The 72,089-nt window shown below is 39.0% G+C and overlaps 2 protein-coding genes and 1 long non-coding RNA gene across 4 annotated transcripts; all 3 read right to left on the bottom strand.

Annotated features, from left to right (window-relative positions):
- Positions 1 to 32,673: 32,673 nt before the first annotated feature.
- Positions 32,674 to 34,708, bottom strand: LOC122012021. Its single transcript, XR_006120088.1, has 2 exons — positions 33,921 to 34,708; positions 32,674 to 33,025 (listed from the first exon to the last, which is right to left on the bottom strand). It is a non-coding gene; the product is annotated as an uncharacterized LOC122012021 (long non-coding RNA).
- Positions 34,709 to 41,741: 7,033 nt separating this feature from the next.
- LOC122011987 (protein NUCLEAR FUSION DEFECTIVE 6, mitochondrial-like) lies at positions 41,742 to 45,002 on the bottom strand. Of its 2 annotated transcripts, none has more exons than XM_042568434.1 (3): positions 44,860 to 45,002; positions 44,662 to 44,783; positions 41,742 to 41,988 (listed from the first exon to the last, which is right to left on the bottom strand). In XM_042568434.1, the coding sequence occupies exons 1-3, from the start codon at positions 45,000 to 45,002 to the stop codon at positions 41,981 to 41,983; spliced, it is 273 nt and encodes a 90-aa protein (XP_042424368.1). In that variant the 3' UTR covers positions 41,742 to 41,980. The 2 variants fall into 2 exon arrangements, with proteins under 2 accessions (XP_042424368.1, XP_042424367.1); XM_042568433.1 differs by lacking the exon at positions 41,742 to 41,988 and adding an exon at positions 43,794 to 44,015.
- Positions 45,003 to 45,388: 386 nt separating this feature from the next.
- LOC122011986 (tetra-peptide repeat homeobox protein 1-like) lies at positions 45,389 to 46,067 on the bottom strand. Its single transcript, XM_042568432.1, has one exon. It carries the CDS (start codon positions 45,986 to 45,988, stop codon positions 45,389 to 45,391), a length of 600 nt encoding a protein of 199 aa, XP_042424366.1. The 5' UTR covers positions 45,989 to 46,067.
- Between the last annotated feature and the right edge of the window lie 26,022 nt (positions 46,068 to 72,089).

Genomic DNA, 72,089 nt, shown 5'->3' with positions numbered 1-72,089 from the left:
CCTCCTGATCCGGAACACATAGCCTGTCACCAAAATACAACACCCCGCTATCTGATATTCTGAACTTTCCACCTTCTGATTCTGCTAAACCTTGCTTGATTCTCTGAATTTCAGGATCCTGCTCCTGAGCTGTCTGGATGTCACCGAGCAAGGTAGATTCTAATGTCATAGTAGAGAGCTGTCCGACTATGAGCTCGAGACCGAAATCTGAGATCTCCTTCTGTAGGGGCGGTGACATGGCTGCTAGAGATAATAAGGTAGCACTGGACTTCCGGCTAAGTGCATCTGCTACCCTGTTGGCTTTCCCTAGGTGGTAGAGGATGTCTATGTTATAGTCTTTGACCAGCTCTAGCCATCTGCGCTGTCGCATATTCAGATCCTTCTGAGTGAAGAAGTACTTCAGACTTTGATAATTTGTATACACTCTGCACTGAGCTCCATACAAGTAATGTCTCCAAATTTTAAGAGTGAACACCACTACTGCAAGCTCAAGGTCATGAGTAGGGTAATTCTTCTCATAATCCTTGAGTTGTCTGGAGGCATAAGCTATCACCTTGCCATTTTGCATCAGTACTGCTCCTAGTCCCAATTTGGAGGCATCACTGTAAATGTCGAAGCTGTCTGTATTTTCTGGTAATGCTAGAATAGGAGCACTGGTCAATCTCCTTTTGAGCTCGCTGAAGCTGTTCTCACAGTCCTCTGTCCACTGAAACTTCCTGTTCTTTCTGGTAAGAGCTGTCAGTGGGGAGGCTATCCTGGAGAAGTCCTCTACGAATTTCCTGTAGTAACCTGCTAATCCCAGAAAGCTTCTGATCTCACTGCCGTTCTTGGGTCTTTTCTAGTTGCTTACAACTTCTATCTTACTGGGGTCTACCATGATACCATCCTTTGAGATGATGTGACCCAGGAAGGACACCTGATCTAACCAAAATTCACATTTTGTGAACTTGGCGTACAACTGGTTCTGCTGAAGGGTCTGCAATACTGTTTTCAGGTGCTCTACGTGCTCTTCCTGAGTTCCTGAATAGATAAGAATGTCATCGATGAACACGATGCCGAACTTATCTAAGTATTCTTTGAATACTCTGTTCATGAGGTCCATGAAAGTAGCTGGAGCATTGGTCACACCAAAGGGCATGACTACAAACTCGTAATGTCCGTATCTAGTCCTGAATGCTGTCTTAGGTATATCCCCTTCTTTGACCTTCATCTGATGATAACCCGATCTGAGGTCTATCTTAGAGAACACTGCTGCTCCCTTTAGCTGATCAAACAGGTCATCAATTCTGGGAAGAGGATACCTGTTCTTGATGGTGACTTGGTTCAGCGCTCGGTAGTCTATACACAGGCGCATGCTTCCATCCTTCTTCTTCACGAACGACTAGGACGTATGAAGCCTAGTCAAGTAGCTCCTGTAGGACGTATGAAGCCTAGTCAAGTATTCTTCACTGCGCATGGTGAGTGACTAGGACGTATGAAGCCTTTGTCAAGTAGCTCCTGTAGTTGTTCATGAAGTTCCTTCAGTTCTGCTGGAGCCATGCGGTAAGGCGCTTTGGAGATAGGATTTGTACCGGGAATGAGCTCTATCTCAAATTCGATCTCCCTGTCTGGTGCTAGGCCTGGTAACTCTTCAGGGAAGACTGCTGGGTAGTCACATACGACTCGGACCCCTGCTAGCTGTTGGTCCTTGTCCTGACTGGTGCTGACTACGTGTGCTAAGAACCCCGTACATCCTGAATCCTTCAACCTCTGTGCCTTCATAGCTGAGAGAAACTTCTTGGCCTTTCTCCTGGGTTCTCCGATGAACTCGAACCGTGCTTCTGCTTCGGGTTGGAATGTGACTTTCTGCTTACGGCACTCGATAGAGGCACCGTATTTGATCAAGAAATCCATCCCGAAGATGACATCGTAGTCAGTCATATTTAGCACTATCAGATCACAAAAGAGTTCTCTGTCTGCTATAATGACTGACACTGCTCTGAGCCAGTGCGTGGATACCATAATTTCTCCTGAAGGTAGTGTCGTCAGAAACTGACTGCTGAGTACCTCTGGAGGTACTTCTAACTTCTCGGAAAACACCCTGGCTATATATGAATGGGTTGCCCCAGTATCGAATAAAACAGTTGCACTATACTGTAAAATACTAATCTGACCTGTGACAACTGTCGAGGCATTTGCTACGTCCTCTCTGGTGAGTGAGTAGATCCTCGCATTCGTCATAGCTGGAGGGGCTTCTAATCTACCTTGGCTGATATGTGGACCATCCAGTGCGGCCTGCATCTGATGTAACTAAGCTGGCTGGCCTCCATACTGAATCGGCTGTGGCTGAGGAAGACTGGTCTTGTTTGGGCACTGCTTAGCCATATGCCCTTCTTGTCCACATTCGAAGCATCCTCGTGTGCCCTTGCTACAAACTCCTGGGTGAAATTTCCCATAAGTAGCACACTTGGGATAGCTGGGCTGTTTGCTGACTGGTCCTCCTTTCGGGTAGCTCCCTTGCTTGCGCTTGTTGCTGGAGTTCCCTTTCCAGTTGGAACTGTGGCCTTGCTATTTCGGAGTGTGTGAGCTTCCTTGGCCTTTAGACTCTGAGGAGACTTGCTTCTGCTGCTTGATACTGTTCTGGTAGTGCTCGGTAGTCAAGGCACTGCTCACTAGCTCCTCAGTGGTTTGTGGCCTATGAATGCCACTAGCCACGTTCATTGCTATCTCCGGCCTCAGCATCTTAAGATCAACCGGACTCGTTCCTTTTTCTGTGCTGACTAGTTCTGGGCATAGACGAGCCAACCTGTTGAATTTCTTCATGGCTTCCTCCACTGAAAGGTTGCCCTGGCGAAACTCAGTGAACTCGTCGTAGTGGCGGTTTGTGACCCGCATGTGAAAGAATTCCTCAAAGAACTCCTTCTCGAAGTCAGCCCATGACATCTGGTTCACTGGGCGCTTCGCTCTGATTCTCTCCCACCACATGCGTGCATCTCCTGTCAAGCAGAAGGAGGCGCACTTCACTTTCTCGTGTTCTGGCCAGTCCAGAAGCTCCATCGTACTCTCCGGTGTCTTGAACCAAGCTTGTGCATCCCATGGTTCGCTAGCGCCCGAGAAGTTCTCTGGCTTGACTCTCTACCACTGGATCAGATAAGCTTCTCTCTTTGCCTCTGCTGCTGGGGCTACTGGTGCTGTAGGCTGGACTAGTGGAACCTCTATAAATGCTGGGGTTGCTAAGTTTGGTTCTGGGGTGACTGTGGGAGTATTCTGCTGATTAGGCTTTAAGGTGATTATTTCCTGTTGTTGTTCAGCTAGCTGCTGCTGTAACTGAGTCACTAGTGCTGTAAGGTCTAGGGGAGGCACTGAACTGCCTGCCTCATGCTGGGGCTCAGTAGCTGGTGCCCTTCTAGCTGGGCGTCCTCGTGCCATTTCTAAAGACATAGAGGACAGGACATGCATAACTAATACAATCATAATTGTATAACTATTGCTATCATGTTATATACTATCACATACTAACATGCATCAGTTATCTATAAACATGAGCTATAACAAGAAAGCAAGAAACATAAATAAAGTAGAGGTATTCTTACTTGGAAGCTGCAGGTACAATGCTGATGTGTGTGTAGGAAGTATGGAAACTGCTCTGATACCACTCTGTAACGACCCGCCTCCTACTGACTAGGCTGCGAGGCCGATCGTTACGTAATGCTGTGCTAAATTACTATTGCGGAAAATCTGGATTGATTAAAATTTTACTAAACTGATTACTGTAAACTGAACTTAATATTCTAGGTGTACCTAGGAGTCGTACACATGCTAGAGGAGATATTCTATGCCTCTCGGATGTCCTGCTAGCTGTAATCAGGCATTTCAATCGATCCATGGGTCGATTGGGTTGTCGGATCGATCCAGTGATTGATCCAGCTTGATACTGGCACGGAAAGAATCTCTGGATCGGTCGGCTGACTGATCCATAAGTTTTTCTGCTTCTGTACGTCGCTGGATCAGTCTACTGACCGATCCAGGAGCACACTGATCGGTCGGTAGACCGATCCAGTGGCTCACTGATCGGTCGGCTGACCGATCAGTGAGCTTCTGTGCTCTCTACTCGCATCTGGATCGGTCGGCTGACCGATCCATAAACTCTCTGTTCGCACACTGATCGGTCGGCTGACCGATCCAGTGGCTCACCCCACTTCTGATCGGTCAGTAGATCGATCTGGGTTTCTGATTTCGTACTGAAACTCTGATTTCAGCACTTGGGCGTGCCAAAATCTCACATATGAGTTATACATTACATGAAAACATTCTAATGACATAAAACTAGTATTCTAAACTTAACATGATGCATAGTTTACTGATTCAAATCATTTCATGACTAAACGTGCATGAAAATAAAATACTAAAGAGTTCTAAGGTTTAAACTTGCTAAGTCCCCTAAGAATCTTTTATTCCAGTTCCTGCCACACACACCATCTTTGCATTGCCCTCCAGCTTCCTCTGCTAGTCCATTTTTCCTTTACCTTTATCTGCAGTATAAGGAAAATAGAATCTGTAAGCTTAAAGCTTAGTAAGAAACCAACTACCTCACTAAAACATGCAACGATGCAAACATGCTTTTAAAGAATGCTATTTGAAAATATGTACTGGCATGGCATACTATGGTTGCAAGCATAAACTGAAATAACTGAACATGTTAACTGAAACATGGCATAGCAAGCTGATCACATAGAACAATAATAGAGAACTAAGCTAACTGAAGCTAACCTGAAGCTGAAATCAAACTCAACTAACATAACTGATTTTATGAGTTTTGAAAACTAATACATAGTAGATTAAAATACTAATCATGTGTTGTTGGGCCCGGCAACTGTACTTACTGTGCGCGCATCCCTAACTAAACCCGGGTTTGCAAGTCCCGAATTTAGTAGGGTTTACTAGGTTATCTGAACCTAGGGACGACTGTGGGAGTCCAACCCAATGGATATCTAATCCAGTACAGTGCCAACTGAAAATAAAATACTGAATATGGCTACTATTTGCTTATTTTGCTATTTCTAGGTTATCTGAACCTAGAGCTAGGTTATCTAAACCTAGAGGCGACTGTGGGAGCCCACCCATTGGATATCTAATCCATTTAAGCTGTAGTAAACTGAAAATGCTGAATAAATGCTTCTAATGCATCCAATTGAGCTGTTAAAAATGCTTAAGGTGCATTCTCACTAAACTAGCTATTTTATCGAACACCTAGAGTGCCTGAACTCTCCTCTCTATTAGGGAGACCACTTCTAGGCACCCGACAACGTCTAAAACCTCAACTGAAGAGGGAATACGTGTCCGGCCCATCCAGAAGTGCTCACTAAACCCCTAAATCTGCGAGGAGGGTCAAATTCACCCTATGCGTCAATGAAAATCTGCAATATAACTAATCTAACAACATATAACCAAACGGAAGCTACTTATACTGCAGGTGAGGGATTTCTTACCTCGTACGCTAGTTTTCTTACTATTCCTTTCGCTAGATTTCCGGTGGAGACGACTTCTCGACGATCTTCTCGCGTCTATGCGTTCCCCTCGCGAAGGAGAGCGTCCTCGTGCCGGAGTTATCGCCGGAAGATGTCCTTGGGGCCCTAGGGAGAGAACCCTAGGTCTTCCTTGTGGTTGGCACTGAGAGAAGGAGAGAAGAAGGGGTTGGCGTCGGTGAGGGTTTTTTTTGGAGAGGGAGAAGTTACCGAACCAAATAAAAATAACCCAAACCAACTTAAGTTTTTTTTTTTTTTATATATTAAGTGGATAACCCGACCCAACTCTAATATAAATATAATTGGTTCTCCTTTCTTTCAGCACGACCCTGCTGGGTTCACCGGTTACTAAGGCTAACTAAAGGTTTAGCGGACCCGAGAGGTCCCGGGTTCGATCCCCGCTTAAGCCACTTTACTTTTCTAATTATTTTTGCTACTTCCGCTACTCGGAAAATCTCGAAAAAATATCTAAAAATTCCAGAAAAATCATAGCATATTTATGAAAGTGTTTTGAGAATTTTCGGGCATTACACCAAGTGCTCCAGCCGTCGGTTCTGCTTAGAAAAGGTAGGAGATTTATTTAAAGCAGTTAACAGAATATTAAGGTTATAAGAGGAGAACTTAGGGCTTGATTATTTCCCCATGACCTAATTTTCTCTCCTCTCCCTCACGAACGGCGTCGGCGTCGATTCTGCCGAGCGAAGGAAAACGAAGCCCTAGCTTCGTCTCCGGCGGCCGGCCGAAGGGGATTTCCGTGAGCTCTTCTCGGATTCGAGCTCCTCGCGTCAAGAAGGACCCGTGAACACGAAGAGAGGCCACGATTTCAAGAGACCCGAAAGCCCTAGAAGCCTCCTTCTCGGTTGTAAGTCCAAGAAACCCAAGGTAAGTAGCTTCCTCACCTGCAGTAAGATAGCTCCGAAGCATATTTTGTATTCCTCTCCTGGTTTCCGAAGCTTTGCTTGAATTTTCTTACGTTTCAGCTTTTGGATCTGTTGTTGCCGAGAGTTTTGATGTATTCTTGAGTTATGTTCTTAAATTCGTTATGCATGTATTGGGACAGATTTTGGAGGTTTTCGATTGCTGCACTTATTGCTCATGATATGATCCTTGCTTCTTGTTGTTGTATTTGTATTTGTGGCTTATGGATTATGTTGTAAAGAATTGTGGATTGTTAGGGAATTAGTTTTCTTCTTGGCTTTGGAATTATTACAGCTTGGTATAGATTCAATTACTGTGGTTTGGCCACTGAATTGCTATGAACATGGATTCTTACTAGTTGCTGTTAGATGATTTAGGATTGCTGCAGATTTCAGGTTCTGCCGTGATTCTTAGAGAGGGAAAAGAAGTTGTAAGGATTAAGTATATTGATGTTCAGAATTAGGAATAAGTTGTAAATCAATTTTCATTGATGTTGAGGTTTATGTTAGTGGATTGTTATGTAATTCTTAGTAGTGCAGATTTGTGTTAAAGAATTTAGGATGCTGGAAGGTTTCTGTTGCTTAGTAAACGTATGGGCTGTGAACAAGTTACATAGTTGAACTATGCGTTGAGTATGAACAAGTTTAGTTGTGGAAGGATTCAGTTGGATCTTTAGTAGCATTTCAGATTTAGATTTCCGAGTTATGCTGCCATGAACCTCAATTTTAGATTTTTCCTTGCTGTAATAGAAAAGATCAAACCTGTTTTCCAGAAGGTACTGATTTAAGTAAAGGGACTTTTCATATATTAGATAAAGCAAAATGGATAAGATTCAGTGAAGAAATTGTGGTTGATCAGGACAGAGGAGAGTCTCACAGATGGAGGTACAATTTTTATAAGAAGCCCAAATTTCTATCATGTTATTGGTTACGGACAGGGCTTCCCATTAGGCCAGCTAAAGATATCTTAGAGAAATTGTTATTTCCAGAGGGGATCCAGGAGACAAAAGAAGACTATGAGATTTACATGTTGATCAATGTAGATTCTATAAAGTGTTAATAAGCAGAATTTTAATAGCATAGTATGCAGATCTTAGATAAGCTTAATATGCAGATTTTAGTTAAGCTTAATATGCAGATTTTGTAAGTATAGTATGCAGAATTTCATAAGTATAATATGCAGATTTTATAAGTATAGTATGCAGAATTTCATAAGTATAGTATGCAGATTTTGTAAGTATAGTATGCAGAATTTCATAAGTATAGTATGCAGAATTTCATAAGTATAGTATGCAAATTTTATAAGTATAGTATGCAGATTTTCATAAGTATAGTATGTAGATTTTTATAAGTATGGTATGCAGATCTTTTTATATGTATTGCATTGTAGAATTTATTTAGCATAGTAGGCAGATTTTTGGTTTAAGCATTTCAAAGTTAGAATTTGCTTAAACATTTCAGTTTCTTTTTGTAAGAAGCATTCTTTTATAAGAAAAGTATAAGAAAGATAAAGAAAAGAAAGAAAAGGCCGAGGCCTTAAGTAGATCCCAAAAGTCAAGACTTTAGGGATTTTGGTACACAAGGTGCCTATTAAAATGCCGAGGCATTAAAAGAAGAAGTAATTAAGATTATAAGTATTTTACTTTTAAGAAGAGGCTAGTACCCGACTTCCGAGGTTGTCGTTAAACAAATCCAGGTGTCCAATTTCGAGGTCTTGGCCCTGGTAGACCGAGGTCTGCTCTTTTAGGATTGGCGGCTCGCTACCCCAACCTATTAGGGAACGCGCATAAGATGGTACTACGCCTGGGCCCAAGAAGAAAGTTGATTATTATTTTGAAGTATTTTGAACAAATAAAGCAAGTTTTACATAAGTATAAAGTATTAAAGAATAAGTCTTTAAGCAAGTGAAATAAGATTCAGAAGGTGTTTAGAAATCAACAAGTTTAGTTCTTTACGCTAGCATGATTGTATAGATTTACTTTACATGTTTAGCCTTTCAGTATGTTTCTTTCACTAGTAGATGAGCATGAGTAGATTTCCTTTTGAGCATTCAGTTTTAGATTTCAGTATATCCTCATGTATATCGAGATTTTGTGAGTTAGATAGCGCTTACTAAGCAAATTTTGCTTATAGACTACACTTCCTCTTACTGCAGATACAGGAAAGGAAAAGATATAGAAAGGAAGGCGACAAGGAGGTGATCGAAGGATGTGTGATGCCAGGACTATGGAAGCCTTGGGACTAGGAAAGAAGTTTTAATTTTAGTTTCCGCATTTTAGTTATTGTAAACATTTGAGTTGTATTTTAAGTTCATGTCATTTGAGATTATTCTGTTTAGATTGCATGTAGGATGAGTTCAGTTTAGTAAGTAGATATTTGTGTGTTTGATACTTATTTAACTGCGTGGTTGATTGATATGTGTTCCAGCCGCTTGTGGCTAATGTATATTATGTATGTATGTCAGTTTAAGGTTACCGGTACAGGGGAGATTCTGTCGAAATTTTTCGGTAGTGATTTCCTTGTGATTTTAATTATACCGGTTAAGTAGAGTTATTAGTTAAGTAACGGTCATCGTTAGAGAGTAGTAGTAGTAAGAAGGGTGGTCGTTACAGAGTGCAAGTCATGTTGCTGACAAGTTAGAGACTAAATTTGCATTATGGTTTCAAATTTATGTAAGTTAGAAAAATTTTCATAATTCTTCATAAAATTAAGATCGATCCTAGCTAATTTATATCATACATCTTTTGATAGGTGAAAGACAGCAGAATATCAAATGTGCAAGATGATAGAATATTGAATCTTGCATCAGGACCCCTTCGCCAAATAATGGTCTACTCTGGTTACTATGTTAATGGTCTAAAATTCCATGTGACACAACGAGATTCACGGAGATTAACTTATAATTCTGGTGTTTGTGTAAAGGGATCTATCGACACAAATAACACTGAGTTTGATTACTATGATAGACTTGAGGAAATTATAGAGATTGAATATCTAGCATTACCTATAAAAAGGTGTGTGTTATTCAAATGTTCATGGTATGATCCGACCCCAAGAACAGGTACCAGAATACATCCAAATTATAATTTAGTTGAGGTTAATGCAAATAGAATGTTCAATAAGTTTGAACCTTTCATTTTTGCAATACAAGCGGGTCAAGTTTTTTATCTTGAATATCCTACGAAGAGAAGAAGAGCTAGTGAATGGTTGTCTATTTGTCGAATGAAGCCTTGTTCGATCATAGAAATGTCGAACACCATTACTGCTCAAAACCATGATGCATTTCAAAATGATGAAGTAGAGAGACATTCAGTTGATTCACAACTCCCTTCTACATCACAATTACTTGTAGATGTTAATGCCAGTGACGAGGAGCTAGATGATGTAGAGACATCTAGCAGTGAGGATTTTTCCCATATAACAGAGTCTAGCGACGACGACTTACAAACTGTTGATGTTGAGTAGAACTATTTCCAGAGACTAACATTGATTAAATTTTAGCATTATTGATCTTTAAGTAAGTTATGATTCAATCATGTTTTATTGCCTGATTACCATGTTTGTTCACTTTATTGTATGCTATTTTGTAGATACTGATGGCAGATCATCCAGCACCACCACTTCGTGGATCTATAGTTCTTAGGGTTGTTGGAGAGACGTAAGTATATTTTAATTATTATTAATTCATTTTCTTTTTTTAAACATATAGCTTATGTTTTAAAATTGTTTATATGCAGATTTACTCCTGACGGCCATCGAGTATCCACATATATTACAAAAAAATTTAAAGAAAGAGTCTGTATTGCTGGTACTACATGGAGACATGTAGATAATGCGACTAAAGATTTTTATTTTAATGAATTTCTGGTAAGTAAGTTGAATATGTACAATATATTTAATCTTTAATATACTAAATTTTTAACTTCTATTTGCAGAAAAAATCTACATGGGAGGAAGGACAGGAGGGAAAATTTATAGGGACTTGGAATATTTACTGTGCCAAGTTATACAAGGACCTTTTATATTATATGAGAAAGGATGGCACTAGACCAGCTTATGTATCCGAGGAGATTTGGAGTGCATGGATGACCACTTGGTCTGCAGAAAGATGGCAGTCAAAGGCTCTAAAAGCTCAAGAAAATAGGAATACAGAGCCATGTGGCCCGAGTACTGGATCTGCTCGCCATACATCAGGATCTCGATCTATTGTTTAGCACGCCATGGATCTGGTGAATTGAATTTAATATTTTGTAAATTATATTTTTATTTATTAACAAGCTTGTATATTTGTGAACCAACTTATTTGTGCATGCAGGAGCGTTCTTTAGAAAGACAACCCACTTGCCTGGAGGTCTTTCTTAAGACTCACAAGAGAAAGGATGGCACATACATAGATCTTCGAACGAAGAACATTGGAGTTTGAATTTTTAACTTTATTATAATTAATCGTTATTCATTATTAATTAACTCTAGTAATTGTGTACAATATATAAATTGTATATTTTTTTCCTACACAGGAGGAAATGACAAGTAGGGTTACTCAGGCATCTCAGCCACCAGTAGAGGGAGGGGAGTCACAGGATCTATCCACCCAGCAAATAAATGAAATTTATTATGATGTTGTGGGTGGAAGGACAAAGAACTCCTCCCTCTACGGTCTTGGCTCCCAGGCCAAGGTGGTATTTGATCGCTTGAGGACTCCTAGGGGTCGTGCCAGTTCCTCTTCTTCTTCTTCTTCTTCTAAGGTGGAGTCATTAAAAAAAGAAAATAAAGAATTGAAGACTCAGATGACTACCATGGATCAGAGGTGGGAGGAGAGATGGGCTGCTCAGGAGCAGGCATTGTCCCAGATGCGAGCAGTCATTGCTAGATGGGACCGATCACAGCCGCCCCAGTCACAGGATCCCCAGTCAGAGCATGGTATTGAGTCACAGGAGACTCGAGACCCATTAGACCCTGCTGATGATTAGATTTTTTTGAGGTATGTTCAATCAATTACAACTAAATTTTTTTCTTAGTGCAATCATTCTAGTTGTTATTAATTCAATATTAGTGTTGTTTGATTGTGAACCGAACATATGGTTTACTTTCCCCATCATAAAATTTCTCATAACCATTAAATAACCATTTGGATTAATTGTTTATATTTTTAAATCATAGTATTTTTTTCCGTCATTTGTCTTATTCTAATGTTTATTTATTGTATTTTTTATTTTTCTTCTCATGTTCCACTAATGTGCAGTGTACAACTTAAGTTTCATTTTTAGTTAAAGCATGAGTTTAATTTAGAACTAAATTCATGCTAGATTCTAAATACAATAGGTAAAATATGGAATATGTATATCTCGATCCTAAATTTTTATTACTTTACATATGAGTTTAATTTATATCACTTTTAGTTTTGCATATTGTTGTAAAGGAAGGATATGAAAATCCCATCACCTCTGACTAAAATAACTGTAAAGTTAAATTGCTCTTATTATAACACAACTATTAAAACTTATAGTAAGCTTATTCAATTGCTTTATGGTATATATAGTAGTTGCTAACAAAGCTATTATTACTCATTAATGATAGCACTATTGTATCAAGATACATACTTCTAAGTTTTTGCTATGTCTTGTGTATTTTCAAATTTCAAATACCAAATGCATGCTGAAAATAAATCTGACACTACCATGAGCATGTTGCATACATCTTGCTTTCCACTAATGCTTGAATATGATTAATTGTTTCCTTATCTCTTATAAGATAGAGTAGTCATAACAATTTCATTTTCTTATTAGGTTTTAGATTCTTAACAGATTTAGATATTTATCTTAAATTGTATTACATTTTGCAGGAGTCCATATTGATACAATCACCACCGTACTATCATTAGATATCTACAATATAATCCAGGTATTTTATTACATGCAAAATTACTTATATATTACAATTCTTGAGGTATATATTACATTTATATCGATTCAGTCTGATTATAATCTTTTTATTTGACTTTTACAGGATTATATTTGGATATATGTGTAGGTGATGTATCATTGTAAGTTTGGATATTTTGTATTTGATGTTAACTTGTCAGTACTTTTGGATATTTTTGATTGTCAGTATGTTTTGGATATTTTGAATTTTGGAGATATGACCACTTGTTACTATGTTTTGTATTGTTTTTTAGACAGTTTTATTATTTGTTTGTGAGCATATTGTATGTTGTGTTGGTTGTTTATTGTATGGATTGTTATTATATATGATTTGAGTTTGTGTTACCATCGTTTGTGATGGTTTTTATTATATAAAATTTGTATATATGATAATTGGGAAATGCAGAGCAGACATTTCAAAACTTTTACTGGATATTACCGACGGAATATTAAATTCCGTCGGTATTTACCGACGGAAATCTTCATTTCGTCGGCAATCTATCGAATTGCAATAGGTGTTTACGATACATTACCGACGGAATTTACTATTCCGTCGGTAACCTATCGAATTTGTAATAGGCATTACGATACATCACCGACGGAATTCATAATTTCGTCGGTGATTGCCGACGGGATTATGAATTCCGTCGGTGATTACCGACGGAATAAGAATCCGTCGGTAAACTCCGTTACCCGCCGTTTGCCCTTTCTCCGACGGGAAACTTTTCTGTCGGTAAGTTCCGACTGAATATAGTTTCCGTCGATAAATTGACTACCGACCCAATTCTTTCCGATAGATAAAACTCCGTCGGTATTGTAGCTCCCGAATATTCTCAAAACTATTTTAGGAATATTCTATGATTTTTCTGGAATTATTAGATATTTTTCTGGAATTTTTCGAGTAGCAGAAGCAGCAAAAATAATTAGAACCGCAAAATAGCTTAGGCGTGGATTGAACCCGAGACCTATGACTTAGGGATAATGCTAGTAACCAGTTGAACCCAGCAAGGCCGTGCTGAAAGAGAAGGGAAACATTTATATTTATATTTGAGTTGGGCCTAGTTACCCACTTAATATAAATTAAAAACTTAAGTTGGTTTGGGTTATTTTCTTTTATTTGGTTGGGCAATTTCTCCCTCTCCAAACCCTCACGCCGAACACCCCTCTCCTCCCTCTTCTCTCGGCGCCAACACCCAAGCAAGCCTAGGGTTTCATCCCTAGGGCCATAGGAGTGCCTTCCGGTGACATCTCGGGCACAAGGACGTTCCCCTCCGCGAGTAGAGCACGTGGACGCGAGCGAGTCGTCGAGAGGTCATCTCCACCGGAATTTCTAGCGATTAGATTTGTAAGAAATCTAGCATACAAGGTAAGAAACCCCTCACCTGCAGTATAAGTAGCTTCCGTTTGGTTTCTATGCACTAATTTAGTTATATGCAGATTTTTCGACATGTAGGGTGTATTTAACCCTCCTCGCAGGTTTAGGGATTTAGTGAGTACCTTTAGATGGGCCGGACACGTCTTTTCCCCTTCAGTTGGAGGTTTAGATGCTGTTGGGTGCCTAAAGGTAGTCTCCCTAATAGAGAGGGGAGTTAAAGCACACTAGGTGTTCGATAAATTAGCTAGTTAAGTAAAAATGCAAATTAGGCATTTTAACAGTTCTGTTGAATGCATTAGAAGCATCTAAATCAGTAAATCAGTTTATTCTAGCTTATATGGGACTACGGTCCAATGGGTGGGCTCCCACAGCCGCCTCTAGGTTCAGACAACCTAGCTCTAGGTTCAGATAACCTAGAAACAGCAAGTTAAAACAGTTAGCTATATTCAGTATTTTATTTTCAGTGGCACTGTACTGGATCAGATATCCATTGGGTTGGACTCCCACAGTCGTCCCTAGGTTTAGATAACCTAGTTAACCCCACTAAATTCGGGACTTACAAACCCGGGTCTAGTTAGGGACGCGCGCACAGCAAGTACAGTTGCCGGGCCCAAACAGCATGATTATGTATTTTCACTTATTATGAATTAGTTTTCAAAGCTCAAATTAGTTATGTTAGTTGAGTTGGAATTCAGTATCAGTTTAGCTACAGTTTAGCCTATTATATGTTCAGTTCAGTGATCTTTATTGATTCATATGATTAGTTGCAAGGTCATGTTCAGTATGCATGTTCAGCTATTTCAGTTTATGCTTGCAACCATAGTATGCCATGCCAGTACATGTTTTCAAATAGCATTCTTTAAAAGCATGTTTGCATCGTTGCATGTTTTAGTGAGGTAGTTGGTTTCTTACTAAGCGAAAGCTTACAGATACTTTTTCCTTATACTGCAGATAAAGGTAAAGGAAAGATGGACTAGCGGAGGCTGGAGGACAATGCGAGGAAGATGTGTGTGGATGGAACTTGGAATAGAGATCTTAGGGAATTTCAACAAGCTTGTTTAAGCACTAGAACCTTTTAGCATTTTGTTATCTTGCACCTTAGCATGTTAAATGTTATGAACTAGTTAATCAAGCATCCTATCATGTTTAGAATACTATTTTTGTGATGTTAGAACGTTTGGCATTTAGTTTAGAAATGTTATAAGTAGTTTGGCACGAGCAAGTGCTGAAATCAGACAATTGGTCGAAATAAGAAACTTGAATCGATCAGCTGATCTATTCGAGGGTTTCCAATCGATCAGTTGATCGATTGGGCCAGTTGTTCCGCGAACAGTAGGCTTCTGGATCGATCAGCCGATCGATCCAGCAATTTCTGTCGCGAACAGAAGGCTCTGGAATCGATCACTGGATCGATTGATCAATTTGGATCGATCAGTCGATCGATCCAGAATATCGTCCCGAGCACAGTAGCGTGCTGGATCGATCACTGGATCGATCCAACCTATGTCCCGCATACAGTAGCCGGCTGGATCGATCACTGGATCGATCCGACTATTCCAATCGATCCGTGGATCGATTGGGAGGTCTGGTGTCAGTGGGGGAGTGTCTAAGTTCAGTTCCTTGGCCATGGGGAAGGTAAAACATGTTATGAGTAGTTAGTTTACCTCCCTTAGCATGTATAGAACCAAGAAATGTCAGTAGTTTAGTAAAATTTTAATTAGTCCAGCTTCCGCATATGTCCTTAGTAATGGTCAGGGAATAGTTTAGCACAACATAAGGTGACGATCGGCCTTATAGCCTAGTAGTAGAAGGCGGGTCGTTACAGGTATTCCGTCGGAAAAAGCATTTACCAACGGAATACCGACGGAAGATTCAGTCGTTATTCGCGACTTTTTTTGTTGTGCCACACCAAACCATGCATAGGTCGGCCCTAGCTTGATCCCCAAGCTAGCTTGGCCGGCCCCCTTTAGGTGGGTATAGAAGGTGGGTATAGGTGGGTATAGTACTCTATAATTAAGAGGCTACGATAGGGACCGAGAGGAGGAATTGGTTTTGATCTCTCGATAAAATTAAGCATCCCGTGTTCGCCCCGAACACACAACTTAATTTTATCAATAATAATTCGTTCCACTAAAGAACTATTATTGAACTACCGCACCAATCCCAAATTACATTTTGAGCTCCTTCATATTATGAGTGTGTTAGTCTCCCTATGTTTAAGATATCGGATGCCCATTAATTCAAACGAGTTACTGACAACTCATTTAATTAATATCTAATTCCAAGAGTAGTATCACTCAACCTTATCGTCATGTCAGACTGAGTCCACCTGCAGGGTTTAACATGACAATCCTTATAAGCTCCTCTTGGGGACATTATCAACCTAATTAGGACACAGTTTCCTTCTATAATCAACAACACACACTATAAGTAATATCATTTCTCAACTTATCATGCTTATTGATTTATCGAACTAAATCTCACCCTTTGATAAATTAAAGAAATAAATATTAAATATATGTACTTGTTATTATATTAGGATTAAGAGCACACACTTCCATAATAACCAAGGTCTTTGTTCTTTTATAAAGTCAGAATAAAAAGAAACGACCTCTAATGGTCCTACTCAATACACTCTAAGTGTACTAGTGTAATTATATAGCTAAGATAAACTAATATCTAATTACACTACGACCTTCCAATGGTTTGTTCCTTTCCATCTTGGTCGTGAGCTACTGTTTATAATTTATAAGGTGCTGATAACATGATCTTCTGTGTGTGACACCACATACCATGTTATCTACAATATAAATTAATTGAACAAATGTATTTAACAAATAAATACATATATTTGATCAAATGTGATTCTTTATTCAAAATGAATATTTACAAAAAGCTTAGGCTTTTAGTATACACTCTAACACCGGCGATCATGATCAAAGAAGGAACTCCTCTGTTCTACGTGCATTCTCATAATGTTCAATTTAACGAATGAGCACATTGTAGCTTCCTTCTTATTTTAAATCTAATCAAATCCTAATCTATGGCCAGAATTACTCCAGATCTAGATCAACGGTTGGATAAGTTCAAATTTGGGTCAAAGTCTTTAGATCTTAATCAATGGTTGTGATCTACACTCCTTTGAGCTTAATGGACCAGATCTTTGATGGATACCCAACTCTCCTCAAATCTTGAATAGATGGCTCATATTAGTTCTAAATTGGTTCTCTAAATTTAAATCCAAAATTAAGTCCAATTTAGTTTGATCCGATTCAGATCCATAAACCCTTGATCGCCTACAAAACTGATTCCACAAATTAGCATACAACTCCACAAATATAAAAGAAATTGTATTAAAATCTCAAAATGAATCCATCCTCGTAAAGTATAGTACAAATGCGGATTTAAACATAAGAAAGGATTAAAATCATGAATTTAGGAACTTGAATAATGCGATAAAATAATGGTTATCACACTTCAATGTTTATGGACCCATCAAACCTATCTCTACTAGTGGAAAATGTATTTCTTGACTTTAACTTATGATTATAATGGGAAAACTTAGGTATATATGCTAAAAGAGAATATAGAAGTTTTCACCAAATTTAAGTAATTTAAAATTTTAGTTGAAAAATAAAGTAGATCACTACAAGAAAACAGGGCTTCAGAGACGAAAAAATCAATTTCTAAAAGTCACTTTTATGTTTCTAAAAAAGGTTTGAGACAGAATATTCCGTGTCTAAAATCTGTTATTGAAAGCCCCGTTGCTAATTAAGAGACCGAAATATTTCGTCTTTAATTTATAAATAGATTAAAAAGTCGTTTCTAAATCTATTTTTAAATTAACCAAATAAAATAAATTTTAAATACAAAATCTGTCTCTAAATTTTGTTTTAAATTCGTCATTAATCCGTTTTAAATAACATATAAAAAATAATTTAAATCTGTTTATAAATCTGTTTATAATTATATTTATAAATCTAAATATAATTTTATTTTTAAATATATTGGTATTTTTTATTATATTATATTTCTATATTTTTATCTACTACAAGAAACACACACATTTCAAATAAATATTTAAAATAACTAATTTCTAATCCAAAAGTATCATAAAATTAACATTGGAATAAATAAATATGTAGGTGCAGCGGAGGCCAGCAAGAGGGGGGTGAATTGCTCCTGAAAAAATAAGACTATACCCTCCTCGGATTCTTCAACTCAAAAGTGCAATAGTAAATAAAATAATAAAGCAATAAAGAAATAGGAAGACAGGAATTTTGTTGATACAGTCTGACCTGGCTGTTGTTTTGATGTTGACACGGATTTAAGTTTGTATCAGATATTAATTAAATTCAGACTGATTAATGATCAAGGTTGATCATGTGGAGAGGAAAAGTCCAAGTACGGATACTTGGCACGCGAAGTCGGAGAGGGCTCAGTAGCTCGTTCTCTGGACCGGACGAAGTCGGAGAGGGCTCGGCAGCTCGTTCTCCGGGCTAGGTCAGAGAGGGCTCGGTAGCTCGTTCTCTAGACCGGACGAAGTCGGAGAGGGCTCGACAGCTCGGACTAGGTCAGAGAGGGCTCGGTAGCTTGTTCTCCGGACCGGACGAAGTCGGAGAGGGCTCGATAGCTCGTTCTCCGGACTAGGTCAGAGAGGGCTCGGTAGCTCGTTCTCTGGTCCGGACTAGGTCAGAGAGGGCTCGGTAGCTCGTTCTCTGGACCGGACGAAGTCGGAGAGGGCTCGGTAGCTCGTTCTCCGGACTAGGTCAGAGAGGGCTCGGTAGCTCGTTGGACCGGACGGAGTCGGAGAGGGCTCGGTAGCTCGTTCTCCTGACTAGGTCGAGAGGGAGCTCGTTCTCCGGACGAAGTCGGAGAGGGATCGGTAGCCTGCTCTCGGGACTAGGCCGAGAGGGCTCGGTAGCTCGTTCTGGGACCGGACGAAGTCGGAGAGGGCTCGGTAGCTCGTTCTCCTGACCAGGTCGAGAGGGCTCGGACGGCCTCGGACCCGAAGTCGGAGAGGGCTCGGCAGCTCGTTCTCCGGACTAGGTCAGAGAGGGCTCGGTAGCTCGTTCTCCGGACTAAGTCAGAGAGGGCTCGGTAGCTCGTTTTCTGGACCGGACGAAGTCAGAGAGGGATCGGCAGCTCGTTCTCTGGACTAGGTCAGAAAGGGCTTGGTAGCTCATTCACTGGACCAGGAAGTCGTTAGGGTTTAGGGCTGGGAGGCTCTAAAACTAACACAGGGACATTGGATCGGTCTGTTGACCGATCCAGTGATACCTTAAGTGAACTGATCGGTCTCGTGATCAATCAGTAACCACACAGAAGCATTCTGTGGGTTATCTGATCGGTCTACAGACCGATCAGAAGGATGCGATGGGATTCAGAACGATAGGGGGGATCGGTCTGTGGACCGATCCACCCATAGGCTGATCGGTCCACAGACCGATCAGCATCATCCCAGACCGATCAGGGTGTGTCCTGATCGGTCCAGAAGGCTATGGATCGGTCTGATGACCGATCCACAACGATGTCGTTTTTCCTCTGCGTTTTCTCTGTGATTTCTGATTCACTGATCAAATCATCTGCTGTGAGATTTTTAAGTTACAGGTTGCAGGTGTCGTGCCAATGGTTAATTTTAAATTAAGCTTCATCAGAAGAATAAGACCAAGTGATCTTCTACTGTGTTTTGCTGCAAATGGTGCATTTGAAGCATCAACATTCACTGACTGCGATCAGTGGCAATAGCTTGACTCTTGCTTATTGGTTCGAGCTCAGAGACACCAGTGAAGACCATGGATGGTATTGGTGTGAGTTCAGAGAACCAGATGAGGAGGAAGAGTGATTGGCGATGCCTGAGTTGGTAGCAGTGATTCGATACAGGTGACAGCGATTCGGCTCTGGCTGAAGACAGTGAGAAAGCAGAAGGATAAGAAGAAGGACGAAGAGAGGTTTTGGTAACAACGAAAGATTTTTTGAAAACTCTCGGTCAACCGAAGCAAGGGTGTTGTGTTGTTGAGCTCTTGGCTGAGGAATCCTTCTGTCTGTGTGCGTTGCTTTCTTCGTGGCTGTAAGTTCATTTATTCATTCTTTAAGCCACAAAACTCTGTAAGTCTTGTGCTTCATTACAAATCATTTCTGTGACTTTGTGGAGAGGTTACTCCACCGAAAAGGAGAAATATTTAGCCGGAATTTGTCTGGGGTGTGATCTACCGAAAGATCAAGGGATCGTCCACCTTACGGACACGCCGAGGAGTAAGGGCAAGTTATCCCTGAACCTCGTACATACTTGTGTAAGCTGTGGGTTGTGTTTCTTTCCTTGCATCAGTTTTCTTTTTGTTTATTTTCGCTGTGCTAACAAGCTTTTGTGAGGAATTGATTGAGTTTTTAGTGGAGGCTATTCACACCCCCCCCCTCTCTAGCCATCCGAAGGTCCTAACAAGTGGTATCAGAGCGTGGCGCTCTTCATTCGGATTAACACCCTAAAGAGCAAGAAGATGCCTATGAAGGAAGGCTTTAGCACCAATCGTCCACCCTACTTCGACGGAGCGGACTTCCAATATTGGAAGAGCCGCATGGAGTATTATCTCAAGACCGATATCTCCATGTGGTTCTCGGTCAAGGAAGGGTTCACACCTCCGAAGGATGAAGAAGGTAAGGAACTAGAGTCGTCAAGGTGGTCCGCCGAGCAAACTCGCAAAGGACAAGCCGATGCCAAGGCGGTGGTCACTCTACAATGTGGGATAGCCAAAGATCAACTTGTCAAGGTAGGTCCATTTGTAAGCGCTAAAGATTTGTGGAACAAGCTCATCGAGCTCCAAGAAGGAACCCGAGACTCTCGGATCGCCAAGAGAGACTTGTTCCTAAATCAACTACAAAATCTCACCATGAAGGAAAACGAAACGGTAAGTGAACTACACGGAAGGTTCAAAGAGATCATCAATGGTCTTCATTCCGTAGATGAACGCATAGAGAATCGTGATCTTGTAAGGTACGCTCTCAAAGCCTTTCTGAGGAATGCCTTGTGGTCATCTATGGTAGATGCCTACAAGGTCTCCAAGGATCTTTCAATTGTTAAGTTAGATGAATTCTTTTGTGAAATGGAACTTCATGAACTTGCTAACAAGGGTCAAAAAGAGAAAGGTATTGCTTTAGTTGCAGGAGAAAAGAGCAAGGATGAAAGAAGGAAGAAAGAAAAGAAGAAGGAGAAAGAGATTCCCTCATCCTCATCCTCCTCCGAGTCCGATGATGAAGGTGGATCATCATCAAGCGAGATGGCCAACTTTGTAAGGAGGATCATGAGAAGAAACCGGAGATACAAAGGGAAAGGTAAATCTGTTGATCAAAATATTGATAAGACTAATGTCACGTGTTATGAGTGTAGCAAGAAAGGACACTATCGGAGCGAGTGTCCAAAACTCAAGAAGAAGGAGGAAAGGGCCAAGAAGAAGAAAGCTCTCAAAGTTACTTGGGATGAATCCTCCTCAAGCTCATCAGAGGAAGAGAAGAAGGAGAAAAGCACACGTCAACTAGCGCTCATGGCAAGGGAGGAACCGGATTCCGGGAGTGATGGTGATTCTAGTGACACCTCAACCGCGGCTTCATCATCTTCGGATGATGAAGAGGTAACTTCTCCTCATTTAGAAAAGTGTTATAAAACTATTGCACATTTATCTACCTTGCTTAAGAAATCAAAAACTGAAATTAAATCATTAAAAGATGAAGTAGAACACTTGAAGGCTCTTAGAGAAGATGAGGTTGATGACCTACATCAAGAGCTTCTTGAGGATGAAAACAAAGCCTTAAAGAGTGAAGTTGAGAAACTCAAGAAAATGCTTGAGAAATTCTCAACTAGCTCTAAGACCTTAGATATGATTCTAAATGCCCAAAGGGCGGTCTACAACAAGGCTGGGTTAGGATATCAACCTAAGGAGTCTAGTTTCATTTCACTAGTGTCTAGAACCCAATTTCATAGATCACATGCTTCTAGGGTTCATGAGACTAGGAAGGGTGTGACCAAGGCATGGGTCCCTAGGTCTTTCATTGTAGATGCATTAGGTCCCAAGATTTGGGTACCTAAAACATCTATCTTTCGTGTCTTGTAGGTATTTGTCAAGGGGGAGCATCTATCAACTTGGTTTGTTGATAGTGGATGCTCCAAGCACATGACCGGGGACAAGTCACTCTTTACTACCCTTCAAAATAAAAATAGAGGTAATGTGCCTTTTGGTAATAATGGTAGCCTCAAGGTTATAGGAGTTGGAGATATTCATATATCCGAAGGTCTCCAAATAAAAAATGTCCTTCTAGTCAAGGGGATGACCTTTAATCTCCTAAGTGTCAGCCAATTGTGTGATACGGGTTACACAATTGAGTTTCATTCAAGTCAATGTCTGGTCAAACACATTGACACACTTGACACGGTACTAGTAGGCACAAGGGTAGATAACATTTATCAAGTATCATTTAAAAGTGCTACTAATGCCTCTGCTAAGTGTTTCATGTCAAAAGAAGAAGAATCTTGGCTGTGGCATAGAAGGTTGGCTCACGTAAACATGAAGAATATTCGGAAGCTGGCCAACAAAGGATTAGTACGAGACTTACCAAGCATCAAGTACCAAAAGACAAAATTATATGATGCATGTCAAAAGGGTAAGCAAACAAAAGCGTCTCATAAAGGTAAAAGTGTTGTAAGTACATCTACTGCTTTAGATTTATTGCATATGGATTTGTTTGATTGCAGTAATGTTATTTCATTGAATGGAAGTATATACTGCTTAGTGATCATTGATGATTTTACTAGATATACATGGACTTTCTTTTTGAAAAATAAGGATCAAACCATAGATATTTTTGTTTCCTTTTGTAGAAGAACTGAAAATGAAAAATCAACAACAATTAAAACAATTAGAAGTGATCATGGTGGAGAATTTCAAAACCATAGATTTTTAGAATTTTGTCAAGAAAAAGGATATAAGCATGAGTTCTCTACTCCAAGGACCCCACAACAAAATGGGGTTGTGGAGAGAAAGAACCGAGTCTTGCAAGAGGCTGCACGAAGCATGCTCAATGAGTACTCACTACCGAGCTACTTATGGGCTGAAGCGGTAAATACCGCTTGCTATGTGCAAAACCGAGTCTTGATACATAGGTTTTTAGGAAAGACTCCCCATGAACTTTGGTTTGGGAGACCCCCTACAATTAAACATCTTAGGGTGTTCGGTTGTAAGGTGTTTATCTTGAACACCAAGGATCATCTTGGAAAGTTCACGGCTAAGGCTGACGAAGGGATACTAGTCGGGTACTCTCTCACCAGCAAAGCCTATCGAGTCTACAACAATAGGACTAAATTGATTGAAGAGTACTCGGATGTAGCATTTGAAGAAATCCCTAAATCAAATGATCAATCAGGGGATGTAGGAGAAATTCAATTTGAACTTAGAAATCTAAGTTTAAATGATCAAAACATAGAAAGAGTCGAAGTTGACTCCGATGACGATGAGCAAAGGCAAGAGAGGGCTCAGTCTGATCCTTTACCTGATACTGAGCCCTTGCCTGTGTCCAGTGAGATCACTCATGAGGCACCTCCAACACCAAGGCAATCTAGGATAGCCTCTAGTCATCCCCAAGACCAAATTGTGGAAGACATTCAACAAGGGGTTAGGACTAGATCATTCTTTAGAAATGAGTCTAATGAGGTCGCCTTGATCTCAGAGATCCAACCAAAATTAGTTGATGAGGCATTGCACGATTCTGATTGGATCATAGCTATGCAAGATGAGTTAGGTCAATTTGAAAGGAGCCAAGTGTGGGACTTAGTTCCTAGACCTAAGAAGACCACCATTATTGGAACCAAATGGGTCTTCAAAAATAAGTTAAACCAAAATGGAGAAGTCGTAAGAAACAAGGCAAGACTTGTAGCCAAGGGCTATAGTCAAGTAGAAGGCCTCGATTATGATGAGACTTATGCTCCCGTGGCTCGATTAGAGTCCATTCATTTTATGCTAGCTTTTGCTGCACATAGAGGCTTCAAGCTCTATCAAATGGACGTTAAATCGGCCTTCTTAAATGGTTTCATTAAAGAAGAGGTCTATGTTGAACAACCACCGGGGTTTGTGAATACCGAAGCTCCAAACCACGTGTACAAGCTCAAGAAAGCTCTTTATGGGCTTAAACAAGCACCTCGAGCATGGTACGAAAGGTTGTCAACTTACTTACTAGAAAAGGGTTTTGTAAGAGGTCAAATAGACCCAACACTATTTCTGCGTAGAGATGGTGAAAACATATTTGTAGCTCAGGTGTATGTCGATGACATAATTTGTGGCTCAAATAACAAGGGCTATTTGAATGAATTTATCACTCACATGGAAAGTGAGTTTGAGATGAGTCTGGTGGGAGAATTGACATTCTTTCTTGGACTTGAAATCAAACAAACTCGAGATGGCATTTATGTCCATCAAACAAAATACACTCAAGAGATGCTCAAGAAATTCAAAATGAGCGACTCTAAGGAAGTATCCACTCCAATGGCGACAAACACTCGCCTTGACAATGATGAGAATGGAAAACCAGTTGATCTAACGCAATATAGAAGCATGATCGGTAGTCTTCTATATCTCACAGCTAGTCAACCGGACATACTTTTTGCTGTGGGCATGTGCGCTAGATATCAAGTATGTGCCAAGGAATCTCATTTAATTGCAGTTAAGAGAATTTTGAGATACCTTAAGGGCACAATCAGAGTAGGTCTCTGGTACCCTCACACTGAGTCTTTTGATTTGATAGGTTATGCCGACTCCGATTATGCTGGGTGCAAATTGGATCGGAAAAGCACTAGTGGGGGTTGCCAATTTTTAGGTTCATCATTGGTTAGTTGGTCAAGTCGGAAGCAACATTGCGTTGCTCTCTCCACGACCGAGGCTGAATACATTGCCATGGGAGAGAGTGTATCACAATTGTTGTGGATGATCCACACCCTGGAAGATTATGGGCTTTCGTATAAGGGAGTGCAAGTGTTGTGTGACAACATCAGCACAATAAACCTAACGAAAAATCCAGTTCATCATTCAAGGACCAAACATATTGAAGTGCGTCATCACTTCATTAGAGATCACGTAGCTAGGGGAGACATTGCGCTCACATATGTTGAGTCAAAATAGAACTTAGCCGATATTTTCACCAAACCTCTTCCGAAAAATGAATTTAGTCATTTAAGAAGAGAATTGGGAATGTGTTTGGCTCAATAAGCCATTGGGACCCCATCATGATCAATAAGGACAATTAAAACAGCAAGAGAAATTGAGAAATTAATTTGGGCGACTTAGGGACATCTCACACAAATTATAAGGTTTAACAAATTATTTTTGTTTGCTAGAAATGGGGTGAGATGCTATGATCAGCCGAATTATTCAAAATGTATCATGCATCCCTTGAATAATTAGGTTGAAGAGACATAAATTGAGTATGGGGAAGACCATTACATAATTCATGTGTATTTGGTTCCTAGATCTTACTCATATATTCCAACCAAGGAAACTTGGTTGGACTTTTATCTAGAAATTATGTAACTTTGGTTGATGGACTGTTTGATACATTTGAACGATATGTTTTATGATTTTAATTGAAACTAAGACAAGTCCTTGAAAGAATGATAACAAGTTGGTTATATTTTGACAAACTTGAAACTGAAGTCGAAAATTTCAGTTTTCAAGTTGTTTTCTAAATGTCTAAAACTTTCGGGCTATAACCAATTTTAGACCATAATCTTTAGGAGATAGTTATGCCTATAGATTCTTCAGGTTCTAGGTACTGAACTTGGAAGTTTTCCTGGAGAAACTTCAACAAACTATCGAACATCTCTACGAATTTCAGTTATTGAAATTCCTGGAGTAATTTAAGTATCAGACACTGATCGGTCTACAGGCCGATCAGGAGAAGGTGGATCGGTCTGTCGACCGATCCAAAAATCTCTCCACCCTTCTGTTTGTAATCTGATCGGTCCAGGGACCGATCAGGTTCGTTTCATACACCAGGAAGAGTTACCTGATCAGTCTGGGGACCGATCAGGTCAGCCTGCGTGCCAGAGCCCGCTACTGATCATTTTCTGATCGGTCTCCAGACCGATCAGGAAGTTCCCTGATCGGTCCAGGGACCGATCAGCGACTACTGATCATCTCTTGATCGGTCTGCAGACCGATCAGGAGGTTCCCGGATCGGTCCAGGGACCGATCAGGAGGCTCCTGATGTCTCCTGATCGGACAGCCGTCCGATCATTTCGACACCTGGCCAGATACCCACCTCCACAGGATTTCACGGGCTATCCATCCTCGAGCAGCGGCATGCCACCTCAGGGACACACTCCTCCAGCTGACGATGCTGATGCTCCTCATGATGAGGAGGATGCTTGATACACATTATTCTATGTTGTCATTCTGATTATCTATGTTTTGGATGTTGTTTTGTTGGATATTTATGTCTGACCTGGATACTTGCTGCTTTTATCTATTTATGCTGTTCATTTTCTTGTCTTTCTTTATGTTTCACTTCTTATTGACTTTTAATATGTTGTTCATATGCCATGTCTTGTATGTCTCTTATTTCTTTATCACTGTCTTATAATACACTTAGAGGGTATTCTAGGTGAATTAAGAAAAAGATAGTATGGGTTAAGGAGGAGTCCTTTAATGCTTTCTTACCTAATTCGCGCCTTTTCGGTGTTTGACAAAGGGGGAGAAGGTAACTAAGTTTAGAGATAAATGAAAGGTTGTCTTAGGGGGAGGATCTTGATTTCCCTATCCTTACATGGTGTTGTATCTGTCTTAGGGGAGGATCTTGATTCTCCTAAAAATAGGAAAATATGAACATTTCTGATCTAAACTTAAATCGTGTTGTTAAACAACAAAAAGGGGGAGATTGTTGATACAGTCTGACCTGGCTGTTGTTTTGATGTTGACACGGATTTAAGTTTGTATCAGATATTAATTAAATTCAGACTGATTAATGATCAAGGTTGATCATATGGAGAGGAAAAGTCCAAGTACGGATACTTGGCACGCGAAGTCGAAGAGGGCTCGGTAGCTCGTTCTCTGGACCGGACGAAATCGGAGAGGGCTCGGCAGCTCGTTCTTCGGGCTAGGTCAGAGAGGGCTCGGTAGTTCGTTCTCTGGACCGGACGAAGTCGGAGAGGGCTCGGCAGCTCGGACTAGGTCAGAGAGGGCTCGGTAGCTCATTCTCTGGACCGGACGAAGTCGGAGAGGGCTCGGTAGCTCGTTCTCCGGACTAGGTCAGAGAGGGCTCGGTAGCTCGTTCTCTGGTCCGGACTAGGTCAGAGATGGCTCGGTAGCTCGTTCTCTGGACCGGACGAAGTCGGAGAGGGCTCGGTAGCTCCTTCTCCAGACTAGGTCAGAGAGGGCTCGGAAGCTCGTTCTCTGGACCGAACGAAGTCAGAGAGGGCTCGGCAGCTCGTTCTCCGGACTAGGTCAGAAAGGGCTTGGTAGCTCATTCACTGGACCAGGAAGTCGTTAGGGTTTAGGGCTGGGAGGCTCTAAAACTAACACAGGGACATTGGATCAGTCTGTTGACCGATCCAGTGATACTTTGGTTGACTGGATCGGTCGACAGACTGATCCAGTGATACCTTAAGTGAACTGATCGGTCTCGTGACCGATCAATAATCACACAGAAGCATTCTGTGGGTTATCTGATCGGTCTACAGACCGATCAGAAGGATGCAATGGGATTCAGAACGATAGGGGGGATCGATCTGTGGACCGATCCACCCATAGGCTGATCGGTCCACAGACCGATCAGCATCATCCCAGACCGATCAGGGTGTGTCCTGATCGGTTCGGAAGGCTATGGATCGGTCTGATGACCGATCCACAACGATGTCGTTTGTCCTTTGCGTTTTCTTTGCGATTTCTGATTCACTGATCAAATCATCTGCTGTGAGATTTTTAAGTTACAGGTTGCAGGTGTCGTGCCAATGGTTAATTTCAAATTAAGCTTCATCAGAAGAATAAGACCAAGTGATCTTTCTACTGTGTTTCGCTGCAAATGGTGCATTTGAAGCATCAACGTTCACTGACTGCGATCAGTGGCAATAGCTTGACTCTTGCTTATTGGTTCGAGCTCAGAGACACCAGTGAAGACTATGGATGGTATTGGTGTGAGTTCAGAGAACCAGATGAGGAGGAAGAGTGATTGGTGACGCCTAAGTTGGTAGCAGTGATTCAATACAGGTGACAGCGATTCGGCTCTGGCTGAAGACAGTGAGAAAGCAGAAGAATAAGAAGAAGGAAGAAGAGAGGTTTTGGTAACAACGAAAGATTTTTTGAAAACTCTCGGTCAACCGAAGCAAGGGTGCTGTGTTGTTGAGCTCTTGGCTGAGGAATCCTTCTGTCTGTGTGCGTTGCTTTCTTCGTGGATGTAAGTTCATTTGTTCATTCTTTAAGCCACAAAACTCTGTAAGTCTTGTGCTTCATTACAAATCATTTCTGTGACTTTGTGGAGAGGTTACTCCACCGAGAAGGAGAAATACTTAGCCGGAATTTGTCCGGGGTGTGATCTACCGAAAGATCAAGGGATCGTTCACCTTACGGACACGCCGAGGAGTAGGGGCAAGTTATCCCCGAACCTCGTACATACTTGTGTAAGCTGTGGGTTGTGTTTCTTTCCTTGCATCAGTTTTCTTTTTGTTTATTTCCGCTGTGCTAACAAGCTTTTGTGAGGAATTGATTGAGTTTTTAGTGGAGGCTATTCACACCCCCCCCCTCTCTAGCCATCCGAAGGTCCTAACAAATTTAACCTGGTTACAACCAAGGAGGTTGTTAATCCAGGGCAATAAAAAGCGCACTAGAAAATTCTCCTTTGCTGAAGGCGGAAAAGCCTTTTACACTCTAACGGCTCAGAACTATTGCTAGGAATTGCTTACAGAGTTGAATGTAGAAGTGATGATTAATTCCTAACTCTAGGGGTCCTTTTATAGCCCCTGGAAATTTTATCTCGGAGGTCCAAGGCGCCTCCAACAGGGGTCCAAGGCGCCTCCAAGGGGTGAGCGGATAAAACTCTATCTACAGCTCGAAACAGTCATTTTGACCAGTCGGAGGCGCCTCAAAGCAGGTCTGAGGCACCTCAACGCTTGAGGTGCCTCAGCTTGAGGCGCCTTCAACACTGGTTGAAGGTGCCTCGAGCAGTCTTCTCAGCAACCTTTCTTTTTTGCTTTGACTTCCGAGGCTCCGTTTGTTTGGGTGATTGTGACCAACCAAAATAGGGCTCACCCGAACTCAATTTTCGGTCTTCTCCTAGAGCAGCCATCCTCCCCGGCTTAACGTCCCTCGAACGCCGCGTAGGTTTTCTCGCCCACCGGTGTACTCTTCTGCAGCTCTCTCGTCCTTCGGACGCACCGAGCTCGTCGGCTCCCTTCCCGTGCAGTCCTTCTCGCTAGCTGCGTCTTTCGCTCGACTTCCTGCCCTCCTAAGCTCCTGCACACTCAGACACAAGGATCAAACACAAAGCAGGACCTAACCAACTTGGTTGATCACATCAAAACTACCACGGGGTCCAACAATCTCCCCCTTTTTGATGTGCATAAACCCAAGTTCAAGTTAGAGTAAAAATAGACACAAAAAGTAATTTTAAAGAAATATTACTAAACTAACAAGTTAAGCATAACTTTGTAATAAATAAAATTGCAATACATTTTAGAAAAAAATATTAACATTTTAATTTTAATTTTCCTAACTCCCCCTAAACTTGTACCTTTCTCTCCCCCTTTGATCATAGCAAAAATGGGGTCTTAATTAGAGAGAATTTTCCAAAAAAAAAATTAAGTAATATGAATTTTTCAAAAAATTTTCCAAGTAAGAATGAAGTTTTGAAAAAATTTTCTAAGTAAAGTGAAATTTTGAATTTTCCAAAAAAAAATCAAGTCAAATGAATCTTTTGAATTTTCCAAGTAAAGATGAGTTTTTTTTTTCCAAATTTCCAAAAAAAAAAATTCTAAGTGAACTGAATTTTTTAAAAAAAATTCTAAGTAAAATGATTTTTTTTTTTCAAAAATTTTCTAAACTTGTAAAAATTTTCAAGTCAAAAAATTTTAAAAAATGAATTTTTGAATTTTTTAAAATTTTTAAGTCAAATGAATTTTTCGAAAAAAAATTCTAAGTATACTGAATTTTTGAATTTTTCAAAAAATTTCTAAGTAAAATGAATTTTTAGAATTTTTTCAAAAACAATTCTAAGTAAAAATGCTCAATATTTAAATCTTAAAAAAAAATTAAGAAGATTCCATATTCTTTTTGATTTCAAGAAAATATTTAAACACTTTTCAAAGCATTATTTAATTCAATTTTAATACTTTTTACCAGAAAGTTAATTAAACCTTTCATTTCTATATTTGGCTTCCAGTTAATGGCGAGGCACTCGACCTTCTTGGTTATTGGAGCAACAACCACTTTCTAGTCAAAACCGCATAAGGAAAATCAATGTTTAATTTTCTCTCTTAAAGCTTTTAATTTTAAAAGATTAATTTAGCACGGATTTTGAAACCCAATAGAGATTCCTTTCTACTGGATTAATTAGAAACTTAGGGGATACATAACTTTTGAGCACTTTTCTAAGTTGACCCTGGTGTTTTCTAATGTATCAATTTAATTTTCCATAAATTCTTAATTTTGATTTAGGAAATTTATTTAAGCATGCATCATGATTTTTCAATTTCTCAATTTCAACTTTTAATTTTTCATTTTCTAATTTTAAATTATCATACATTTCTAGTGAGCATGCTTTTGCAATGTTCAATTTCAATTCAGTATTTTCTTTTTTTAATTGATCTAACTCTTTAGAAAGAGACTTGATAAATAGAAATGATTGAGTAGGTGTTAGATTACGCACCTTACTTACCTGACTTGGTGATGCTCCCCCTTCACTGCAGCTTTCTTCTTATGATGTTCCTCCCCCTTCATCTATGCTCATTTCTGAGCTTGACTCTTCTTCCAGCTGATGGTTCGCCATTAGCGCTAACCCCGAGAATTCTTCGATGTCTGATTTGGAGGATGACGAATCTGACCAAGTGGCCTTCGGGTTCTTGTGCTTTGTTTTTTTTCTCTTTCTGTTTGCTCTTCAATTTCGGGCAGTCATCCTTGATGTGTCCTTCTTCGTTGCAGTTGTAGCAACGAACCGTCCTTTTTCTTTGTTGATGCCTCTTTGTCTGCGATATAAATTTATTAGATTTAAAAAATTTATTGAAGCGTCTTACCAGTAGCGCCGCTTCGGATTCGTCGACCGAGGCTTCGGAGTCAGAACCGTTTATTTTTGCCTTTAAGACAATGTTCTGACTGGTCTTCTCTACTCCATTAGGCTCTGCAACTCGAGATTCATGAAGTTCAAAAGTAGAAAACAATTGTTCTAAAGTACTTACCTCGAAGTCCTTAGAGATGTAGTACGCATCTACTAAGAGGCTCACTCGGGAGTTCTCGGGAAGGCGTTGAGTGCATACCAGATCGAGTCCTAGTTCGTTACTTCTTCTCCAAGGTTGTTGAGTTACGTGATCAGCTCTTTGATTCTCGCTTGGAGTTGCACTACCTTCTCGCCTTGGTTCATCCGGAGGTTCGTAAGTTGCGTCCGAAGGATATCGCATCTTGCCAGCGTCGCTTCGGATCTTCCTTCGTGAAGCTCCAGGAATTTTTCCCAGAGGTCTTTCGCGGAGTCGTAGCTTCCGATCCGACTTACTTCTTGAGGTGGCAACACGCTAAGCAGATGGAACTCTACTTTTCCGTTGGCGACGAAGTCTACTTGTTCCTTCTTCGTCGAGTTGTATTCCTCCTTATCTTTTGGAGTTGAAAAATCATATTTCATAGTAATTAAAATATCAAAGTCTAGTTTAAAGAATACCTCCATTTTTCGCTTCCATGTAGCGAAATCTCCGTCGAACTTTGGGGGATGAATATTTGCTCCGGCCATCGTCTTGATCGTTATGCTTCAGTCTGCGATTAGTCCTTCTGAGGCGGTCTGGCTCTGATACCAATTGTAGGTGCAGCGGAGGCCGGCAAGAGGGGGGTGAATTACTCCTTAAGAAAATAAGACTATACCCTCCTCGGATTCTTCAACTCAAAAGTGTAATAGTAAATAAAATAATAAAGAAATAAAGAAATAGGAAGACAGGAATTTAACCTGGTTACAACCAAGGAGGTTGTTAATCCAGGGCAATGAAAAGCGCACTAGAAAACTCTCCTTTGCTGAAGGCGGAGAAGCCTTTTACACTCTAACGGCTTAGAACTATTGCTAGGAATTGCTTACAGAGTTGAATGTAGAAGTGATGATTAATTCCTATCCAGGGGTCCTTTTATAGCCCCTGGAAATTCTATCTCGGAGGTCCAAGGCGCCTCCAACAGGGGTCCAAGGCGCCTCCAAGGGGTGAGCGGATAAAACGATCATTTTGACCAGTCAGAGGTGCCTCAAAGCAGGTCTGAGGCGCCTTAGTGCTTGAGGCAACTCAAATTGAGGCACCTCAGCTTGAGGCGCCTTCAACACTGGTTGAAGGCGCCTCGAGCAGTCTTCTCAGCAACCTTTCTTTTTTGCTTTGACTTCCAAGGCTCCGTTTGTTTGGATGATTACGACCAACCGAAATAGGGCTCACCCGAACCCAATTTTCGGTATTCTCCTCGAGCAGCCTTCCACCCTGGCTTAACATCCCTCGAAGACCGCGCATGTTCTTCTCGCCCACCAGTGTACTCTTCCGCAGCTCTCTCATCCTTCGGACGCACCGAGCTCGTCGGCTCCCTTCCCGTGCCGTCCTTCTCGCTAGCTGCGTCTTCTGCTCGACTTCCTAGCGCTCCTAAGCTCCTGCACACTCAGACACAGGGATCAAACACAAAGCAGGACCTAACCAACTTGGTTGATCACATCAAAACTACCACGGGGTCCAACAAAATATTTACATCGTCTAAGCAAATGTATAAATTTTTAAATCTCACCTTAAGTAATCTAATCTTTACATTCTATCACGACGCTCATGATCACAGGGATCAGATCCTCCTAGATATAAATGATTTGAATATTGCACCTCTTGAATCATTTTACAAACCTTCTCCTTTTCTTTGCTTTGCCTACCTTACTTGATAAACTTTTCTTCCCATTTTTTGTGATAAGAAGTTCAATACTTTTTTACTTTCAATAATGTCTTCATATATCCTCTTGCTAGTAGCATGCATGTCTATGATTTCTTCCCTTTGCCCTCCCTTGTCTCGAACTCCATGAGATGAATTACTTCATAAGGATTAATGAACCAACCAAGTTTGTTGAAATAATCTAGCAAAATCAAAACATGAAATGAGTAAGTTTAATAAATATAAAAACAAGCATGCAATGAAATAACCTATATAAAAGAAAATGACTACTTACTAACAGTACAAATTTATATTATCTCCATTGAAATTTGGACCACAACCAAGGGGAGAAATGAGATAATCAAACTTAGAACAATTAACATGCAATGACATTATTTGTTTAAAAATCTATACTTGAGTCTGGGTTATAATTCTTATATTCTCGCAAATATGTCATCAACAATATTCTGATCAACCGATTATATTTTTAATTGATATCAAGTTCATTATCCTAACTGATTTTCCAAGTCTTGACTTATTTGCCATCCTTGCAATCTTCAAAACCCCTCAACCAAAGGGGAAGCACTTTTCATCCCGAGAGTCCAAAATAACTCATGAACATACATACACTTAATTTTAGTAGATAGCTACAAATTTTCCAACAGCTAAACCCTGGTCTATTGATGCACAACCAAACTTTCTTCACCATTATTTTCTGGTCCTCTTGAAATACTACACTCATACAAACAAGATCATATCAGACTAAATAATAAATTTCTTTTGCAATTATATTTACACTAGAAAAAGAAACTCTTGGAGTTTGAATTTTGAACCAAGCATATATAAATTACTTTGATAGATATTTCACAATAGCAATGAGTCACCAGATTCTTAAAAACCAATTTTAGAAAACTACTGTCTTATTCACTAAGATTTTCAATCAAAATATATGAAATTACATATGGAACACTGACCAAGTCTTCGACCTTGATATTTGACATTATATTCTAATACAATTTACAAAATTTAGAATCATGGATATATTGTATCTCAGTAAAGCAATCTAACAGGTTTAAAAGACATCATTTAGTATTTACCTTGCACTGCAGTTGTCTAGCCTTGATAGGAGAGGAACCACTAAACCAATTTAATGATTCAACACGGAATGTCAGCCACCTTTTATTTAATGAAAAGTAGTTTCTTGATTAAGAAACCACATTGTTATGTACAAATTTTTCGGCAACATACCTGCAATGATTGATTCAAGTAATATGAAAATGAACTAAACATTAGTCATAAGTTACAACTGAATCATGTAATGCAGTGAATATCAGAAAATAAGAGAGAAGCATTTCTATCACCACTGTAGTGTTCATGCAACGAAACGAGGCAACAGAGCAAGATATGTGCTGAGGCAATACAGCATACTAGGGTAACCAGGAAGCCACAGACCTTGTTCTTTATGGAATTCCGATCAAATTTAACTTTGACAAGTAATGCAGACCTTGATATCAGCGTCAGAGGCCTGATAGATCTCTAGAGCCTTAGCTTCAAGTTCAATCTTCCTCTCCTCAAACTCCTTGGTGTTCTCCTCCTGCAACATCAAGATAGATTATATACATAAGCAAATTAAAGAAGAAGAAGAATTAAGAAGAAGAAAAAATATTGTTGGGAATTAATTATCGACCTGTGATTCCTCAAATGACTTGCAGGCCTCTGTGGCCGCAGTCCTCTTGCTGGAATATATCCATTAATAGAATAAAAGACATCTTATCTACCCATTAATAGTGATCTCATAATGCATTGTCACTCTACACTACAATTTCACCATTAACAGAATTAAACTAATAAATGAAATAGCAAAACATTCAATGAAACCTAATCTAGTAAATGAAAGTCAATGCAAATAAAAAAAAAAATCTAGTCTAACTTAAACTATGATTGCAAGGAAATTAAAGTAACATAAAGTAAGCATTGAATGAAATCTAGAGCATTAAAGAAATCTAATCCTAATTGCATCCAAACGAAGAACAGAACTTATAGCAATTGAAAGAGACAAGACTAGTAGAAATTAAGGAAATTAAGTAAAATAAAGTGCTCGAATTTAAACCTAACTATTGGAAGAAGCATTTTGTCAAACACCTTAAGAGCATGAATCAAAATGACATGGGTACATGCAAATCTAAAACATGGGAGAACAGCTTAAGTACAGAAACATCAAACAATCAAGCATGCAAATCAACATATCGACCATTGAAGAAGAAGCTTGCTGTTCAGAATCTAATGAAGGCCGAAGATGTCTGTGGGAAGCCGGTGCTGAGCATGAAGTGAAGAGCTCTCCGAAAGAGGACCGCTGCTTGCTTAGGGCGGCCAGATCTTGGAGATGCTGTGGTCGGATGTTGACTATGAAGGACCTCTTATCTTTAGCCCGAAGAGAAGAGGGTTGCAGTTTGAATCTGAAGTAGAGAAACTCCGTCGTGGCCTGGATGCTGGTGTCGGCACGTCGGGGTGGACAATCACGAAGAACCACTAGAGGAAATGATGGCGTTGGTTGGAATCGCGGGTAGAAAATGACGGTGGGAAGATGGAGAGGAGATGGCCGACCGGCGGCGGTGGAGTGGTGGCGGACCGCCGGCCCCTTTGGTGGAGTGATGGCGAAGGAGGGAGAAGTGGCATACCGGCCTTCGCAGCGTGAGAAACCGAGCGAAGGAGGAGAAGATGCGTGCTTGTGGATTTTATTTCCCCAGATCTGATCCGATGGTCTTGATCAATCCAGATCTGATGGAGCAGTTGAGATCAAATCTGAGTGAATGGTCGAGATCCACTAGAATCCATTGAATGGTCAGGATGGCTAGATCAAGATGAGCGGCTCAGATCATGCTATATCTACCCAGATTGGCCAGAATCAACCAAATCTTGATGAACGACTAGAATTAATCAGATCTGAATCTTTCATTTAATTTGCTTCAGATTGGACTTCTCATTAACTCAAGTCTTTATGTTTAATTTGGTTCAACTTGAGCTCAATCCATAAAAAATAAAAGTACACAATTATAAGTAGAAATCCATAAAAATAGGAAGAATTATAACAAGACTCATAATATGAATCCAACTCAATAAACATGATAAGAATCAATAATTAATCATATGAAAGGATTAAAACATGAAAATTAAAGACAGAAATAATGCATCAAAATGTTAGTTATCAGCGGTCGAGCGAGGAAATCCCACGAAATTGCTGCGACGAGAGAAAGAAAGGGAAGGGTTGATTTAGGTTATGAAGAGGGCTCAGGCAAAAAAAAAAAACATATTAAGAAAAAAATAATACAGGCTAATAAATTTTAGGGAAAAAATAGTTCATAATATTTGTGAATATTGAGATAAATTTATAAATCCAAGTTTATTTCATCACAAATTTTATTAAATTAGAAACTAATTTTTTATCTCAATTGTTTATATTTAAATGATATTTTTAACATTTTTTAAAAATCTATTTATACTTAATATTTTTTTAAAAAAATTATATAAAATTTTATTTCAAATCTATTTCATATTTCATCTCAAATTTCATTTTATTCATTATATTTTTAAAAATAAAATAAATTTATCTTCGTTAAATTTTAAATAATTTTTAATAGAAATATGGTTTCAAATTCTATTTATAATCCATATTTATTTTCTTAATAAAAATTTATATTTTATTTTGTCTTCAATTGGTTTTAAATTCTAGTTTAATTTTTTATATTATATTTTATTAAAGTAAAACAAATTAGTGATTCGGTAGAAAATCATTCTTTGATTTATAAAAACTTGAAACAGATTTTATTTCTGTTTCAAATATTCATTTATAATCTATATTTATTTTTGTTTATAAAAATTTATTGACAATTTCATCTCAAATTAATTTTAAATTCTATTTCAAATTTATTTTTGTATATTATATTTTATTTAACTAAAACAGATTAGTAATTCTGTAAAAAATTTGTTTCTGATTTACTAAACTTTGAAACGAACTTTAATTTCGTTCTAGAAATCTGTCTCTGAAGCCTTGTTTTCTTGTAGTGGATGTCAGATAAAATATTTTTGAATTGATTTAGGAGGTGAATAGATTTTGTCAGAGTTTGAGAATTATTTTTAAGGAAAATTATATTATTCATCCACTCATAATGCCCTAAACATCATAACAAAATGGTGTATCAAGAAGAAAAAAATTGAACTATTTTAAATATGGTTTATGTATGTTGAAAGAGAAAAATACCCAAAATAATGTTGGAAAGATGTTATCTGTGTTGTATATTTATTAAACATGCTTCCCACTAAAGGAATTAGAGACATCACCCCAGAGGAAGCTTGAAGCTTACACAAACCAAGGGTGGATCATCTTCATATTTTTGGGAGCATAACATTTGCAAAGGTACAAACTAAGAAGCAGTCAAAATTTGACGATAAAAGTCAGAAATGTATTCTCTTAGGCTATTGTGAGAATGCTAGCGGGTATAAATTGTGCAATCTTATAACTCAAAAGCTCATGGTATCAAGAGATATGGAATTTGATGAAAAATAAACATGGAATTGGAATAACAATAACAATAATAATGACGACATAACATGAAGCAAATCTCATTTGAAGAAGACTATAAAGAGAAGAAAAACAAGCAAGGAGAGAGTGAAGAAATATCATCACCCCCAACAAGTTGATACTCAATTAGAAAGTGATGATCCAAACAGTCTAATTGTGAAAAGAATAAAGAGTATCTAAGACATATATGACTCTAGCTGAGCGATTGATACTGACTTTGCTTTTAATAATTTGTATTTATTCGCATGATATGATTTTATAACTTATGAAGTCTCCAAGGATGCAAAGTGAAGAAAAGCAATGAAAGAACATATTCTTATTATAAAGAAAAATAATACATGAAAACTCACTTCATTTCCTCAAAGACATAAAGCTATTGGAGTCAAATGGGTGTTCAAAATAAAGACAAATGTAACAAGAGAAGTTGAAAGGCACAAAGCAAGGTTAGTTGCTAAAGGACACAAGCAAAAGTATAGGATTGACTACAAAGAAGTCTTCACACCATTAGCCTGATTTGAAATAGTAAGATTACTTGTCTCTATTGCAGCTCAAAGAAGATGGAAGATATAAATGTGGACATAAAATCTACTTTTTTTAATGAAAATATTAAAGAAGAGGTATATATCCAGCAACCATCAGATTTTATCATCAAAGGGAAAGAAGAAAAGGTATACAAATTAAAAAAAGCTCTTTACAAGCTCTAGCAAACTCCTAGAGCCTAGAACTCAAGAATTGATGATCACTTTATAAAGGAAGGCTTCACAAAGTGCCCCTACGAGCATTCTTTATACTTAAAGAATAATTCATATAGAGATATTCTATTGGTATGTATTTATATGGATGATTTAATTTTTACTTGCAATAATATCTTCATGATTAGAGAATTCAAGTAATTAATGGAGAAAGAATTTGAAATGACAGATCTATGATTGATGAGATACTTCCTTGGCATTGATTTACAACAAAGAGAAGAGAGAATCTTTGTATGACAAGAAAAATATGCCAAAGGGATTCTGTAAAAATTCTCAATGGAAGATTGTTATGCTATGGATACACTCATAGAGTACGACATTAGAATGACTAAAGACCGAGAGGTAAACCTATGAATCTAACTTATTATAAGAGTCTTATGGGTTGCCTCAGGCATCTGACATGTACAAGGTCTGAATATTATTTGGAGTTGGTTTGATAAGTAGGTATATAGAAACTCCAAAAATATTTCACTTATATGCAGTTAAGAAAATTCTTAGATATATTAAAGGGACAATTGATTATGAACTTCTTTATTTATCAACGAAAGATATGGAATTTTTTTTTATCTCAGTGATAGTGATTGGGATGGAAGTTATGATGATCGCAAGAGCACTATTGGATACATGTTTTATCTTAGTAATGTTGCATTCACTTGGTCTTCACAGAAACAATCAATTGTTGCTCTATCAACTTGTGAAGCTAAGTATATTGTTGTAACCTCTTGTATTTGCCATGCTATTTGGTTAAAGAAATTACTCTAAGACCTTAGATTGCAACAAGAAGTTACGACCAAAATCTATGTGGATAATAGACCGGCAATTGTTTTAGCAAAGAAACCTAGTTCATCATGAAAGATCTAAGCATGCATATCAATACTCACTTTCATTTCATAAGAAGTATATTAAGTAAAATAAAAATTAGAATTACTTCATGTGGAATCAAGCTGATATATTTACAAAACTTCTAAAAATGAAAGTTTTTCAATACCTAAGGAATTTATTGGATTGTTCAAGGAAAAACAAGTTTAAGGAAGGGAGGGGGGAGGACAAATGTTGACATGTAAATTTATTTCAAAGACAAATTGATTTCTTCAACTATGCAAGAATAATGTCAAGAACAACTTAACTTGACAATAGTCATTAGTATAAAAAATAATAAAAATTAATTGTTTTGTGATGTATTAATGGTAAAAGGACATGGAAACATGAATCTAAATATATAAATAAAAACATAATCATTATCAAATAACAAGAAGTAAACGTTCCTATTCATAGAATCTATCCATCCTTATATTTTCTTACAAAATTTCTCCTATATTCTTATTTTCTAATCAATCCACCAAAATTCCAACAAAAAGTTCACTATCAAAGTTGTTGCAATAAGAAAATATATTTTCGTCAACATTCTTCCTCATTTTTCTTATCCACCTTTACGCTATCACCACTCAACTTCCACTCGGATACGAGGGAAATCTCCCGACTGGTATTTCTCTCCACTCTCCTTGGCACTTGGTACTGCCACAGCAATGTGGACGCCCTCTCCGGCGCTGACCGGAGCTGAACCATCCACATGAATAAGTGCATCTCTATTTTTCTCGTTCTAAGTGTTCACGTGAAAACACATCATTAGAAATGAGAACAGATAAAAGTTATTTTCAAAACTATTTTCTCCATTTTCAAATCACTATCGATTTTCCTAAAAGTCCACTGAGAATTGTATATGATTAGGGTTGTGTCTAATTTTATAGCTCTAACCTAACATTAGCTGGGATGGATGACAACAGATCTTTCAATAGGTCCCACACATCGTCTACAAAGTCAAAAGAAATGAGAAGAGAAGTCTACCACTGTGACTGTGACACAAGAGTCCAATTGCTACAAAATAACGACACCGCACTTACATCGCCTCCACTCCGTGTCAGGAGTAAGCAGCAACCACAGCACTAGATCGCATTTATGCCTGTCCACTTCCCCTTGGCTTGCTACTGCTACTTATCTTCGTCACCAATCTTTGCGTGCATGCATTCTCTTCCTTTTTCCAACAGGGAGAGCTTGTACTTGGGAACAGATGGACAGTGTTTGCCCCCCAGTTTCAATTGCTTTGTCTGCTTACAGAAGTGGCCATCGTGCAAGACAAGGACGTAGCAACAGCGTTCTTGGCAAAACGAGAAGGCATCTGAATGCCTCTCCATTGGCAACGCAACCTACAAGAAGAACGCATCAAACAATGTTTATTTGCCGACAGACCGTTGTTACGTTGCTTCGTCTACTAAACTTTTATTGTTCAGATACGACTCGACTGATTGGATTGCACCCGTCGCGTGTTGACGTCACGGAATAATTATTCGGTAGGGGAGCTTAAAGAAGGTCACGAGCGAGACAATCCAAATCCAAGCACCGATTCTACCCCGTCAAAGTTCTGATATAAATATCGTCTTCTTGTTCATCTTCTAACAACCGTCTCAAATGGAGAAATCGGTCAGTAAAAGCAGTAGTAGCAAGCTGAAGCAGCGCTTCGCACGGATGCTGCTCGCCTCCTCCTGCTCCACCGCCGCCAACGTCGCCGCCGCGACCAAGCCTCCGGCGACGCGTCTGCCGGAGACGGTCAACCACGGGTGGAATGACCGTTGTAAGCTCGACCAGCACTACTGGTCGTTTCCCGCCGACATCCGGCAGCGCCGCTGCGTCGCTCCGGTCGTGCATGTCTCCATCAACTGCCGCAATCGTCGGTCGGTCGAAACTTCCGAGCCGTTGCTCCCCTCGATCGGCAAGGAGGACAGAAAGTGGAAGCCGGGCCCCGGGGGGAAACTAAAAGAGAGAGGCGCAAGGTACCTTTTGGTCAGAGAAAGAGCTTCCCCTACTCTTCTTCCTCGGACTCATTAAACGAGGACGAGCTCGATCTCTTCAGGAGCGAGGAAGAGGAGGAGGACGAGGAGGAATCGAGAACTACATTGTTCTCGTCCAAGAGCTTCTCCTCCGACTCCTCCGAATTCTACCACCACAGCAAGAGGAAGAAGAACAAGAGCACTAGTAGCAAGAGCTTGAAGTCCACACGACGTCCGCCGCGAAGGCACGCGGCGCATTCGACGACGACGGAACTCCGGCCATTGCTCTCCATCTCGCCGGCGAAGGCAACGCGGGAGGATTCCCGGTGGTGAAGCGGTCCACCGACCCTTACGGCGACTTCAGGAGCTCCATGGTGGAGATGATCGTGGAGCGCGGCATGAGCAGGGCCCGAGACCTGGAGCAGCTCCTCCACTCGTACCTCAAGCTGAACTCCAGCCGACACCGTCAGGTCATCCTCGAAGCATTTGAGGACATTTGTGAAGCAATGTTTGGCAAATAGATTGAACTCGTGTCTCTAATTCACGCTCTGTTTGAAGATCGACTAATAAATTTTGTGCTCCTCCGAGCTCTTTCCGATCAGTGATAAATAACAAGAACATTATATTCTAAGCTCGATCTCAAAGAGAATTGACCGTTACTTGAATTTATCTAACACTAAATTATTTAATATGAAAATATGGACGAAACGTTTTCTGTAACTTTAGGAGAACAGACTTGTTTTGACAGAAAAGATAAATAGGTGGGCACATAAATTCTCACATTGCCTTGAGCACAAGTTATATAGATTCCGGACAAGAATTCATAAATGCTACATCTTGACAAGTTGTAAATTATTAGACAGTTTAATGTCAAGCTACAAGAAGGTCGAGAAGAAATGAAGCGAAAAATATGGTCACGAGTATTGCAATCCATCTCCAACAGCAATCTAAATTAAAGATCTGCACCCGTGCATTGCCCCTCGAAAATCCGAATCTACAACTCATCCATCTACAATATAAAGAATCAAGTATCTAAGCTCTAATCAAAATGATAAAAAAGAACATCAAGAATGTCGAAAGCTACATTGAACAAAATCTCCTTGATTTGAATAAATGACTCGACCACTGCAGAAATGGCATCAGGAATAACCTTTCACACAAGATCAAACAAACATAGTGCTAAAATGTTTATAATGCTTAGAAATGAAACTGTCAACATATTGAGGAAATGGAACGGTAGAGAGACAATCAGTGAAAATGCTATACAAGTTGATTGAATAGAAAAAGGTAAGAAGCATTTTTATTTCATGAGCAACACACTGCAGCGTGGAGATCATACATTATCCTCATTTAAAGTTCATAACTCGGGGAAAAACAATTGAATATTTGGTTCATCTATCTGATGCTCACGAGTGTTAATTTAATCCTTCCACAATGATGGCTGACTCTCTAAACGTATTGGTTGTTTTTGACCAAAGTATTGCTTTGATCCGCTTGTGAACCATCATACATCCTCATTGCTAGCTGATATACATACAAGACATCAGTACAGGAAATATCTACAAACTATTAAGTTTGACCAGATATAGGTTAATAAGTTTTGGGGTGAGGGATTGAATTGAATGACGAGTTAAAAATAAACATTCTTGTTGACACGTAAATGCAACACTAACAGTTTTTCTGATCCTTCTGTAGATCACAGATATCCATGTTACAGTTATGTTATGAGTTCATGATGGAGACATTATGACAGGCATGAAAGAATCAGCAAGACCAAGCACACAAAGCAATATATCCATTGAAAGCGACATGCCATCTATATTACTCGAGGCACTGCAAATCCGACATAGCTATTTCTAAAAATTTTACTAGTGAACAATAGGGGTACCAATTGTTCATTAGTATCAATGTCTAAGTTTTTGTATCTAACACAAGTACCAAGAGGGTAAGAAGAGCCTAAGTATTAGAGCATGCCATCAATCTGAAGGCTGAAGCCCAATGCAAGTGAAGGAAACACTAGCTGTATTTTGCTAATGACTCCGAAATGCATTGGTGCAATTGACTAACCTAACAAATAGAGTTCCATTAGAGGAAGGGGCTTAAACTTTTAAGGAAGCAAAGCAAAGCACATCCAAACAAAAATGGAAGGTTTGGATCATATATGAATAAGCTTCAAGGCAAGTCTCATTGAAATGGAATATCACAAACAAAACACCAAATCACACATGGAAGCAAACATTTATGGTGAGTATGTGCAAGTTCCATGAATTCTCCATATGAACAACTTGCCATGATTTTTATTTTGCAAAATTGGCAGCAAGTCACTGACAACAGCAACATTATGATAAAAATAAATAAATCATTTTTTAAGCATCCTGTGGTTGTTAATTAAAATATTAGAAAAAAATAAGAGTGTTTCTGGGTGTGTCCTTATTATGAGCCATGTGAATAAAATATTTTTGTTGCATCATTCTCAAAAGTGGCTTTAAAGTAGTAATATAGTATCTAGGTAAGATTGTGGAAAGCATAAACTTCATATGAGAAATTTCATTGTGCTAATACAATCTCATATTCCATTTGCATACTTAATCTACATATTTATAGAGAAGTCATGCTCAAGGGCATCCATGTTTGTCGCATCATCTTACAATTGACTCAACTCTGACACGACTTGGTCGAATCAATCAGATTCAAAAGAGAATATTAACAAGAGGCTCAAAAGAACATATGCCAACCTGTGTATGTGAGAACATCAGTAACTAACTTGCTAGACTCCACCTAGTAATTGTCACACATCATCAATCGCAGCTGGTTGAATGAAGAAAAATCAGTATGCTGCTAATTGGCTCACACAAAAGGAAAAGGAATACAATCATAGAACCAGAAGTGATGTGATTGAATTAAGTGAAATTGAGACAGGGAAGAATGTTGGATAACAAAATGAAATGAAAGAACCCGTCAAAATGGTCTCACCAAACATCTTAAAAGAGAAGACAAAACAGATAGGCTGTTACAACTAGTAATAGGCGCAATTACCTGCAGAGCAGAAGAAAAATTAGATTCTGGCCATCAAGTTGAAGATTTGTTTGTTCCTTAGAAAGTTGACAATTACATTTCAATCAAACTGTAGTGAGTTCCTTTATATAGTCAATTAGAGATGAATTGGAATATAAAAAAAAACCCATAAATTTTGAGAAATTTGACATTAGTAAAATTAGTTACATTCCTATTGAAAAGTTGGAAGCACTTGGGTATTAAATCAATCCAGTGAACTACCTTTTGACGTGTTTCTACTATAACCAAAGATTTCCTTTCTACCAGCACTCAAATTAAAGTGAGCTAGTTTTGGAGAACACTGCTGCTGATTACCCCGTCCAATTAAAAAACAAAATTTAATGCTACTTGACAAATAAAACACATAGGATAGGTAATGCATTTAAATTTATTTATTATTTCTTTATCGATTTAATTTGCTTCAATAAGTAGAGTCCTTATTATGGGTTTATAAATTGTTTGTCAAGCAATGGTCACAATAAGAAAATAAAGAATATGCATCGCTATTTTGTCGACAGCAGATGAAGCAAACGAACACATATGCTTCTATGTTACAAGATTGTTTTAGATAAACAAATCAACGAGAATTAACGAATTCAACCAATTGAAAGAAAATCACAGGACAAACCTTCCGACAGCCACCCACAACCCCTGCGCGAAATCGTGAGCATCGACGTCATCAACGCAGAAGCCGTGGCATTGTGCATCGGCAACATCGATTCCACACAGAAGCTCGCCTCGACGGGGGACCTTAACAATCCGAAAGAAATTAATCTTACGCAAAGAAGAGAAAGAAAGGAAGGGATCGCGAGCCGCTGGCGGACACCTGTGGAAGCGAACGGCCGCAGACGGATGCCTCTGCTTTGGGACGGAGCGAAACAGGGAAGGCCGCACTGATCCGGATCTCGAGGCAGCACCCCTGAGGCAAGGCGAGCGGAGGATCGACCTGCCAGCGGCGTCGGCGATCATGACGCGCTTCGGCCAGCGGGGTTTAGGGCAGGCGGCGAATTAGGGCTCGTGGAACTGAGAGTAAAATAAGACTACGAGCCACTTTATGTCAGACTTGAGCTCGACACAAATTAAACTACTTTAATACCTATGGCAAAAAAGTTCATTGATGTATTGTATTGTATTGTATTGTATTGTCATGTCTATGTCTAGTCAAGAATAGGTCGCACCAGTGAAGCCAACAAGTAAGTCCTCAAGGAAAAAAAAAAATCAAGAATACATCGCACCAGTGAAGCCAACAAGTCCTCAAGAAAAGAAAAAAAAATCAAGAATAGATCGCACCAGTGAAGCCAACAAGTCCTCAAGGAAAAAAAATCAAGAATGATCGCACCAGTGAAGCCAACGAGTTAGCCGCTCTTTTCTCCACTGCCAGTGCCAAACCTCAAGCTCTGTAGATAGACATTTGGCCTTGTTATGTATTGGACGGCCGTGAGTCTCCCTGCTTCGTCGTACGTGTACTGAATCTCTATAGCCGGGATCGCGGGGTGAGCTGCGGGGACGGCGACTGGAACGGGGACGGGGACGGCGTCGGGAACGGGAACGGGAACCGGGACAGCGGGGGCGGCGACTGGAACGGGGACGGGTACGGCGTCGGGAACGGGGACCGGGAGATTGAGGTCGGGGATGGGGACGGCGACTGGAACGGGGACGGGGACGGGGTCGGGAACGGGGACCGGAACATTGAGGTCGGGGATGGGGACGGCTTCAGGGACGGGGACGGGGACGGTGACGGCGTCGGGGACGGCTTCGGGGTTGGCGATTGGGACGGGGACGGCGTCCGCAACTGGTTCGGCATCCGAGTTGACATCGCCGTCTGCAATATATCCGGCGGATGCGGCAGCGGCCTTAGCGGAGGCGGCCGCGGCCTCAGAAGAGGCGGCAGCGGCCTCAGCAGAGGCGGAAGCGGCCGCTGCTGAGGTCTTTCGCCGCTTGACAGTCCGATCCATGCGGAGGAGGGGTGGCGGTGCTTGATGGAGAGAGGGAACAGCGGGGAGGCGAGAGAAGCAGAGGGTGATCGAGAGAGGGAAAAGCAGGGAGGAGAGAGAAGCAGAGAGGGGTTAAATAGATAAGTCAAGAAAAGGAAATCTATTTTCTTGAGCTTTATTTAATTTCTTTAAATTGTTATTTTTATTTACTTTTCTTTTGGTATTTAAATTATTATTTTAAATTTCATTTTTGGTTAAATAATAATATCTTTAAGTTATATAAATTATTTTTAATTATCTAAATATAATTTTGATATGTTATTTATTTATATAATTATTATTATATTTTAAATATTATATCAAAATAATTTTTTTATAATGAAAAAATATATAAAATTAATAAAAATAAAAAAAAATAATGATAAAATTTATATAAATACATACGGATATGAATAAAAAAATTCTAAAAATATAAAATATTATTTAAAAAATAAATATTCTCAGATTTTCTTGGAGATTTCTTTATTTTGTTTGTATTTTTATTTTTTTACTTTTTTTTGGTATCTGAATTATTTTTATAAATTTCATTTTTTGTTAAATAATAATAATATCTTTAAGTTATATAAATTATTTTTTTAATTATCTAAATATAATTTCGATATGATATTTATTTATATAATTATTATTATATTTTAAATATTATATCAAAATAACTTTTTAATAATGAAAAAATATATAAAATTAATAAAAATAAAAATAAAAATTGACAAAATTGATATAAATAAATACAAACGGATATGTATAAAAAAATCTAAAAATATAAAATATTATTTAAAAAATAAATATTGTCAGATTTTCTTGGAGCTTTCTTTATTTTGTTTGTATTTTTTTTTTACTTTTTTTTTTTGGTATTTGAATTATTATTTTAAATTTCATTTTTGGTTAAATAATAATAATATCTTTAAGTTATTAAATTATTTTTTTAATTATTTAAATATAATTTTGATATGCTATTTATTTATATAATTATTATTATATTTTAAATATTATATCTAAATAATTTTTTTATAATGAAAAATATATAATATTAATAAAAAAAATGACAAAATTTATATAAATACATACGATATGTATAAAAAAAATTATAAAAATATAAAATATTATTTAAAAAATAAATATTGTCAGATTTTCTTGGAGCTTTCTTTATTTTGTTTGTGTTTTTATTTTTATTTTTTACTTTTTTTTGGTATTTGAATTATTATTTTAAATTTCATTTTTGGTTAAATAATAATAATAATAATATCTTTAAGTTATATAAATTAATTTTTTAATTACCTAAATATAATTTTGATATGCTATTTATTTATATAATTATTATTATATTTTAAATATAATATCAAAATATTTTTTTTATAATGAAAAAATATATAAAATTAATAAAAAAAATAAAAATAAAAATGACAAAATTTATATAAATAAATACATACGGATATGTATAAAAAAATTATAAAAATATAAAATATTATTTAAAAAATAAATATTGTCAGATTTTCTTGGAGCTTTCTTTGTTTTGTTTGTATTTTTTTTTTACTTTTTTTTGGTATTTATATTATTATTTTAAATTTCATTTTTGGTTAAATAATAATAATATCTTTAAGTTATATAAATTATTTTTTTAATTATCTAAATATAATTTCGATATGCTATTTATTTATATAATTATTATTATATTTTAAATATTATATCAAAATAATTTTTTTATAAAGAAAAAATATATAAAATTAACTAAAATAAAAATAAAAATAAAAATAAAAATGACAAAATTTATGTAAATACATAGGGATATGTATAAAAAATTCTAAAAATATAAAATATTATTTTAAAAATTAATATTGTCAGATTTTCTTGGAGCTTTCTTTATTTTGTTTGTATTTTTTATTTTTTTTACTCTTTTTTTTGGTATTTGAATTTTTATTTTCAATTTCATTTTTGGTTAAATAATAATAATATCTTTAAGCTATATAAATTATTTTTTTAATTAACTAAATATAATTTTGATATGCTATTTATGTATATAATTATTATTATATTTTAAATATTATATCAAAATAAATTTTTTATAATACAAAAATATATAAAATTAATAAAAAAATAAAAATAAAAAATGACAAAATTTATATAAATACATACGGATATGTATAAAAAAAATTCTAAAAATCTAAATATTATTTTAAAAATAAATATTGTCAGATTTTCTTGGAAGATGCTAGGGAGATGCTCTCACAGCAGTAAGAGGAGGTCACGTGTCATTCACTATGAGACCGGTTATGACACATAACATTCCCTGACACTTGGCAGGTTCCAGAAGCACTCGCTGACATATAAAAAGAAGACTTCTTCTCTTACGCAGGTACGCTCATGTTGGTTGCTACTTGGAAAACCTAATGATTCCCCTGTACAAAAATTTTGTACAAGTCCTGAACCTTTCATAGCTATCATGTGTTCTTTTAAGTTAAACTTGAATCACCTGCGAAACTTAACACTTTTGATTCTAAGCTTAACTTATATGTTCTTATTGGTTTAGACTTGGATCGCCTGCGGAACTTAACACGTTTGATCCAAATCAACCTAAGTTTCAAAGTCGATTAAATATTAATTTCTAAAATTAGCTTCCAGTACTGCATCAAGTCCAAAAGAACTAAAAACCCAACATTCGGTCAATCATGACCTGTTAGGACATCATGCCTAGCATCTGGTCACCCTCAACCTGCTAGGACTTCCTCACTAAATGTTCGGTCAATCCCTTTGATCCACATGGACTTTTTCTCCTCGTGCCAAGTATCCAGTCAACCTTGACTCACTTGGACTTACCAACACCAGGTGTCCGATCAGCCTTGATCCACCTGGATTTTTCCGTGCCTGACTTCACTCACTAGGACTTCAACTTCTGCCTAGCTTAACTTACTAGGACTTCCCATCTGCCTGGTTTCACTCACCAGGACTTTCACCTAGCTTTACTCACTAGAATTTTCATACTGTCTAGCTTCACTCACTAGGTCTTTCACCTGGCTTCACTCACCAGGATTTTTATACTACCTAACTTCTTCACTCACTAGGTCTTTCACTTGGCTTCACTCATCAAAATTTCATGCTGCCTAGCTTCACTCACTAGGTCTTTCACCTGACTTCACTCACCAGGATTTTCCAACTGCTTGGTTTCACTCACCAGGACTTCCTATCTCCACATATTGTTAGTCTCCATGTATTGTCAATAACATCGAAACCCAAATATCAAAACTCGAGCTTGAGCTAACTCAAGCGTAGTCAACTTGGTCAATCTGACCCAGGGGATATTGCACCAACACACCTCACTTGCCTGGACGAGGATTGCTGTAGCTTCGCCTATTCCCCATGTCATAAAGGCTTCCATTTCCTTGTCGACATGTGTCCCTTTGAGCCACCTTTTCTAGACAAGACAACTTACACATGATATTCTATGACGATCCAACGACTACCGTAACCCCCTTGCCCCTTGCTGATGTTACCTGCTTCTTCTACGATTCTCCTGATTGGTGCTTATACTGAGGCATCGCGCCGCACACGCCTTTCGCTGGCTATAAGAACCCCCCATCGACCTCTCCCTCGAATTTCTTGTTGCTAGCCATAAACATCCTTCATTCTCTCCTTTCTTCTGTGATTTTGTTTTTCCTTTCTTTCTTCTTTCTTTAACCCACCTATGGATACTTCAGAGTTGGGGTGTGCTCATGCAGTTTCAACCTTTAGTGGCATAGAACTAGATGATCTTCACTTTACGTATGGGGTGCCCGCCGATATATACATTATCATACCTTCCGAGATTCATCATCCCCACCAGCCCCCTTGATAGCTATATGACTTTCTTCAAGGAACAAATTATAGTGGGACTTCGCCTTCCCGTTCACTGCTTTTTCTCTGACGCGAGTCGCTATTTCCGTATCTCCCTTTGTCAACTTGTCCCTAATTCCATCCGGATTCTATGCGGGGTCGTCCTCATCTGTCGCTTGTATGACATCCCCTTGACTTCTCGTTTGTTTCACTATCTTTTTACTCCCCGACGTCATAGTAAAGGTCTCTTTCGTTTCCAGGCTCGTGTTAAGACCATCCATTTTGCTTCCACGCCTCCTCCATAGTTGGAGTGGAAAGAGAAGTACTTTTTATTAGATTCCCTTCTGCCGTAGTGTGTCCCACTGGGCGCCAATCTGCTCTTCCTTCTGCGCCTTCGCTAGGAGACTTTCGCCCAAATCCAACTTTTATAGAGGCATTAACATGACTAGCGGGCTAACATTTTGATTTGCACGAACTACTGTCAGAGGACGTTTTGTACCTGTTTGGGTTAAGCTCCGTTTCTTTAGAGATACCCCATTCTTTGGGTAAGTACCACAACTGCCATAATGTGCTCTTGCCTTCTCACTTTAACCTCTTCTTCGCTGCAACGGACACTCTTGCCCAGACGTCCTTGTCTAGGCCTCTTCTGCTGAGTGCCCTGGAAATAAATCACCAGGGGTGAATAATCTTGGACGAGCGAGGTAGCTCACCATCTGCTCTGACTACCTCCTTGACGGTTGCGGTTGTTTCTGTCCCTCGTCCTTCATCCACTTAAGCGACGTAGCATGTTCATCCTTCTTCTAACCCCACTCAGAAGACTCCTACTTGTCATTCCATGACCCTAGAAGATGCATTGGATTCAGAAGAGCAATCGCTTATGTATCAGAAAAGGTCCAGACCTACCAGGGCATCTGTCGCGACCCAAATACCCAGGCCAACCTCCGCCTTTGTCCTAGAGCTAGGGCCCCCGAGCGACTCTACTATTCCTTCTAGGACTTGGACAGGGCCCGATCGGGAGGGAAGACAATGCTTCTGAGAGGCGATCTCCGCCAGCTGCCTCGGCCAGGCCCTCATCCCCCGGGCCTTCTACTTCTACCCGACCTGTTCCTAGCGAGACTACTCCTGAATCCTCCAAGTCTCGTCTGTTCCGCTTTCATGCTACTGTGCCTTCCCAACGAGGGCTATTTCATGACCCCCCCCCCCCTCTTTCCTCTAGAACAATCGTATTGTGGGGTTATTGGCAGACACCTAGATGGAGTCTGTGGAGTAGATAGATGCCAGTACATTTCTTGCCCAAGTAGATGTATTCTCTAAAGATTCTACTGCGGTAAGCCTTCAACTCCCTTTATTACCTTTTTCTTTCGATCTTGACTAACCTTCCTTTCGATTAGCTCTTCGCCTCGGGGTTGCGTTTGAGCCAGCTGGCTATGGACACCTATCTGCAGAATAAAATCTTAAAAGACCGTGTCGCTGACCTGGAATCTCATCCCTCCAACTCCATTCCAGCAGTGCGTCAACTGCAAGTGGAGGTTGAATCTTTAAAATAGCTGAATGTAGCCTTGGAACAAACCCTCGATGAGGCTCTACGGGCGGTAAATCTTTTCCGGGATGACAAGAAAAATCTTAAAGCTCTCCACCAAACGGCTGATGTCAAATATTAGGAGGAGCTTGCCCTTAAGGAGAAAGCATTGTTGGAGCTGACCCGACAAACCACTGCCTTGGACAACTTCAAGCTATTTGGTAAGAAGGAGATGACCTATTTGGCCAAAGAGCTCAGTTCTAAAGAGTTGCTTATCATGGACTATCAAAAAGATTTCGAGTCCCAAGCCACTGAGTTGGGTTCCTTACCGACAGAGCTAGCTCAAGTCCGATTTGAATTGTCCAACTTAACCACTGCCCTGGAAACCTATAAGGTTGGGGAGAGCGATCGCATCCGAACAGGTCGAGAAGAATACATACGCTCCTCATAGTTTGGCTCATGAGTAGGAGACCGTTTTATTCGATCACTTGCACATGGAGCAATGGGAGTGGTCAGACAACTCAAAGAAGGAGGGTATCTGTTATCCGACCCTCCGGAGGACTTCCTAAACCACCATCAGATCCTTCGAGAGATACCCGATAATGTTTTCTCAAAGTTCACATGATTTCCTCTCTAGTGCAACTATTGTTTATAAAATCTTGTTTCTGAGTCCTTTTTTCATGCTACATGATCCTATCTTACGATTTTTTCCTAGGATAGACCACGCCATGAGAATACTTTCTAATGCGGGTCATCGAGTGAAAGCGAGTGGGACGGAACTTATCATGCTAAGAGCGGATCGGGCTAATTGTGAATGGGATTTTTGGATCCCTACATGACTAGACTCGGGCAGTCACTCAAGGTATAGAGGAGCTCTACTTGCTATTTGCTCAAGGGGAGGGATATTATGACCCAACCAAGTCCTATGAGTTGAGGGCTTAAGGAGTGCCTAGGTTTCTTTTCTTTGGACTGTCTGGGCTTCCTTTACATTGATATAGCTTGCTGCCTTTCCAAGCATCTTATTGAAATTTTTCACGGGCTCTCGAATGAGAGCTCGGAAGAAATCTCCCTCCAGCAGACCTTGGGAGAAGGTGCTCATCAACACCTCAGAGGTAGCAGACGAGACATCCAGAGCTACCTGGTTGAAGCGTTTTAGGTAGGTCCTTAGAGGTTCCGTGGGTCTGTGCTTAAGAGTAAATAGGCAGTGGTTAGTCTTTTGATACCCCCTACTGTTGGCGAAGTGGTGCAGGAAGGTGTTCTTGAAATATTGGAAATAAGTGATGGATCCAACATGCAGACTATCGAACCATCTTTGTGCCAAGCTTGATAGAGTGTTTAAGAACACTCAGCACTTAATGACATCGTTGTATTGGTACAACATCGCAACGTTCGGAAACTTGCGTAGGTGATCCTCTAGGTCTTTATTGTCTTCATATTCCCCAATAGATGGAGGATTATACCCTTTCAGCAGTTTTTCCTCAAGCATCCTTTGAGAGAAGGGTACTTGCAGTTCCTCAGGCACCTCACTGGGCTCCTCTCGGATGACTATGGTCTTTCCCTTTTTTGAGTCTCTCGGCGGGGAACTTTCGACCGTGGAGACCTAGTATTACTCCTTGTTGATATTGCTTTCCCAGCCGAGGTTGCGATAGAAAACTCGAGGGAAGTCCTTTGGCTGTTTCCCCTTAGACCCCCTATCTGAAGCGTGGATCTTGTCCTTCGAGGTTGCAGGTATCTTCTGTGACAGTAAATTGGCGGTTTGCCTTTCGGAGGCTGCTTGTCTCTTGGCTTCTTTGAACAACTTGTATTCTCTTGCCGTCATGGTTACATTGATCTTACCGGTGTTCTCCATCTTCCTGTTCCAGAACAGGTGGAGAAGTTTCCCATAAACAGCGCTCAGTTGATCATTTCTGAAAGCTGAGTCAGACGAAGGCAAGCGAAGGTGGCGTCGACGTTGATGGAGTGGCGATTTTGACACACCCTCTATGTGTGTGTCGGAAACCTAGACCCTCGCGTGGAGCTAGAGGCCTGCGATAACGGAACATGTGGTACTTGGGCCCTGTACACACCCAGATAAGCACACAAAGTGTTATAGACAAAAAAAAACCAGGAAAGGGGTCCTGCAGGCCATTCGACGCTCAAGACAGGTTCTTTTTTTCCTGCGAAGCAGTGTATGAAGGAAAGAAGAAAAAAGAACTGTTGAAGATGCATGCGTATGTGCGTGTACCTGACTAATGAAGAGGACCTCCCTTTTTATATGACTCTGTCTGTCCTTTGATCCTACACACTACCAAAGAATATCGAGTGTCAGGACGTGTCGGGTGAGGGAGGATGTCTAGCAACCTCCCATGGGTAGGAAGAAGGTTCCACTCTTAGTGTATGGTAGAACACTAGAATATTTCCTAACTTATGATAGTTATTTTTTGACAAGATGTTACAATTCTCTTGCACTGTTGTCGCTTATTGCTATCCGTCCTGTCCAAGTGCAACCGTAGACAACTTGAGATGATTGTTCAATGTGGTACAAGGATTGAGCCTTGATACCCTGACTCGTGTGCAGTAGGCCACGGGCTATCGAGGGACCATGCCTGAGCGAGAGGAAGAGAATGAGCTGCATAGAACCGATCGGGAATCATCTGAGATTGTGATCGAGGACTAAACCTGCATGACCCGACTTGTCTGTGACCGACCAGAAATTATACGGAGGAGGAAGCGGGGAAGCTGAATTGCCATCTTTCCTTGACTACTGACTGTCATGTCCTCTTGACTATTGACTTTTAACCATTATCGAGTCCCTCTTTTACGCATCGTATTAGATACAAAGGTGACTTCTCTTCCTTACAGGTACAGGTTCGGGGCCTCATTATCATCGATAATGTTCTTTGGCATGGAAATTCAGGTAACCTCATCTGGTGTCATTTCGTGCTCGGTTTCATGCATTAGATTGACATTCTTACATTAGATTTACATATCACAGAATCACGAAAGCAATCCACCATGTTGATTCTTGAGTCACCTCACCTTGTCTTTGCAAGGAGTTTATGTTGTGAACTTTATTAGATACTTCTCTAAAACCTACATGATCCATGCCCTATTAGGACTGGTACACATGACAACTTCAATAGCACAATAGCCAATAAAATAGCAATCTCTTCTGGAATTACTTTGCTTAATTTCTCAGCAAGTTTACTTGTAGTGTACCTTAGTCTACGGAAAAAAATCACCATGTCTTTGTGTACATGAATAATGTCTCTTTATTGAGCTCTAATTTATCAACAACTTTATTTTTTTAATAGTCATTACTTGTCAAAAGATTTATGTTAATAATGACAAGAGCCACCATCATGGATCCTAAAACGAATATATTGTCATGGGTCAAAAAGTGGCGTGCTAGTCTGCAGCCTCCACAGAGGCACCGTGGGAGCCCCGCGATCTCTATGGAGGTGGCGCTCGAGCTCAGAGACGGAAGCCACGGGAGCTAGGGGGTTGCAACGAGATTAGAAAAATTTTAATAAATTAATAAAACTTATATTAATAACTTTAATCAACTCCTACCTATACTAGATAATCTAAATAGATTTAATTAAATCCTAATAAATTTATCATGTTAATTATATATATATATATATATAAAAGTGACGTGCTAGTCTGCAGCCTCCACAGAGGCACCGTGGGAGCCCCGCGATCTCTATGGAGGTGGCGCTCGAGCTCAGAGACGGAAGCCACGGGAGCTAGGGGGTTGCAACGAGATTAGAAAAATTTTAATAAATTAATAAAACTTATATTAATAACTTTAATCAACTCCTACCTATACTAGATAATCTAAATAGATTTAATTAAATCCTAATAAATTTATCATGTTAATTATATATATATATATATATATATATATATATATATATATATATATATATATATATATATATATATATATATATATATATATATATATATATATATATATATTAATTCTGAAAATATATAATTTATTTATTTATTAATTTAACATATGGGTACCATGCTCTCATTGTTTTTTTAAAGTTTTTTTATATTTAAATATTAATGTAAAATTTTTAATTTTTAATTAATATATTTTATATTTAAAAAAAATATTGAAATTATATTGACACGGCATAATACTTAGACCGTATTGTTCGGTTCATAGAACCGCTTGAAATTTTAAACCATCCATAGAATGTGTAATTCAATTGTGTTTTTAATTCTTAGCTAAAAGAATATACTTGAAGATGGCATGAACATCATTCTTACGAAGAATTTATGATAAGACGCATTAAGGATGAGTAGCCGGCCCACCTAGTAGTATAATATTTGGTTGTTATTGGAAATATCTAATTAGATAACCTGCCCAAAGAAGTAAACATAACACAATAAACTAGTACCCAGTATCTAATTTCAATGTGGAAAAATTATCACCATAGTATGTTTTGATTAAAAAAAATCCAAATTCAACTTATGGAAAGGTTTTGCAACAAGAAACGGACTAAAATGTCAAGTCCAAGAGCTTTCATGGGTGAGATGATCCATGTTTATAAGAGTAAAACTGATAAGAAAAATTACCTAATTCAATTCAGTAAGACATAAATGCAAATCAAATATAATTGTTGGATTCGAAAATGCTGCTCTTGGATAAAAGAGAGAAACATTAAAGATACATTCAGCTCTAACTTTGAAATCTCTAAACCCACGAGTTTGATGTATGACTGTGTTAAGTTTGGTTTATTGAGATCGAACATGTTTGTATTAAGTGTGCATAAGTAGGCTATTTGACTGATGGTGAAATCCTGTTTGATAACTAGATATTGGCTAAGTCCTAGTGGAATTAGGCAACTAAAGTCTTGATTGGGAATAAGCTAAGTCTTGGTTGGCAACCAAGTAAAAAAATTCTAGTTGGGAACTATGTAGATCAAGTTCAAGTGAAGTCAGTTTGGAGTTGAAGTCTTGACAAACAAGTCCAAATAGAATCAACTTGACAACTCACACTAGATGAGTCTGCTCGGAGCTCGGAGTTGAACATTTAGGTAACGTAAGTGTGAGTAACTCTAAATTCTACATCATACTCATTATGTGTAAAAAATACATTGATTCAAATTTCGTTAGATCCAACCAGAAGGAGTTCAGGCGACCGACTAGAGATAACTTTTGATTGACGAAGTTAGTGTAGGAAATGAGAACATGAGGGAAACCCACGTTGCCCACTTCTTAGGGGCAAATTATTACTTATACCCTTGGGTTAATTTCCCTTTATAAGGGGTGCACCCAAGGATCATTCACGGGAAGAAAGACAACGAAGTGTATTGAGAATAGAGAGGACTAGGAGAACATCCGAGACGGTGGGATTTGGTTTGTGAAATTACGGAGAACTTTCCGATTCTATGATCGCTCTTCCGACAATAAGTCCGAAGATCACATTCTGTCGTCGATTGCAGATTACGGGAGATCATTATAAGTGTTTATCGTTTACAGTTTTTGGTTTCATGCTTTAGAATGCAACATTGGTGTCAGAGCATGCGTTTGTTCTAAATGCATGTATATAAAATCATATATACTGAATAAATTATGGTAAATTACACAATCAAATCACAATATCTGATTGTAATTAAAATATTGTTACATTCTACGAATTCTCAAAGACTTTACATGTTCTTTAAATGACTCTCTAGTCATTGATTTAATAAATGGATCTGCAAGTATAGCACGTGTAAGGACTATTTAAGAATTACTTTTCTTTTAGCGACAATGACCCTCACAAAGTTATATTTAATTTCTATATGCTTGCCTTTGCTGTGATATTTGAGATTCTTGGAAAAAACTATTACAGCTTGACTATTACAATAGACAGTTATTGGACTCCCACTATCCTCAGTAATTTTCAGATGTTTCAGGAACTATCTCTTGGAACAGCAAGAAACAAGTTTATGTAGCTTTCTCAACTATGGAAGCTGAATATGTGGCATGTTCAGCAGCTGTGCAAGAAGCAGTGTCGTTCAGAAGGTTCCTGAGCATCTAAAATTACCGAGGGCAGTGTGAGTCCAGTAACTGTCTATTATGACAGTCAAACTACAATAGCTTTTTCCAAGGGTCCCAAATATCATAGCAAAGACAAACATATAGAAATTAAATATAACTTTGTGAGGGATATTGTGGCTAAAAGAGAAGTAATTATTGAGTATGTCCTTACACGTACTATGCTTGCATATCCTTTTATTAAGTCAATGACTAGAGAATCATTTAAAGAACATGTAAAGTCTTTGGGACTTCATAGAATGTAATAATATATTTTTAATAACAATCAGATATTGTGATTTGACTGTGTTATTTGTCATATTTTATTCGGTGTATATATTATATTTATTACATTCATATAAGATCTCGATGAGCATGTTGGCAGGTTCAGATTGGTCTACTCACATGGACAATCATCTCTGTTTGTTTAAAAATTGAGGAAACCATGTGCTCTTTTTAGTAAAGAGAATAACATCGTAGCATGTGATTCATACCACATGTGCTATTGTGATAATAAAGGTAGTAGGAGAATGGATCCAGTTTCTCTACTATGTGAGATCTTTGAGATTACAAGTTAATCTCAGTTTTTGCCCTTAGTGACTATTTAGCTGTTTACTTGAAATTTTAATCAGTGTTTGCTACTTTAGCATGTATCCTATGACTATGGATAATTTGGTCTATGGAGCATAACTAGGAAAGCAACTTATTAGAATGAATAGATTCTAGCTAAAGAGGAAGATTAAATAGATTTACATCTTTTGATTGTGTATAGACATGATTGTGAATATTTGAATATGGAACATGCTCTTGACATAATAGTCATTATAAGAGATTAGAGATGATCATATTTATGTAAATGAAAATTATTTAATCTGGGTAAATAGCAAAACATGGATATCTCCAAGATAATGACTGTGTGCCACCGGGAGATTGGATGTTTTCTGAATAACGGATATATACCGCCAGGAAAGAGGCTATGTGCCATGAAGAGTGTGTCTCTAATTTATTTGGAAGAGCAGCTAAATAAAGTGTAACAACTTTGTTAGTATTGATCGCTCATAGAGCGGCTATGTAAGGTGTAACAATCTTCTTAGCAACTATCTCTCAGTGTGCTTGCTGTCGCATGAACCATTATTTCTAAGTATGATTAGATGTTCTAATATGGTCTTTGTGACTAAACTCTCATATAGTCTATGCGACTTTTTTTTGTCTTTGTGACTAACTGGTCTTAGTGACTAACCTGGATGAACTGGTCTTAGTGATTTACCTTAGATGAGTGAGAGATGTAGGAAATGAGAACGTGGGGGAAACCCACGTTGCCCACTTCTTAGGGGCAAATTGTCCCTTATACCTAGGGGTGAGCAAAAGTTCGATCAAACCGAATAAACCGACCGATCTGACTGATTTTTTAAATTCAGTTCGGTTATTTCGATAATTCGGTTAAATAATTCAGTTTTTTCAATTTTTTCGGTTCGGGTTCGGGTTTAAAGTTGCCTATTCGGTTAAACCGAAAAAACTGAATTATTTATTTCTTTTACTCCAATTCCAAACCAGATTTAAAACCTGGTCAGTGTGGTCACGGACTCAAGTGGGCTGGACCTGGTGAGTGGCTAGGGTTTGAAAATTTTCAACCTAAATGAAATCCCTAAACTTCTCATTCACTCGCCGCCACTCGCGACTCTCCCCCCTTTCCCACCGCATCACCCAAAATCCCTAATGCTCGATCCCTGACTCTAGCCGTCTCTCGCCGTTGATCACCTGAGCTACTGCGCGACGCTGCAACTCCGCCTCTCCGCCTTGCTCAGCAGTCAGCCCTCTCTCGTCTCTCCTTCTGTCGCCTGTCCGACGCTGCAACTTCTCTCTGCGGTCCTCCCTTGGCTAGCCGATCACCTGCGAGGCTGCTGCGAGGCTGCGACTCAGCATCTCCGTCTATCCTCCCTGTTTAACCCTCCCTCCTCTCGTCACTCTCACCAGTCACCACTCGAGTGCTCATTGCTCCAAGGGGAGTCTCGCTAGGACCGTCTGCGACCTGTATAAATTAGAGGTATAAGTTATTTGCAAGAAATTCATTAAGTCACGGTTAGTTTATGTTCTATTAATCGTTCCTGTGTATGGATCTTGGCTTCCTATTTTTTGTTTTTGTTTTCAGAATACGCAAATTATTAGTTTTAATTCTTCCTTTTTCTTTTTCAGTCTCAGCCACATCTTGGGTCTTGACAACTTTAGTTAGTAAACTTTGCATTGATCTTGTACTGACATATGAATTTTTATTGAACTCAAGTAGTTAACAGTCAGTGTCTAGATATCCTGATAAGTATTATTATGCTTAGTTATAGTTGAGTTTCATATTTGTCTTTTAGTTTTAGTTAATTATATTTTAAACAGTGTTATTACACTTGTAATTTTAAACAGTGTCTGTGATCTGTGAAGACTGTGATCAGTATTTATCTGGTATCAATGCAAGGAAATTTATCAAATATGGATGTTAATAATAGTTGTTCAATACAAGAATATGAAATTGGTCCTTCAGTGGGAACAAAAACTACGATAGATTGTAAAGGAAAGGTAACTAAGAGAAAAACAATGAAACCAAGAAGTGAAGTATGAGATCATTTTATAAAGTTTACTAATGATGCATTAGATATGAAAGTCAAATGCAAATATTGTGATAAAGAATTTTTTTGTAATCCATATAGAAATGGGACAACAAGCTTGAGATCTCATATTACCTCATGTAAAAAACATCCTCATGTTATTGAAACAACTCAAGCACAGCTCAGTTTACAACAAAGTTCAAAAGAGGGTGAGGTGTGTTTAACTTCTTGGAAATTTGATCAAGATGCATCTAGAAAAGCATTAGCTAGAATAATCATAATGGATGAACTCCCTTTCAAATTTGTAAAAAGAGAAGGATTTAAAACATTTATGGCTATGGTATGTCCAAAGTTTCGAATTCCTTCAAGATGGACGGTTGCACGTGATTGTGTTGAATTATATGTAGTTGAAAGGGAAAAATTAAAAAAAATGCTGCATGATTCAGCACAAAGAGTTTGTTTGACCACTGATACATGGACATCGATTCAGAAAATCAATTATATGTGTCTAACAACCCATTTCATTGATAAAAATTGGAATTTACAAAAAAGAATTATCAAATTTTGTCCAATTACAAGTCATAAAGGTGAGACTATTAGTTTATCCATTGAAAATTGCTTGAGGGGTTGGGGAATTAACAAAATTTTTACTATTACAGTTGATAATGCAAGTTCAAATGATGTTGCTATCAATAGGTTCAAAAAAAAGATGACTAATTGGGATTCCACTATTCTAAAGGGAGAATATGTCCATATGAGATGCGTAGCTCATATAATCAATTTGATTGTTACTGATGGCTTAAAAGATATAAATCAATCTGTGATGAAGGTAAGGAATGCAATCAAATATGTTAAGCAATCCCCCTCTAGATTAAGCAAGTTCAAAGAATGTGTAGAGATTGAAAAAAATTGAAAGCAAGAACTCATTATGTTTAGATGTACCAACCAGATGGAACTCAACTTTCTTGATGATGAACACAGCTAAAAAATTTGAAAGTGCTTTTGATAGGTTTGATGAACAAGATCCATGTTTTAAATTAGATCTTCAATATACAGAATGGCATGTTCTTTTGAATGAGAATGAAGAGATGATACTTGAATCAAATGGTAAACCTAAAAGAGAATTGAAGACTTTTGATGGGAAACCAACAAGTGCAGATTGGAATAATGTTAGACTTTTTGCATCTCTATTGCAAGTTTTTTATGAACTAACATTAAAAGTTTCAGGATCTTTGTATGTCACATCCAATACTTTTGCACACGAGATTAGTTATATCCATACCATCTTGAAGGAGTGGCAACAAAGTGATGATATTGATGTGTATTCAATGGGAATTAGAACGAAAAACAAATTTGACAAGTATTGGGGAGATCCGGAGAAAATGAATAAGTTGCTTTATATTGCGGTGGTGCTTGATCCAAGGCATAAATTAGATTTCGTAGAATTTATGTTGATTGAATTATATGGAGATGAGAAGGGTGAAAAAGTAGGAAAGATAATAAAGGACACTTTATTTGCTTTGTATAAGAATTATAAGGAAAAAATGGAGCCTCAATGTGGTACTTCAATAGTTTCATCTATTCAAGAATCAGTTGATAATGATAATACTTCAACAAATATGAGTTGTCACGCCCCGGAGGAGTCCCTGTCCGAAAAAATTTCGGCAGCATCTCCCCTGTACGACGGACAATCTGAAACTTTCTACATCGCCCTTAGGGCCACATATACATCGGCCAATACGGCCGAAACAATATATATATATATAACAACACATAAAACAAAACACAATACACAAGCATCCACGCAGTTCAATAGATAATAAACTAGAACAGTAATAAGAAGACTCAAAAATAACCCTACTCCACTACACTCATAAAGCTCAAATCCGATGATAAGATCAACTCACCTCTTCTGCCATCTAGGCAGGTATGCAGCAAGACATATCCAAACCAAAACCATCGACACATAAAATTCATATCAGATCCATAGTATCAAAACAGAATAAGTCCGAACATAGTCTAAATAAAGAAAAAAAAACAAACGACCAATAAACGTCCCCGTGGACTGCAGGGGACTAGCGACTGGAACTACTCCGGATAGCACCAACCTGAAAATAGCAATGGAGGAGGGTGTGAGTCCAACACTCAGCAGGTAACAACTGATATACATAGTAAGGATATAACAACTAGCACTAATCATACGTACAGTCTCCTGACATAATAAGGGTAAATGCAAACTGAAATAAACAGGAGAATAGATGTACTAACCAGGACCAGGGTACAAGTATAACAGGGTCGTCAGACCAAGAGGTATCAAAATCCTGTATGCATGTCAAACATATGCATCCATCCAAATGCAGCAAATAAGTGCAGCAAACACAAACAATAAATGCATCAATGCGTATGATGCCAATGCAGGTCATGGTCACCCCTACTGCCAGTCAGTCATCTCACACACAATGGTGAGACCGAGTGGGTAGGGCTGTGAAAATCGTGCACTCTGCCGTCACTACTCCTGATGAGTGACCGAGTGGACGGGATACAGTCGGAGTACACCTATCCTCCTACCCCAAATCATAAATGGGGGAGCGCAATGCTCTCATCTCCCGGTGAACAATGATAGGGAGGGATCCTGGCGTGCTAGCACGCTGCAGTCACACTACCCATGAGCGGACCAACAGAGCACCACCGAGCAAACTAACGTGCTACCACGCTGCGTTACGCTGCCCATTGTTGGTTGCTACTCGGAAAACCCAATGGCTCCACTGTACAAAAATTTTGTACGTGATATGAACCTTTCCTAGCTACCGTGTGTTCTTTTAAGTTTAGATTTGGATCTCCTGCGGAACTTAACACGTTTGATCCAATCCACCTAGGTTATAAATTTAATTAAATATTAGTTTTCAAAATTGACTTCCAGTACTGCATGGCGAGGCACTTGGCCTTCTTGGATATGAGAGCAACCACCATCGACTAGACAAAGCCTTTTAAGGAAAGTTAATATTTAATTTCCTTATATAACTCTAGGTTAACCAAAAGGAACAATCAAATCATAAGGAAAAAAGAAAAAGAACACAACATCTAAATTAAATTCGAAAAATAAGAATCGAATGCCCCTTGTATTTGGTAATTATACAAAGAAAAATTAACTAGTATGATGCGGAAATTAAATACTAGTTATATCTCTTACTTGTGTGCTAAAAACCTCGAGATCTTCAACAACACAATATCAATTGTTATGTTTTAAGGCCTCCCCTTCCCCCCCCCCTTTTATATTAGTTTCCCAACGGAAAATTATGGAAAGAGTTTTATAAAAAATTAGACTCATTCCTATTTCCTTTTAATTTTTTTCTTTTTCTTTCCTTTTAATTAATCAATCCTAGATTGATTTATTAATTAAACAACTATTTGTTGATGTTTAATTATTTGACCGGCCCCTTGCTTGGGCACCAAGCAAGGTGGTCGGCCACTTATTAAAAGGGAAAGAAGGGAAAAAAAATTTTATATAAAATTTTAAAAGAAGAAAACTTCTAATAAAATTTTCCAAACTCTCTTTTTTTTCTAATGTAGATATTAAAAGGAAAGTTTTAAAAATTTAAAACCAAGTTTTAAAATTTAAAACATCTCTAATAATATTTCTTTTTAAAAGAAAGTATTATAAATTTTACAACTCTCTTTTAAAACCTTGTGGCCTAATTAGGAAAATTTTATAAATTTTTAAAATCTCTCTTTTTACAATTTGTAAATATCTGAGAAAATTTTAAAATTCAAAAACAACCTTCCAAATTTAAATATTACGGCCGGTCCCCTTGCCCAAGGCAAGGGCCGGCCATTTCTAGAGAATATGTGGCCGGCCATTGCTTGGTCACCAAGCAATGAACCGGCCCCTTCTTGGACACCAAGATGGGCTTTTCTTTGGATGGACTTGAGACTTTATTGAGGCTACAACAGGGACCTAGAGGAGAAATTGGTTTTGGCCTTCCGATGAGCTCGAGTATCCCGTGCTCGCCCCGAACACACAACTCAAGTTCATCGATAATAACTCATTCCACTAGAGAGTTATTACCGCACTACCACACCAATCCCAAATTACATTATGGGCTCCTTCTTATCATGAGTGTGTTAGTCTCCCTGTGTTTAAGATGTCGAATGTCCACTAATTAAGTGAGTTACTAACAACTCATTTAATTAATATCTTAGTCCAAGAGTAGTACCACTCAACCTTATCATCATGTCGGACTAAGTCCACCTGCAGGGTTTAACATGACAATCTTTATAAGCTCCTCTTGGGGACATTATCAACCTAGATTACTAGGACACAGTTTCCTTCTATAATCAACAAGTTACACTATAAGTAACACCATTTCCCAACTTATCGGGCATTTTGATTTATCAAACTAAATCGCACCCTTTTGATAAGTCAAAGAAATAAATATTAAATACATGTGCTTGTTATTACATTAGGATTAAGAGCACATACTTCCATAATAACTAAAATTTAGTTCTTTTATTAAATCAGTATAAAAAGAACTTACCTTAAATGGTCCTGCTCAATACACTTAGAGTGTACTAGTGTAATCTATTAGTCAAGATAAACTAATACCTAATTACACTACGACTATTCCAATGGTTTGTTCCTTTCCATCTTAGTCGTGAGCTACTGTTTATAATTTATAAAGAACCGATAACACAATCTTCTGTGTGTAACACCACACACTATGTTATCTACAATATAAATTAATTGAACATCTATATTTAGTATATATAAATGTAGACACTTGACCAATGTGATTCTTATAATTGTTTATACAAAAGTTAGGCTTTTAGTATACACTCCAACATCCATGAGCGGACCAACGGAGCACCGACAGAGATGAAACTGGCGATGTGCTCAACAATAATGAAGCCGACTATCGCACAGCATGCAATCATGCGAGATGATGCATGACACTAAGCATGGCAATATCATGAGTCTATCCATATAAACATAAAATGTGAACCCTAGCATCAATGTGTAGGTACACAGGTCAGATAAGGAATCAAAAAACCTAGGTCCTGAACAGAATAACAAAAACATGGTTGTGTCACTACCCCTATAAGCATGTATAATTAGGTAGATACTAATATGAAGTGCAAAATAAATAAACAAACAAGAATGTAACAGATCAGGTAGTGACCAACCGAAGCAAATAAGAAAAACACAATTATTGCTATTTGTTAACAACATTATTATGCATATCAAATGACATAAAGTCAAAGTACCCACCTCCAAATCGAAAAGTCCAAACCGGTAGTCGAGATACTCGTCTCGCGTCAAAGTCCTGTGTCACAATATTTAGTTTAGTTAATTCTATCATGCATCCATTAACTAAACTAAATACTAATCCATTGATCAATTAGGGTTAACTTTATTAACCTTAACCCTTCCACCATTCAATTGATCAAGATCTATATATATATATTTTTATTTATCTACTACCACAATATCAAATAGCTAAATTCAATTCTTATCTACCAGGAACCCAATTCATTTACACACAAACAACTAATTACGAAATACATTTCCTACACCTCACCTCAATTCTCTGCCTCCTGTTGATCAATAGCAAGGATCGTGGCTGCAGAACACAGGGTGAGTTGCTGGACTAAAGGTACTCCACAGCAAGAACCCCCCCTGCTGGAAACTTCACTGTCGGATCAGATTGAGATCAAGAAATAGAGATACTAAATTCAGCAACAACCAAATTCCAACCCACCTTACCTTCTTCCTCTCCACTAGTCAGAGATGATCAACGGTTCCGGCGACAGTGCTAGGGCACAACAAGGACAACAACAATGGTGCTGATCCTTCCTTCCGGCGAGCGAGGTGACTGTGAACCCAATCTAGGGCACGAAATTGGACGGCTTGATCGGCGTCGTCTATGCTCTGTGTGGGAAGAAGGCTCGGCAGTGGAGAATCAAAAGGGGCGACACCTAGAGCACGACCAACAAATGTGGGTGCTCGGCTACGCCGTCGGACAGAGACAAGAGAAAGGCAGATGGTGCTCGTGTGCCGGTGATCAGCACCGTCGCTCGACAAAGTGGAAGAACGGTTCGACTCGAAGAGAAAAAAAAGGAATCTAGGGCTCGGGGAGGAAGAAGGAAGAGATGGCCAAACCTTCGTCCGTGACTTTAATCGCGAAGAAACCATCGCTTGCGGCGATTAGGGCAGATCGGCATTGGGGACGGCTCAGCGCGAGGCGGCGTCGAGTGAGGGGGCTCGGGCACACGGGGCATGCGGGGAGGAAAAGAAAATGGAGGAAAGAAAAGAATAAAAGAAAAAGGAAATAAAATTTTTCCTCGTTAAACGGGGTAGCCTAAACAGGCTTTCCCGGGGCTCATATTTATCCCCGTAAACTCGTCCATACGAACTCCGAAAAATTCTCGAAAAATTTCTAAAAATTCTAGAAAATTCCCTTATTAATATTTGCTATTTTTCGATATTTTACATTCTCCACCACTAATAAAAATTTGGTCCCCAAATTTTGTTATCTACCATCAGCAAGTACTAATAACAGGTAAAGAGTATAAATGCTGAACGGTAAATTAAAATCACATACCTCAAGTGAAAAGATGGGGATATCGAGCTCGGGTCGTATCCTCGAGCTCTCAAGTAGCCTCCTCGTCTGAATGATGCTGCTATCTGACATTAACCAGTCGGATAGTCTTGTTCCGCAACTGACGCTCTTTCCAGTCCAGAATCTGTACCGGAACCTCCTCATAAGTGACGTCAGGCTGAACGGAAACTGAGATATCTGTCAGCACATGTGTCGAGTCGGGTATATATCTCCTCAGCATAGATACGTGGAATACGTCGTCCACGCCTGCCAGGGACGGCGGTAGTGCCAGCCAGTAAGCTACTGGTCCAATCCTCTCCAAGATATGGAAAGGGCCAATGTATCGCGGAGCTAACTTTCCTCTGAGGCCAAATCTCTTCACCCTTTTCGTGGGTGAAACTTGTAGAAAAACATGATCGCCAACAGAGAACTCCAAGGGTCTGCGCCTCCGATCAGCATAACTCTTCTGGCGGTCCTGCGCCTCTGACATCCTCCATCTGATAGTATGGACCAACTCTGCCTTCTGCTGAGCTCTATGAGATCCCAATAGTTGGACCTCTCCAACCTCATCCCAGAGGATTGGTGTCCGACAAGGCCTACCATACAACGCTTCAAACGGTTCCATCTGGATAGCCTAATGAAAGTTGTTGTTGTAGGCGAACTCTACCAATGGCAGATGGTCTCCCCAACTACCTCCGAAATCCAGTACACATGATCTCAGCAAGTCCTCTAGAGTCTGAATGGTCCGCTCTGACTGTCCATGTGTCTGCGGATGGAAAGCTGTACTGAAATGGAGCTGAGTGCCCAAGGCCTGCTGCAGACTCTCAGAATCGAGACGTGAACCGGGGGTCTCTATCCGAAATAATACTCAAAGGGACACCAACGTCGCTCAGGACTTCCTGCTGAGTGTATCGGCAACCACATTAGCTTTCCCCGGGTGGTAGCTAATGGTACAATCGCAATCCTTCAGGAACTCCATCCATCTCCTCTGTCGGAGGTTAAGCTTCTTCTGGGTAAAAATATATTTGAGACTCTTATGATCAGTGAGAATCTCAAATGTAATGCCGTACAGATGATGTCGCCAAATATTCAAAGCATAGATGATGGCGGCTAGCTCCAGGTCATGAACTGGGTTGTTTTTCTCATGCTCCTTCAACTGTCGAGAAGCATAGGATACTACATTGTCGTGCTGCATCAGAACAGCGCCCAAACCCTGTAGAGAAGCATCGGTGTAGAGTATAAATCCATCCTCACCAGCGGGTAAAACCAAAACTAGAGCCGACACTAATCTCCGCTTCAGCTCCTGGAAGCTGGTCTCGCAGTCCTCTGTCCAAGTGAACTTCACGCCTTTCCTGGTCAGGCGTGTCAGCGGCATAGCGATTCGTGAGAAACCCTCGACGAATCGTCTGTAATATCCGGCCAGTCCCAGAAAACTACGGATCTCCTTAGCTGACTTCGGCTGCTCCCAACTGGTGACAGCCTCGATCTTCTGGGGGTCTACTAAAATACCTCTGCTAGAGACCACGTGTCCCAGAAAATCAACTAAAGATAACCAGAAAATGTTAGAGTGTATACTAAAAGCCTAAGCTTTTGTAAACATTTATTTTGAATAAAGAATCATATTTGGTCAAATTGTATACATTTATTAGTTAAGTGTAGTTGTTCAATTAACTTATATTGTAGATAACATGGTGTGTGGTGCCACACACAGAAGATCATGTTATCAATACCTTATAAATTATAAACAGTAGCTCACGACCAAGATGGAAAGGAACAAAGTCGTAGTGTAATTAGGTATTAGTTTATCTTAGCTATATAATTAGACTAGTACACTTAGAGTGTATTGAGTAGGATCATCAGAGGTCGGTTCTTTTTATACTGACTTTATAAAAGAACAAAGACCTCAGTTATTATGGAAGTGTGTCCTCTTAATCCTAATATAATAATAAGTACATATATTTAATATTTATTTCTTTAATTTATCAAAGGGTGAGATTTAGTTCGATAAATCAATAAGCCCAATAAGTTGGGAAATGATATTACTTATAGTGTGCGTTGTTGATTATAGAAGGAGACTGTGTCCTAGTTATCCAGGTTGATAATATCCCCAAGAGGAGCTCATAAGGATTGTCATGTTAAACCCTGCAGGTGGACTTAGTCCAACATGATAATAAAGTTGAGTGGTACTACTCTCGGAGATAGATATTAATTAAGTGAGTTGTCAGTAACTTATTTAATTAGTGGACATTCATTATCTTAAACACAGGGAGACTAACACACTCATAATAAGAAGGAGCCCATAATGTAATTTGGGATTGGTGCGGTAGTGCAATAATAACTCTCTAGTGGAATGAGTTATTATTGATGAACTCGAGTTGTGTGTTCGAGGCGAACACGGGATACTCAAGCTCATCGGGAGGCCAAAACCAATTTCTCCTCTAGGTCCCTGTCGTAGCCTCATTAAAGCCTCAAGTCCATCCAAATAATATCCCATCTTGGTGTTCAAGAAGGGGGTCGGCCCAATGCTTGGTGACCAAGCAAGGGTCGGCCACAATATCTCCTTAAGGGGGGCGGCCCCTTGCTTGGTGCCCAAGCATGAGGGGGTCGGCCACATTAATTCAAACAAGGAGGGGCGTTTTGAATTTTTAAAATCTTCTCTTTGTAGAAAACTATAAGTTTTAAAAGAGAGTTTTTAAAATTTAAAACTTTCCTTATTTGAATTAGGCCACATGGTTTAAAAGAGAGTTTTTAAAAGTTTTAAAACTTTCCTTATTTAACCATCCTCACGGTTTTAAGAAATAAGGAAGATAAGTTTTAAAATTAAAAAAAATTCTAACCATGTTAAAAAAGGAAATTTTTAGAAGAGAAGTTTTAAATTTTAAAACATAGTTTTAATTTTTTAAAACTTTCCTTTTTTAACTTCCACTTTAGGAAATTTAAAAGAGAGCTTGTAAAATTTTATAAAAATTTTACAAACTTATTTTCCTCTTTTAAAAGGGCCGGCCACCCTTGCTTGGTGTCCAAGCAAGGGGCCGACCATTAAAATTAACAAGAGGAAAATAAGGAAAATTTAAAAGGGAAAAGGAAAAACAAGAGAAAGATTTTAATTTTTTGGAAAAGTCTTTCCTTAATTGCCTTGGGCAAGTAGTATAAAAGAAGGAGAGGGGTGACCTCATGAGATAACAATTCTTATTGTCTTGTTGGTGATCCTCTTGTGGCCGGCCCTCTTCCCCTCTCTTTACCCTTTGCTCTCGTTTCCTTGTTGGTGGTGGTGGTGGCCGAATATTAGAGAAGGAAGAAGAAAGCTTTGGGTGGTGTTCATCTTGGAGGATCGTCGCTCACACGACGTCCAAGGTGAGGCGAGGAATACGGCAGAAGATCTCGAGGTCATTAGCTTACAAAGAAGAGGTATAACTAGTAATTTTCTTCCGCATCATGCTAGTTATCTTCTTTGTAAAAATTCTAAACACAAGAGGCAATAGGTTCTAGTTTTTTGAATTTGTTATTCGAGTTTGTGTTTTTTTTGTTTTTCAAATTTGTGATTCGATTGTTCTTTTTGGTTAACCTAGAGTTATATAAAGAAATTAAATATTAGCTTTTCTTAAAAGGCTTTATCTAGTCGGTGGTGGATGCTCTCATACCCAAGAAGGCCTAGTGCCTCGCCATACAGTACTGGAAGCCAATTTTGGAAATTAATATTTAATTGAATTTATAACGTAGGTGGATTTGGATCAATAATGCAAAGTTCTGCTTGCGATCCAAGTCTAAACCATCAAGAACAGATAGGTTAAATTTGGAATCAATAATGTTAAATTCTATTTGCGATTCATAATTTAACTTCTAAAGAACACAATAGGTTATTAGGAAAGCTTCGACACTTGTATAAAATTTTTGTACAGTGGAACCGGTACGATCTTCCTAGGACTAACCAACAGAAAGCACACTTGTTGAATTTCGCGTACAGCTGATGTCGTCGAAGAGTCTCCAAGACTGTGCGAAGATGCTGAGCATGCTCCTCCTCGGAACATGAGTAGACCAATATGTCATCAATGAAAATGATAACAAACTGATCAAGATACTCCAGAAAGATGCGATTCATCAGATCCATAAATACCGCTGGAACATTGGTAAGCCCAAATGGCATTACCAAAAACTCATAATGATCGTACCTGGTACGGAAAGCTGTCTTCTGGATATCAGAATCTCTGACTCTCATCTGATGATATCCGGACCGCAGATCAATCTTAGAATACACTGATGTACCTCTGAGCTGATCAAACAAATCCTCGATCCGTGGTAAAGGATACTTATTTCTGACGGTCACTGCATTTAGCTGTCTGTAGTCAATGTATAACCTCATAGTACCATCCTTTTTCCTGACAAATAATACCGGAGAACCCCATGGAGAAGCACTAGGGCGTATAAATCTCCGATCTAAAAGCTCCTGGAGTTGAACATTCAGTTCATTCAACTCTTTTGGTATCATATGGTAAGGAGCTTTCGATGTCGGCGTAGTTCCCGGAATCAACTCAATAGCAAACTCCACTTGCCTTCTGGGAGGCAAACATGGTAGCTCCTCTGGAAATACATCCGGATACTCTCAGACTACTAGAACATCGGAGAGTTGAGAACTACTGCCATCTTCAGTATTAATCAAAGATAACAGAAAATCCTGACAACCATGTGACATCAGCTTATGAGCCTGAATCGCTGAAATGATCGATATGTCATCGTCTTTGATGCCAGTGAAGTCCCACGAGGGTTGGTTCGGAGGCCGAAATGTGGCCACCCTCGTCTGGCAATCAACAGTGGCATGATATGCTGACAACCAGTCCATGCCAAGAATAATATCAAAGTCGGCCATTCCAGTACTAAAAGATCCACCGTAAGTATTATGTTGCCAAAATCTAACGGGCAACTTCTGACCTCTTGAGTGACCTCCATAGTATCACCGGATGTTAAAGAGACGGTCAGTCGCTGCGGTCTGAAAGTAGGTAATCTACCAATCTCCTGCATAAAAGTACGGGATATAAAAGAATGCGAGCTACCAATATCTATCAATATATCTGCAAATAAGGTATAAATAGAAATCGTACCGCGAAAAATGAATCTGTCGGCTCGCTGTGCATCCTCTCTAGTGGTCGCATGAATACGCCCAGTCTCTGGCGGAGGGAGAGGTGACAACGCTGCCTGCGACTGCTGCGTCTGGGCAGGAGCCTGCCACTGAGGCGGTGCTGGACATTGTGCCAGAGAAGTCTAAGAGGGCGGCGACTGATACTGTACCGATGGCTGAGACTGTGCCTGGTACTTGAGCTAGTGGCTGCGGCTGTGACGAGTACTGGAATAGGGGATGAGGCTGCAACTGATACTGCCCCTAAGTCAGATAATGAGGTCCCGGAACAGAGCTCTGGGGGACTATGGAAGTACTGGGGTACTCCTGTTCGAGCATGCCAAATGCAGCTGCTGAAGGGGAAGCTGTCCCCTGCTGGCGATGTGAAGGTGGAAGTCTCCGCCCTCCTTATCTAATC

The sequence above is a fragment of the Zingiber officinale genome, chromosome 8A (genome assembly GCF_018446385.1).
Source record: "Zingiber officinale cultivar Zhangliang chromosome 8A, Zo_v1.1, whole genome shotgun sequence".
NCBI classification, from domain to species: domain Eukaryota; kingdom Viridiplantae; phylum Streptophyta; class Magnoliopsida; order Zingiberales; family Zingiberaceae; genus Zingiber; species Zingiber officinale.
This window is presented reverse-complemented; position numbering and strand designations above follow the sequence as displayed.

Bases quoted from the DNA above. Each gene is read 5' to 3' on its own strand.
- LOC122011987 (XM_042568433.1), bottom strand. From the start codon at position 45,002: ATGATCGCCGACGCCGCTGGCAGGTCGATCCTCCGCTCGCCTTGCCTC. The intron at 44,784-44,859 runs GTGTCCGCCAGC...CGGATTGTTAAG, and splicing joins GCGGCCGTTCGCTTCCACAG to GTCCCCCGTCGAGGCGAGCT. The intron at 44,016-44,661 runs GTTTGTCCTGTG...TCTGCTCTGCAG, and splicing joins TTGTGGGTGGCTGTCGGAAG to GTAATTGCGCCTATTACTAG.
- LOC122011986 (XM_042568432.1), bottom strand. From the start codon at position 45,988: ATGGATCGGACTGTCAAGCGGCGAAAGACCTCAGCAGCGGCCGCTTCC.